The sequence below is a fragment of the Miniopterus natalensis genome, chromosome 11, assembly GCF_054644295.1.
Source record: "Miniopterus natalensis isolate mMinNat1 chromosome 11, mMinNat1.hap1, whole genome shotgun sequence".
Taxonomy (NCBI): Eukaryota; Metazoa; Chordata; class Mammalia; order Chiroptera; family Miniopteridae; genus Miniopterus; species Miniopterus natalensis.
In genome coordinates this window covers 42805066-42877154 of record NC_142091.1, presented here as the reverse complement: position 1 = coordinate 42877154, position 72089 = coordinate 42805066, and the positions used below count along the sequence as shown (strand labels likewise).

Here is a 72089-nt window from a genome sequence, read left to right as displayed (position 1 = left end):
TGTGAATTCTCTCCAAATTTATATGCAACTTAAAACAGTTCCTACTAAATTCCAAGCAAGACTTTTTGTAGATATAGATGAAATGAGACTATTCTAAAATTTATATAGAAAAGCAAAAACAACTTTCAAAAATAAGAATTAGGAGGAAGCAGTCTAGCCAATTTCAAGACTTACTATAGTTACAGTAATCGAGACTGTGTGGTATTGGCAGAGGGATGAACAAACAGAGTGATGGAACACAAGAGAGAACTCAGAAGTTGACTCTAACAAATATGCCTGATAGACTGTTGACAAAGGTTCAAAGGTAATGCAGTTAGTTCAATGGAGAAAAGAGCCTTTTCAACAAATGGTGCTGAGACAATTAGACATCCATAGGCAAAAACCTTTACCTAAGTTTCACACCTTATACAAAATTAATTCAAAACAGATCACAGACTTAAATGTAAAGGGTAGAACTATAATTTTTCAATTTAACATAGCATTTCAGGTGGACAATATAGTGATTCAACATTTATACACCTTATGATGTGATCGGTCTAGTAACCATCAAAAGAAAAAGTAAAACACACACACACACAAAACCCAAAAACCTAAAACAATCTTACCTTCGCTTTCAAAGATGAGTAGAAACTTTTTCTTCCCAATTGCTTTATGCTTCCTATGAGAATAAGAATAACATTTATTGAACACATGTGACAGCCATTCTAATTTTACCCAATTTGATGCTCACATAACATTGGGAGGTAAGTAATGCTATCCCCATTTTGTATTTGCAGTATCTGAGGCTTGGAGGGGGGGGGTAAATAACTTATATGATATCACACTGTTGATTATCAAATTATAAAGCCAAGATTCACCTGCAGACTTGCCTGGCTCCTAAGCACCCTAATATCCTTCAAAGACAATCTGTATTGAGCATCACTTGAGCAGGGCTATTTTGAACTGAGAGCTAGGACCGTGAGATTTTAATTGTGTTTCCCTCTCATCCAGTTGTTTTTCTCATATCTCTTTTCCTATTCTGCTCCTCTAAGCTCTAGTGCAGATACACTTCTTGTATTCGAGAAGCATCGCAGGCAAGCTGAGCTTTTTCTGCTTCACTGACTGACCTGATAAAATCCAATATTTCTTAAAATAAGCTTCTAAATAGCTCATGGAATCATTCTCAGGCATTGCCTGCAGCACCCAGAGGTTGTTATTCTTCCAAATCCCTCAGTAAAAGTGGCTGCCTCGCCCTTTCCTCCAATCTCCCTACTCTTTGATAATCCTGGGCAGTGGGGGCAGTGGTTTTTAAGTTACATTAACAAGAAAACCTACTCATGATTATAATTAATCAAAACCTCACATAGGGGTGACTAGCTCCTCAGCCTACAATACCAAATGTCTTGCATTTTCATGGCTTGGAGATATTGAATTAATTCAATATTGAATTAATTCGATATTGAATTAATTCAATATCGAATTAATTGATATTGAATTAATTCTATTTGAATTCAATTAATTCAAACTGGATATGGGAGGTTCTTTAGGACTGTCAGCCATACACGACTCTACAGCTTCCAGTAAACAAAATGTCACACAAACCAGCCTAGTCCTCAGCAGTAATCTCTCTCAATAGCCTTTTGGAGAAAATCGAATGTACATTAATTTGGTTCTTTATGATGTCCTAGGCACTGTGCTAAGTATTTTAAATGTGAGAATAATTGAACAAGCCATCATGACATGGGCCTTTCCAGTCTCATTCAACAGATGAGAAAGCAGACCTGAGAGGGGAAGTGGCTTCCCTCAAACCACACATGGGATGGGGTTTTGAACTCAGTCTGATCAAGAGCTCAGAAGCTTAATCATCGTATTTTTCTATACCTTCATTTGAATGAATTTGCTTTTATATTTTACTAATTTGATTCCAGGTGCCTTTGAGAATCATTAGAAGAAAACTGAAGTCAGGAAAAAAATGGATGTACAGAAAGTATCAGAGAAAGAATGGTTTTTAAAATAATTCCAAAGCAAGACTAGTAAAAAGAATTCCGGTATGTCTTCAGCCAGGTTTCCCAATTGTTAAGATCTGTCACATTGTGTGTGTGTGTGTGTGTGTGTGTGTGTGTGTGTGTAGAGGCACCCCACCCCCCCAAATTAGTAGAGAATAAATTTCAGGCAGGATGACCCATTCATTACTGCTATTTCCTAAAGAAAAGGACACTGTCCTACATAACTACAAAAATTGAAAAAATTAATACTGAGACCATATAAACCACACGCCCCATTCAAATGTCACAAATTGTCCCAATAATGTACTTTATAGGAACAGAAAATACAAAGATCTTCTAGCTCAAGCCCCATCTGGGGATCAAGTGTTACATGTCATTATCATTGCTTTTTATTTTCAGTCTGGAACAGCTCCTCAGTCTTTCTTGGTTCGTGATCTTGACGTTTTTGAAAAGTACAAGACAGTTATTTTGTAGAATTCCCTCCAATTCGATTTTACTCATGTTTCCTCAATATTAGAGTCAGGTTACACATTTTTGGCAGGAATGTCACACAAGTGATGCTGTGTTCTTCCCAGGGCATCTTAGCAAGAACACAGTGTTGATCTGCACCATTCCTGGTGACGTCAACTTCCATCACTGGGTTAAGGCGGTGCCTATCAAGCTTCTTCACCATAAAGTTAGTTTCCACTTTGTAAATAAGTAAGTATCGTGTGGGAAGATCCTTTCAGGTTGTGTTACTATCTTATTTCTCATTAAATTTTTACCCACTAGTTTTATACTCTATTGATAACTCTTGACTAATACTATGATGTTTGCTAATGACAACTTTCTAACTCTATCACTCTTTCTACATTTATTCACTGATATTGTACTATAAGAGCTTTTCCTTTTCTTATATTTATTGATTCAATCATTTATAGGTTCACTGATTTTTATATAATCAATAGGTTACAGTCCTGATTTATTTTGATGATGAATTCAGTGTTTGATCTACTGAGTCTGACCTGCCTACTGGATATGCAGTAAGATGCTGAGCAGTAGAGGCTCTGACGAGTGAACAGATTGAAGATAAATCTCTGAGAGTCACCAGTGTATTGGTGACAGTGGAATCTACAATAACAGATGGTACAACCTAGAGAATTTTGTTCTGTGAAAAGAGAGATGTCAATGACAGAGCCTGGAAACAAAAACACCCAAGGGATGCTCAGAAGTAGAATTTGCAAAGGGGCCTCTATTTCCCTTTTGCTGCCTCTTTCAGCCTCATTATGTTCGCTCCTCCTTCCTCCTGTCCCACTGTGCATCCTTACTTATATGCTGGTATCCAATAATGCCACTGTCCCCCTCATTTTAGTCTTATCCCAGTAAGTTTTCTATTTGCTCCTTCAGTTGGGATCAACTTTATATTAGAAAAGCAAGCTGAGTAAATTGAGCCACACAAGCGTGTTAGCACCTGAGAGCCAAATTATGTCCGGGTGTTTGCTCATTCAGTCTCTCTGGGAAGAAGTTTGGTGCAGAGGTTTCCCGTAAATCACACCAACTGGCATCACTGTGCAAGACCAGCCTTGTGGGCTGAAGGGAACATATGAGTGTGGACTTACAAAACCCTCGAACTTCCCCTGAAATAAGAAGGTATTGCTCTTTCTCTCAAATTTCCCTTCTCTAATCACTTTCCAGGGCTTGAGCCTTAGAAATCCCAGTCACTCAGAAAGAGGCAGTGAGGATTATAGAGATTACAGTTTACAGTCCTAAAAATGGGACAGTGTCATAATAACACAGAACACTTGACAATGTGACTCTCAGAAAATTCTAGAACTCTGTTTGCAATGCGAAAATTGAATAGAGGTTCAGACCTTAGCTCAGGTTTTACCTGTGGATTCATTCAAAAGTTATTCAGTCTTCTTAAACCTTTTCTTATCACCATACAAATGTTTTGAAGTGTGATCACGAGAATGAAATCCTCAAAGTTCCACGTAATGTAAAATCCAGAATCAACTCCCCAACCCTTTACAAATAAGTATGCGTTAAATCTTCACAACAGTCTATGTGGTAGGTGCTATTTCTAACTACAACTATACAGATGAGAAAACAGACAGAAAAGTTCAGTAATTTATTCAAGGTCACACAGCTTGGATTTGTAGAGCTGATTTGAATTCAAGCAGTCTGACTGCAAAGCCTGCCATTTTTTAAAATTTATTTTTATACGTTTTTATTGAATTTTTTAGAGAGGGAGGGAAGGAGAGAGAGAAGCATTAATGAGAAAGGGAAACATGGACTGGCTGCCTCCTACACACCCCCTACTGGGGATCCAGACCGAAACCCAGGCATGTGCCCCAACCGGGACCTGAACCAGCGACCTCTCGGTGCATGGGACGACACTCAACCATCAGAGCCACACCATCCAGGGCAGAGCCTGAGATTTTTAGCCACTTACATTATTCTGTTTCTGGCAGAGTATAATACAGTAGAGCACTCATTTTGGACCTAATGCAAACGACCAGTGATTTTCAGCATGGTAAGCACAAGCATCTTGAGGGCAGAGCTTACATCGAATTTATCTTTGTACCCCTCCCTGACACCACCTAACCTTGTGCTTTCATAGTTGCTCAGTATATTTTAGTTAAACTAATAAAACACAAACTCAATTGTAAGTGGCAAATAGTTGTGAATGGAGAAATGTAGATCTTGGTCACTAAAATAATCATTAAGGAATTTAATTAAGGAATAAATTTGCCAAAAACCCCATATTCAAGCAAATTCTTCTGTTCAACTCTTCCATTAAAAGCTCAGAATTCACCAATCCCTAGTAAGACTGGAGTTCAAACTAAAGAAGTCTGTGATTTGTTCTAATTATTCCTTAAAACCATATAGCCAATTATAATAAAATATTTCCTCTTGGCCTCATTCTGTCTTATTACTTTAAAAATAATGAAAGAAGATACGAAGGAATTGACACTTTCTTTTTACATAGTTCTAAAAATGTCCCAGGATAACCTAATGCAAGAGCAACAGAGAAAGTGTCCTGTTATCAACCCCGTCTCAGGCCTGCACAGCCTGATGGGTCCCCTCAAGGACAAGGCGCAGACCCTACGCTGATGCTTCTCACGGGAATGAAACGTGTCATTCTGTCAGCCTCCTGGGCGTTCTGTGGTGGTGTGGTAACATTCTCTGACCCTACAGACAGTGTGAAGAGTCAGAGGTGACCAATCCATCAACATAGTAGAGTTTTGTAATGCGGATTCCATTCCAGAATAGGTATCTAATTTCCCATAAGCCCAGAAGACCAATAAAGGACACTAATTTCTGACCTTCTAGAACCTGCACTGTAGGACTCAAAGTTATGAGACCTGGAAAGGAGATTCCTATGTGTGATAGTTACACTTGTCTTCTGTTTCCAGAATTATCTCCGTTTCCCAAGGGACCAGTTTTCAGTATGTCTACCTTGGTCATGCTGCAGGCATTCCTTAAATAACTGATGATTCATAGCTTTCCATTCATATTTAACAATAAGGGAATAAGATCAGCTAGAAGCTCTAAAGATGTGGGTGGAATTTCACAAATGGCAGGCTTCACATATTTTCAAATGTATTAAATCACTGGTCCATGAGCCAAATCAGGACTCACACAGTAATTTAAATTTTATTAATTAGATTGTACATAATTAAAAATCAGGTTATTACACAGAAATTATACCCTGGCTTTGCTTGAAAAATAGAGATTCTCTAGCAGCAATAGGTCTATACTCACAAATGCCAGTTGGCCAAGAATTGGTGGCTGTCCTGCTTGCAGCCCATTTTACAGGTGTGCGTGTGGCCTATCTGGTTCCTCCTCACATTGGGACTTAAGATAACGGCCTGAGTGTGAGCAGCCAGGAGGCTGGACCTTCTGCTGGGGAATCCTTACATACTCCAACAAACAGGATTTTATTCCGAAGTGTCAGACCACACTAGCTGCCCTTGTTCTGTCCGGATAGACAATTGTTTGTTTGTTTGTTTGTTTCTTTTAATATGAAAAATTAAACCCCAGGTACAGGGAATTGAGTTGATCATGCTCCACAGGTTACTATCATTTTGGGCAAAGGCCTTCTCTTGTTATAGTTTATTCTATTGTGTTGTTTCTTAATGTCCTGTCCACCCTCCTATTCCATTTTCCTTCATGGGCACCCAGTCAAATGTCTTCTATAAGGTTTTGAACAAGGTTTGTATGGAAATTATCATATTATCTTTAAGTAACACTCAGACTTACAGGAGCATATTAGCATTATACCAGGTTTACCTAACCCTGATACCTGAAGTAGAAAAAAAAAATGGACATAAGCACAAACTACAGACTAGACTCACTTTTGAACACAGATGAAAAAATTATAAATCAGTATTAGAAAACCAAATCCAGCAGTGCATTAGAAAACAATACATCCTGACTATGTAGGGTTTATCTGAAGACCTGTCCATTAGAAGTTTAAAAGAAAACATACTAACTGACTGATAGATATCCCATATACAGCTGTTAATGTTCAACAACCATTCCTGGTTAAAACATTCAAATAAAACCCCACTACTTTTAGTAAACTGGGAATAAAGTAAACCCCAGAGCAAATACCATGCCTCATGTTAAATGTTAGAAGCAAGCGCTAAACAATGGCAGCAAAGTGAACAAGGATTCTCATTATCACTGCTACTAGTAAAAGTTTTATTGAGTTGTACCCATGTCAATAAGATAAGAAAAATATATAGATATAAATATTAGTCGGGGGGGGAGAGACAAATAGTGCTGCACTGCAAACTATAAAATTGTCTCCTTAGAATGTACAATAGAAGCAACAGAAAAACTATTAGACGTTAAAAGTGTTGAGTAAGTTGGCCCTATGTGAGAGAAGCCTATAAAGACCTCCTATATCAACCAACAATAATAATTAGAAAAGGCTGAGAAGAAAAAGCATTCATTGCAGGAAGTAAAATTATTAAATACATTGGAATAAACCTAACAAAATCTATATGAGGAAAATGACTCAATTTTACCTAAAGATATGAAAGAAACTTTATTAAATAGAAAAGCAAACTGTATTCTTGGATGAGAAAGCTCACATTATCTGCAAGTAGTTTAAAAATACCAATTCACACCAAATTTATCCATAATTTGGATGTATTCTCAATTAAAATAGAAAATAATTTTTTAAAGATCTTAAGTTGATTCCCAACTTTATCATCCAGGGAAAACCCCCACAAGACCTAGGAGATCAGGAAATAAGAGACAAATTTGACTGTGAAGGGAAGGAGAGTCAGACGGTGGTAGCTAGAGGAGGTGTGGTGATCAAGAGAGTTTTTTAGAGACTTGAGCATGGCTAAATGCGGGTGGAGAAAAGCCAGTAGCAGGGGAGAAGTTGAAATTGAAAAAAATAAAAGCACAAAGTTTCCTAAATAGCTGAGGAGTATGGTACATTAGCAATAAAGTTATAAGAAAATGAACATTTACACACTGAATTCTTGTTCAGGGTGGCATCATGAACATATTAGTTTAAATCCTATCTTCAGTCCCTTCTGAGTTCTCATTGAAAGGACCAAAAGGATATAATGAGCGAGGAATCAATGAGGAGACTATGGGACATTGTATTTTACCTGTCAGCTACACTGAGAATATTTTAAAAGATATAACGGATATAAGATAGGAAAAAATTACCAAACTATAATTTCCTGCAAGAGACAAAAGCCTGTCTGGGAGTAAGTGGAAAGCAATGCCAAGGTAATTCCTAATTAATCAAAGCTGTTCCCTAGTCACCTTCCCAGTGCCTTTATTTGGTGCTGAAAGGGGGGAAACCGGAGCATTTGCAGGGAAGGAGGCCTATCTAAATCCTACTGGAACACAAAGGGATATGATATTGTCAAAACGAAGAATCCAGGTCCACAGCACAGATTACCAGCTAATTAAGGTAAGGTTCCTAATGTGGTGGTATTTTAAAAAGGCAATCACACAATTAGAGGAAAAAAGTGAAGATGTAAGGCTGTTAGAGCCCACCTGATCTGCTCTACAAAGATTAAAAAAAAACAAGTTAAAAATTTTGACTAAATATATATAACAAAAATAAATCTTAAATGTATCAAACACCTGCCAAAATAGAAATTATTAGGCCAAAATGTAAGTGAAGAAACTTTTCCTAGGACATATACCAAATCCTCTGAACCTTTAACAGGAGTTTGCAGGGCTTGCTTCGGCTTGGGGGACAAGAGCAAATCCGGGCTGCATCAGGGTGAGGGTTCTACAAGGACAGCCTCCCTCCAAGAGCTGGACCTCAGTATAAGGGCAAGACGGACACGAAGCGGCCTGCTCTGCCCCGCATACCAGGGGACGCTTCGGTACTGAGCCGAGCACCCATCAGAATGGCTGGTAAATGAGTGTGTGATGATATCAAGAGTTGGAAGGAGGTGAAACAACGGTATTCACAAACATGGCTGGGGGGACTGCACACTGAGGCCGCGACCCTGGAAAGGCACTTTGGCATGATTTAGTCAACACTCTAGATCCAGAGACACAAGGATGCTGAGAGTAGCACTGTTCAAAATTGTCCGAAGATGAGTAAATAAGCTATGGTTACTCATACAAGGGAATGAAATTTAAAACAGCACAGAAAATTAATAAACTACCACCACAATCAGGAATATGGATACATCTGCCCGGCTGGCCTGGCTCAGCGGTTGAACATCGACCTGGGATCCAGGAGATCGGGGTTTGATTCCCGGTCAGGGCACATGCCCGGGTTTCGGGCTCGACCCCCAGTTGGGGGCCTGCAGGAGGCAACTGGTCAATGATCAATAAAGACATATTTAAAACAATATATGGATAAATCTTACAAATATGATACTGAGCAAAAGAAGAAAGTAACAAAAGAAAATATACAGTAATCATTCCTTTCATAGAAAATAAATCCAGCAAAACTGCATCATATTATTTAAGAATATAGTTGGGTTATTAAAATATAAACAAAAGCAAGAAGGTGATTATTCAAAAGTCAGGGGAGTGGTTACTTCCAGGAGAGTAGAGGAGTTACGTGTGGGGAGAGGCCATGGGGGACTGACCTCTGACTCAATCTAGTTAGTAATTATCTATGTGTTCACTTTACAATTTCCCCCTACACTGTACAAATAATTTTCTGCTCTTTTCTGCATGCATGATATATTTTGCAATAAACATTGAAAAAGAAAACCGAGACAAAAATAAATAAGACTAAGAGGAGGAGGGGGGATGACAGCAGGGGAGGAGGAAACAAAGGAGGAAAAAGGAAGGCACAGAGCTCTGTACTTGAACTGCCACAGTGCACAAGGATACCTATCTTTTAAGCACCAGGACAATGCTCCTTGCTTTGGTTGCTCCTAGCTCTATAGCTTTAATTTTCCTTATAGGTTTCTGCGTCTCTAAAATGGCAAAGTAAAACTTGAGAAAATATAAAATGTCTACTTCTCTTTGTTGGTATTTCAGGTATTTGAAAGGAACCAACACAGTCTCTGACAAAGGCCACCCTGCCTCCATTCTGCTAAAAGAGCCATTCCTCAGCAGATAAAATGTAAAGAAGCCTGGCCAGGCGTGGCTCAGCCGTTGAGCATCAATCTAGGATCCAGGAGATCTCAGTTTGATTCCCGGGCAGGGCATGTGCCCGGGTTTCGGGCTCGATCCTCAGTGGGGGCCGTGCATGAGGCAGCAGATCAATGACTCTCTCATCATTGATGTTTCTATCTCTCTCTCCCTCTCCCTTCCTCTCTCTGAAATCAATAAAGATATATTTAAAAAACAAACAAACAAAACAAAACTGATTAAAAAAACACACATAAAAGAACAAAGATACCTGGACTATGAAAATACTCATCAGTGAACAAGAGGGACTGAGCTCACAAATCTGAACAATGCCCCACCCACTGGCCACCCCAAGTAAACTTCTTGTCCTAAAAAAGAAATATCATTAGAAAATCTCCAATTCACATACTCAACAAGATTTGGGAAGTACATTATGATTTATGAAAATAGAATATAAAATTATAAGAGAAGCACAATATTAAGCTTAAAAAGCATGATTGGTGAAATTTGTTTTTTAAATTGAATCTTTTTTAAAAAATATATCTTTATTGATTTCAGAGAGAGGAAAGGGAGAGAGAGAGAGAGAGAAACATCAGTGAGGAGAGAGTCATTGATCGGCTGCCTCATGCACGCCCCAGACTGGGGATCGAGCCCGCCACCCGGGCATGTGCCCTGATCGGGAATCGAACCCCGATTGCCTGGATCCTAGGTCAATGCTCAACCGCTGAGCCACGCCCGGCCAGGCGGTGAAATTTTTAAATGGAGTCAGAAAACAAGAGATTGGCCGTGAGAAAAAAGCTGAGATAACAAAGCAAATACAAACTCAAGAAAAATTCTTAAACCTCAAAGGAAATGGCCCAAGATGGACAGAAGGAAGAGAGAAAATATCAGAGACATGGAGCACAAATCAAGCACATGAAATATGCATGTAAAAAGCAATCTCAAAAGAGTTTCTATCACAAATGGATACTGAATTTTTATTAATGCTTCATTGGAATCTGTGGATATGATCGTGTGAATTTTTCTTTTGATCTACTGATATAAGGTTATAATAACAGATTTTATTAAACCACATTCTTATTTGTTCACAGTGTATTATTCTTTGAATGTGTTGTGTGGTTCAAAATCAATAAAATAAAAGAAAAACATGCCTTGAGCTAAAGAACTTGAATTTTCAGGTTGAACTGTTTCATTTTACTCACAAGGAAATATAATCTTTAAAAAGGGATCCTCATAAAACTTGTGAATTATAAGGATTAAAAAGTAAATTCAAACCAGCATTTAAGTAAAAAGAAAAGATGGGATCACAAAGGAAAGAGAGTCCTATTGGCCTCAGATTTCTGCTCCATAACAATAAATGCCAGAAAATCAATTTAGCATTAGCTACACAATCTTGAAAGCGATACACACCCCAACCCTTTCTATCTGGTCTTGCAAGTGTGCATTCTGTAATCCACTGACAGACATTTGAACCATATAAGAACTCAGAAAATCTACCAACCACATTTCCACCCTTAAAAGCTATTCTAGATTTTACTTTAGCTGACAACAAAATGAATTTAAATTTTAAAAAATCTTAATAAAAGGGAAGATGGTATAAAAAATTGGCAGTAACTATTAAAAATGAACAAAACTTATACTACATAATTTTAAAATATCCCAGGGGAATTAAATGACATAATCACTATTTTTGACAGGAGAGCTATAAAAACAATAAATCGTAAATATCTAAAATCCCAATGATTTCATTCCAAACTGCAAAGGGTGATAGGTGGAAAACTAGAGAGTAGAAACATTCTAATTTTTGAAAAGTGAGTAGGGTTAGGGTCAAAAATAGTTTCATTCTTGACATTGAAAGTATTGCTCCTCCCTCATTTGTAAACAGTTAAATGTAAATAACCATGTTATCAGCACATATTTCATCTCCTTATTTAATTCCTTTTAACTAGCTTTTTTCAGATGCTCACATTCTAGATCAATATAGAGTCACTGTGATGGTAACACCCATCTTATTTCTAGCTTCATCAGACTCCTTCTGTCTTAGTATTAATAACACTGTGGGATGATATTTTAAAATGCATTTTATCATGTTATGGTTTTGGTTTACCAACAGTCTGTATCAGAAATGGATACTGAGTTTTTATTAATGCCTCACTGGAATCTACGGAGACGGCTGTGATCTCTTTTTCCTCTGGTCTCCTGTATGAAAGACAGTATTAACAGATTTTATAGAGCTACATTACTATTTGCTCATGGAGTATTATTCTTCAAATGTTGTGTGGTTCAGTTTACCATGGCTGAGAATATGATTTTATCTACATTTATGGGTGAAAGGTGCCTACACTGTTCATATTTTGGTATTTTTGTCAGTTTGGGAGCAAGTTTACACTGGCTTGTAAAATGAACTTAAACACTGTCCACTTTTTAAAATACTCTTTAATGATTTATATAGCATGGGAGTTATTTCTTTAAAATCTGAACAAAACAAGGGTGCTTTGAGAGTTCATTCCTTTACAGATTTTAAATTGTTTCCGTGGTTATTATCCTATTTACATATTGTATGTGTTCTGAATCTATTTCTATAATTTATATTTTTCTATTAAAATGCCTCTTTTACTAAGACCAGCAAGAGGGGATCTAGGCAGATCCTGGCCTTAACTAAGAAGCCCTTAGTTGAGGATATACGGTGAGGGGCCGGGGGACAAGGCCACTGCCACAGGCAGGGCAGACAAGCAGAAGAAGAATGTGGCACAGAGAGAGGACTCTGGGCATCTGCAGAGGGTCCACCTAGGGCATCCGGCCAAGTACTTAACAGTGCGCGTATGTAAAGAAACTATCTGAGGCTGGGAAAGCACCATCTGAAAGCATGAGGAGGACCGGCCCAGGCCCTCTCGCAGGCCAGGATAGTGCCTGTTGCCACAGCAGGGCATTGGCCCTTGGCTGAGTGCTGCTCCACGGCTCTTCTTACTTCTATAGCTATTGCTCTGGTTAGTCAACAGTCACACCCTAAGGAGCGAGGCCTGCTTAGTTTCATCTCTCCTGAGTATCATTTTGGGTTTATAAGCATGGTTGTTTAGAAATATGTTTAAAATCAGATGGGTGTTTCAAAACAGCACATCCAAAGTTCGTAAATCTGGCTTGTTACTAATCCTTCCCAGAACAAATGAAGCCCAGAGGAGTTAATCCAAATACACCAGTTACATGTACAATGCTTACTGCACTGGAAATGAAAATAAATAAAAGCAATGTTGTTATTGAGGCCATAACACCCATTTGGTGAGAACTAATCTTCTTAGTTTGCTATTTTAGTGTTACCAAAATGTTCATAATATTTATGACTTCCTCCTATCAGAGAAATGGTATTTCTTCAAAGCAATTTTTAAGTTCTCTGTTATGATGTATTTTTGGAGTTCTGCTGTCAAAAATATTTCACGAGACATAAAGAGGAAACACATGATGGTTTTATCCAGACCCTACTTCACTTCAGTCTTTCATTTACATTCATTTCTGGCCTTCAATTTTTCTCCTGTTCCAAAGCAAAAGCTTGCTCCGTGCTGCTAGCGTGAAGGTGGAGTGTTCTCATTTGTTCTCCACATGTGGTTAGGTGGCAATGGCTGGTGTGTGCGTTTTGATTCTCCACTGGACTGAGAGATAATTGCTCAAAGAAACAGACCTTGATCCATGTCACTTATCGACATTCCCACCTTTCCAAACCATGCTCAGCCAGGAGTAAGTGTTGACTTAATCCGCACTAAATGAGCGACAGGGAGGGTGAGGACAGCCGCCAGCTCGGAGGGGCTGCCTCTCACATGCCCGTGCCCTTCATTCCTCTCCAGTGGGTGGGACGTTTTCTTGGAAATCACTGAGCATCTGAAAAGTGGAATCACATTTTCAGGCTGTCTAAATGCCCAGAGTGGCTACTATCCCAAGATCATCCCCCCTAATTAAACATCATACAAATGATTCTCTTTCCCAAGTCTCTAATTTTGGTGGGAACACCCATCCTAATATCAACTATAGAAGTTAGGTTCACCCGAACACAGAATGGGGTCTGGAGGAAAAGGCTTATAATGAATTCCCAGACTAAAAGGAAGCCTAAAACCACTGCTACTTGTGGCCTCAATAATAAAATAAAACACAAATGAAAATAAGAACTTTGTAATGGAACAAATTCAAGACCAGAGAAAGAATCTTATGTATCTTGATGTTACTGAAACAATAGAAGCAGACAGCATCATAATGTAATGGGGGAAATTAGGCCATCTATGAGTTTACAGTCTCAAACACACAAGAGTCAGTGAGTCGTTGCCTTTGAGGTAGTTGGAGGATTTGGGTGAGGGGATGGTTGAGCTAAGGAGTCGAATACCTAGAAGGATTTATCTTAAGTGACATCCAGACAAAAGTGGGCCATATGAAGGTAGTGTGACCCCAAGATTCTGACAAAGCTGCACTCGGCTCTGGATTTGATACCAAAAATAACTATAGGGTTTTTAAAAAACATACATTATCAATTCCAATTCACTTTTGTTGTGAGATTCCTTAGTTCAAAATAGCCGTCGTGATTGAGGGATAAGGTGCTAACTGTAAAGATGTTAATGATGAAAAGTAACTAAGAACAGGCAGCAGCCAGCAGAATGCCGCAGCAGCCATCCCTGCTCTATGCCTGATTGTTTTCACGAAGCCTGGCGTGAGTTATAAAATGATATTAACACACTAGGTTAAACTAGGGACTGAGTGGGGCCTTATCTTTGTTAAGTAAGCTACATCCTAATTTTTCATATATTTCTTCTTCTCATTAAATATGTTCTATCATTCTGAAATATGAATGCTTATTAAATAGGGGATAGAACATTCCCCATTTAGTAATTTTTCCTAGAGTTTCAAGGTGAGAACTGAGCCATGTGGATTGATATCATAGAGACTTGGCTCTTATGCTAGGGCCCTGCTTGGCACAGGTGACTTTTTTTCAGGCAGTATAACCTAGTAAGTAAAACCTTGGGCTCTAGAGGCAACTTAATTGTGTTAAAAATATTACTCCACCAAATTTTTATTTCTGTTACCTTTGGCAAATTACTTACCTACCCTAGGCCTCAGTTTCTTCATCTGAAATATGGTATAAAAAAGGTATCTACTACTTCATAGGGTCACTATGAAGATTAAATGAGGTAAATTCACTCACTGAGTGAATCCTCAATGCCTGCTCAGAGGATTCACTCCAAAATATTAGTTATTTCTATTACTATCATTAGAGCCAGGAAGAAAACTTAGAGAGCATATAGGTCAAAATGATCTTAACCTCTCTCAACCCCTTATTGTTGAATTTGAAGACTATTAGATTAAACAAACTAAATGTTTACATAATTTCTACTAATATTATGATATTTACCCTAAATATATAAAACCTCTTTTTTTAACTATAGTTTCTTTATAAGTCCAACATAAATTTAGACTTTAAATTTATTAAAAATAAAATACAATTATAGTCTAATACATTACTTAACAAAGCCCCATAAGCCCCTATTCTCATCCAGTTTTGAGTGTGTTCTTAAAACTCACATTTCATGTTTCCTCCATGTGATAAACATACATGGGGGGGGGTATTCCCTTGATTAGGTTTCATTATGTGGCAAAGGTGATGGGATATCACCTCCATGATTGCGGAGATACTACACAGATGTTATGTAATGTTCTGTTCCACTGGTTGTTATGAAAGAGTCTGCATTTCAGACTGGAGGGACTCTCTCTTGCAGGCTTTGAAAAAATAAGCTGCCATGTTATGAAAGGTCCTGTGAGAGGGTCACATGGCAAGGAACTGGGGGGTGGCCACTAGGTGCTGAGAGCAGTCCCAGCTGGCAGCCAGCAAGGAAACAGGGATCTCAGTGTTATAGTTCTCTAACCATATGAAGGTGAAGTCTGCCAAGAGAATAAATATACAGGGTGTCTCAAAAAAATGTATATGCACTTTAACAGCTGATAGCTCAGTTTTTGAAAATAAAATGTATTTTAATAAACACTGCCTTTATAATAAACACTGCCTTTATTCAAAGTGTGTGTATACATTTTTGGGGATGCCTTATATATGTGTATAAGTATATATAATAAATGAGTACACTTATTTAGTTAGAAAGGAAGTGTTAGTCTTTATATAATCAAGTCACTTTATAACTTTTGATACTTCTGCTGCTGGGCCTATAAAAATCTTCCCAAACTCAAGATTATATAAATAAACATCTATATCTTCTTCTAAGCATTTTGCAGTTTCTATTTTTTACATTTAAAAAGTTAATCCACCATTTAACAAGATGAAAAGAGTTCTGTGGGTAGATGGTGATGATGGTAGGACAGTGTGAATGTACCTAATGCCACTAAAGATACACTTAAAAATGAGTAAAGATGGTAAATCTTAAAATTGTATTTTACCACAATTTCTAAAAGGTTTTTAAAAACCTTATCTAAAAATGGAATTTATTTGAAATGTAATGATAAGAATATATATACATATATATACATATATATATGTAGGTATGTGTATATATATATTTTTTTCCTTAAAGTATTTAGCCAATTGATCAGTATTACTTATTGAATTATCTATCTTTCTCTACCAAATTTGAATATTTGTACACACTTGGGTATACTTATAGTCTTTCTTAATATACACAATCCCCAGTATCTGATTATATGAAGATTTCCAGTTGCCTCTATTTCATTTTCATTGTATACCAAAGGAACGGCACAAGCACCACCCACCCTTAAAACTCAGGCCCTGGAACTAACTAGGTGGCTGGTAAACAGGAGCAGCCACAAAGCCACAATCCTTAAGCTTTTGGTGCCATCTACTGGCATTTTAACCTCTGTTCAGAGCCAGGAAATACTTTCACCTAGTTTCTAGGCAATTTTGAATATAAAAAATGTAAGCTTTATGATGTATAGGATGGCCCCCTACCTCCAACCTTTCTCTGTGGTCCATATTTCAGATGCCAGGGATGGAAGAGTCGAGTGCAGCTCAGATCACCACTCCTATCTTCAGAAGTTTCAATGGCTTCCAAGTGGCAATGGAATAAAGTACATGGAAATTAACAGAGAGGGAAATAAAATCAACAAAGATGAGGACAATCCTACAATTAACTACAAATATATAAAAAAAAGGACCTATATTAGTTAAAATGGGTAACATACACACACCAAAGAGGAACTTCCTTGTCTCAGAGAAAACCTTGAAATTCACATCCTCCGAAAAGCCTTCCTCTAACCAGAATTCATCTCTTCCCTCAGCAGCCCCCATGACGATCTCACAGTACTTCTCTCTCCCTGTTTTGCATTCTAGGTAGTTTGATGCAGAACAATCTGTCATCCACACTAGATTTCAAGTGCCTTGAGGATAAAGACAGCATTTGGTTCATTTCAGATTCAAGTAGCCCTGACTTCTTTAAAAAGAGGGACTTTCTCTGTAATGGTGACTCTGAGACTTTAAAGGGAGTATCAGTGAATATGCAGTTTATTCTGGAACATTAATCCAGACAATCCATGGCTGTTTCCCAGTTTCTGCATTTTACCTATTCATTTTTTCCTATTAGTTTGACCTCACACGGATCTCATATTTCCTGAATTTCTTATTTATTGACTCACGTTTTGGTGTTCCTCATTTTTGCTCTCCTGGAAACCAGCCTCAAGGTGCGCCTTCTTAAATTAATACATTAGCGACTCATCTGTGTTCCTGCACTCTTATCTATATAGCTTAAACTTCCAGCAGAAACTATCTTGATGCCAAAAAAGAATAGCAATAAAAAACCACAGCCTCTATTTACTGAGCTTACTATGTGCTACATGCTTTACTATATTCTCATTTAATTTCCACAGCAATCTAGTGCTTACTCACCCCTCACATCTTAATTCAATCATTTCCTTAAAGATGCGTCCTCTGACGTCCTAAACTACACCAAACCTTTGTTAATATATAGTAGCTCACAGCACTATGTAATTAACTCTTTCATGCTTATAATAGTTAAAATTTCACATTTTTACCCAAAATCTAGCTTCCCCTTTGGAAATTGATCCCTTCGAGGATTAACAATGTCTACTTTTGTGCATCACGGGGTCTCAGTTGTTTAGCAAGAGGTAAGAATTAACTTGTCCAAAACTAATCTCCAGCGGAATGGCCTCCCAGAAAGTGACTGGCCTTAAACAAAGTTCAGGGGAACTGGGTAAGGCCCTGTTTTAAGACCATCAGTTGTGGCCAGCCACACAGCCTAGACCGCAGCTGCCCCTGCAGCTGTCAGAACAGGGCTAGTGCTTCCCCAACCATGAATGCTGATGCAGCTAATCCTGCCGCTAGTTTGCTATGGCACAGGCCTTCCACTGCAAGACTTCGACCCCAGCCCCCACACCACCTTAAAAGAGATGTTATTTATGGTAACATCTTTGCCACCCTCATTCCTATTCTACTGCCTCTGACTTCCCAGTTCTTGACAGGTGGGCTGGCCAAAAACCTCCACCAAGAGTCTCAATGTCCCATTTTTGACCAGTCTGAAGACATTTCATTACCAATGCCTAACTCCCAAATCCCAGCCATGGACACTGAGTCACAAGAGGGTTAGAGCTAAGATTCTGTCATGACATACTACTATTATATCCTAACCCCTAATCATTCCAGGGTGGGACTGGCACTTCCTGTGTCATGCAACCCAAAAGCCCCAGAGCCCCAGTGTAAGAGCTCTCTCCTAAAGCCGATGTCCAATCCTGCATCTCTGTGCATCCCCTTAGAATGCACCTGGGCAGCCCCCAACTGCTACTCCTCTGTCTCTGAGAGTCTGTCTCCTGGAGGACTTTAATAAATGATAGCGAAATACTTTCAATAGGGTCATTGTTGCTCTGTAGTTCCTCTAGTTTATTTTTGCCCTTGATACTCATGGTCAATGCCACTCACAAAATATTTAGTCTCAGAGTCATTTTGAAAGAGTTCTTCAATGTGCTACACTACAAGATAAATTAGTGTCATAATAAATTTCACCACAAACAGAACATACAGATTCTGAAAGAAATTCCCACCACCACTGGATTCCATTGTGCACAGTGAAAGCAACAGTCTGATTCTGCCTGGTGAGTCCTTAAATATGCCCGACAGAGAAGGGCATAGCAACTGTCCCCAAAAAGGAAATTTTTGTGGAGGAACAGGAGGAAAATCACATTACCTTTAGGTAAAGGCTAAAAGAGAGGTACATGAACCACACATAATGTAAAGGCTGAGAAATGAGGCTCCAGGTAGGAGGAATGCAGGTAGAAAAGTCTTCCTGTAATACCTGGCCTGAGGCAAAGGAAAAAGAGGAGATTAAAAAAGAGGGAAAGAAGTCTACCTCCAGCATTCAGAGAGAACCCCAGGACCCACAGCAGAATTCAGGTTACAGTCAGAGGTGGAAGGTGCTTAGGCCTCACCTGGTGGGGAAGTATTCAGTAATGGTGCCAGTTGTCCCGTGGACAGTTTGGATGCTCCTGAAACCATTTTGGACAGAAAGAATGTGAAGATGGGGGTCTCAGGCATAAGCTGAGTAGGCAAACTCAAGATAGAAAACATAAAAGGTTTTGGTTATGACATGCACATTTCTTAAATTATACCCAGTGGATAAGTCTTTTGAAATGCCCAATGTGTTCCCCGCCCTCTAGTTCATCACTGTGAAAGCAATTATAAACAAGAGTTCTCAACTGACTAGATCTCTTTCAGATTTTCCTACAAAGAGAGCTTTAATACATTAATATTCAGCAAAGAAATATTGGGGCTGTTATACATGCACATGAGAAACCCACAGCCTTTGTATGCTGTGACTTCTGAATTCATCTAAGCTCTGGGTAAGTCTTTTATTTCCGAATGTTTACACCTCGGTTAAAAAAAAATTAATAGTTTCAATATTCAGGAGATTATCTTCAGAAATAGCTGTTCTGTTAATTGGAAAAAGTTTTTCATCACTATTATGGTTCAAAAAGAATTAAAGGTGTCAAAGAGAAAAAGTGTACTTTCTAAGATTTTTCAATTTGCAATTTCTACCCTAGAGGTTATGGTGAGCTAGCTGTGGGAACAGTCTCGAGAGGAAGGTTCTTTACTGAGTCGAGTAGAATAAGGCACCACCCATAAGGATGACAGAATAAAGCTGGGAGAATCACTGTCAAGGTCAGAGATTTGCAACTGAGGTGGTTTCTGAATAATAGATAACATTTTTGGGTAGCCATTATATGCTGGTGGTGTGCTAAGCTCTATTTTTCATATTAAAATTTGTGTTATGAAGTATTTAAAAATTATAGAATAACAATGAGATGCCAATGTATACACCACAGAAATTTTAGGTGGTAACCCTGTCATTTTTGCTAAAAATCATTCCTTTTTTAAAAAAAATTATTTTTATTGTTGAGGGTATTACAGATGTCCCCCATATCCCCCTCTCCTTAGCCCCCCTCCACCTGGCTCTCGACCCACCCCAGGCCTTCACTGCACTGTCGTCTGTGTCCATGGGTTATGCATATATGCATATAAGTTCTTTGGTTAACCTCTTCCCACCAACACCCTTCCCTCTGAGATTCGTCAGTCTGTTCCATGCATCCATGTCTCTGGACCTATTTTGTTCCTGTTTATTTTGTTCATTAGATTTCACATATAAGTGAGATCGTGTGATATTTGTCTTTCTCTGACTGGCTTGTTTGCTTAGCATAATTATCTCCAGGTCCATCCATGCTTCTCAAAAGGTGAGAGAGCCTTCTTTTTTATAGCTGTATAGTGTTCCATTGTGTAAATGTCCCACAGCTTTTTTATCCACTCATGTACCATCAATAAATCAACAAGCCAGTGCTGGTGAGGATGTGGAGAAAAGGGAGCCCTAGTACACTGCTGGTGGGAATGCAGACTGGTGCAGCCACTGTAGAAAGCAGTAGAGATTTCTCAAAAAATTAAAAATGGAACTGCTATTTGATCCAGCGATTCCACTTCTGGGAATATATCCTAAGAATCCAGAAACAACAATTAGAAAGAATATATGCACCCCTATGTTAATAGTAGCGTTATTTACAATGGCTAAGATCTAAAAAAATCCCTTTTTAAAAAGCAAAACACTACAGATTCAGCTGAAACCACTACTCATTCCATCTTCCTTTCTTTCTCACACGAAATATCCTTGTGTATCACTCCAATCATATTTCTGCCCTTTTACTCATTATACCTGTATTTATGCAATTTGCCTTTTTCCCCCAAATAAATATTTTGATATTTACCTTTGTGGATGAATGTGGGTCTGGATGATTCACATTAGCTTCTACATTGAACTTCATTATAACAAACCTTAGTTGATCCCCTCCAGGTGGGCTGCTTCTACTTCTTAAACATTGAAAGAATGCTATAAGGCCCCATCTGTGTATATCTCCTTGTGTACATGTGAAAATTTCTCTAGATTCCTCTCCTTGGTGAAATTTCTGGATCACAAGTCATGAACCCTCCAACATTTCTAGGCATTGCTGAAGTTATTTTTCCTTGCTGTTTTTTCTTAAATTGATTTCTAAGCATTCGTTTGGAAGTTATTTCAATGCAAATAAATTCTTTCAATCTATGGTTTTATATTTCACTGTGTCTTTATCATAAAAATATCTTAATATGGAAAGTTATGCCAATTTTCTTCTAGGTTTGTGCTTTTTATGTCTTAAAAAGGAATTCTCTACCTCAGTGCGGCACATTTCTTCTCCATTTCCTTCTAAGTATTTAAAAAATTGCCTTTTCACATTTACATCTTCAAACCATCTAGAATGTGTTTTTGTGTATGCTGCATGTTAGGACAACTCATTTTATCTTTTTGCACAGAAATAGGAATTTTAAAAATCCATCCTTTCACCAATAGCTTTTAAAGCTATTTCTGTCATAGATCATGTTTTCATACACAAGTGGGCCTGTTTCTAGGCTATTTTGGCCTACTGGTCTATCTTTGGTCCGTAACACACAGTTTAAATCACTAGAACTTTGCAGTAAGCCATAGGGTAATGCACTGTATGCTCCAACATTACTAGGTATTGCCAAAATTATTTTTTCTTGGTATTTTTTCTTAAATTGATTTCTAAGCATTCTTTTGGAAGAATGAGTAAGTAGAGTGAGTCCTTTCTAATTGTTTTTCAGAATATTTTTGGCTCTTCTTGCTCTTTATTTCACCATAAAAGTTTTAAGATTAGCTAAATCTCCCATTAGTATCTTTTTTTTTTTAACCTGTTTCTTAATAATTTGTTCATAGTGAAATGAAGCTATTTGACTTTTTTTTTTCAGTTTTGTGGCTGGTTGGCCAAATCTCTTATTTAGTATTCCATCGTTGATCAACACAAATAAATGGTGTTATCAGGAAAGAGGGGAGGGGAGCTGTGTGGAAAAAAAATCAGGTTGTAATTTCATTTGAAGTTGTACTGATTTTCCAAATTAATTTGGTGAGGCTGAGAATAGTTATAATAAAAAGTGTTACCAACCATTTCATGATATGACTCTCCATTTACTTAGTCTTCCGTTATGTCCTTTAATAAAGATTAATAATTTTTCCATAAAGGTCTTACCCATTTTTGCTAGATTAATTCCTGGATTTTTTTTTCCAGCTATTTCTTACATTTGGTCTTCTGGGCCACTAACGCAGCCTTTCCTGTAATTCATCTATTTTATTATTTTGTCAAAAAATCATGTTTTAGTTGTGTATGTCAGTGTGTTGCATTCAGATCTCTTTAAGTACTTTTTGTTGTTCAGGTGTTGGTCTGCTTCCTCCAGTAATTATTATGCTGAACATAGATTCTAAAATTTTAACCTAATCCTTCTTTCTCTGGTCGCTAGAGTCCCTTGACTGTACAATTACTTTCTTTCAGATAAATAGGGAAATTCCACAGCTGTTGAGTGGAAAGGTGTTTCTTGCCCTGTGCCTTAGGTAAAAAAGGGCATTGTTATATCCCTCGGAGTCACCTTGGAGGAAGCCTCTCTGATCTTTGTCTGCTCAAACCCTTCCCCACCTTAATATATGGTACACTCACCCCATCCCCTGCTTTTAAGGGCAGGAAGACCCAAGTCTCTCACACCAGGATGAGATCCTCAGATGTTGAATTGCCAAGCTCTCGCAAGGATTCTCTGAGTTTCTGATGTTGCTCACAGGTAATTCCTCCACCCTTAGGGGAATAAGCCCAGTTCTTTCCACAGGAGCCAGCAGCTGGCTCTAGAGCCAAAGGCAAGTAGCTTGGAGATAGGAATGGAAGCGATTAAGATCCCCAAATCCACCACTGGTATATTTTCTACCTGTTTCTCAATAATGTGGTGGTGGTGAAAATAAATGTTATTGTTTTCTGGTTTTAAAAACGTTTTGCAGCTTTGTGGTTGGTTGGCCAAATCTTTAATTTGGCATTCCATCCTTGCCCAACACACATGAATGGTATTTTGGGGAGCAAGGGGACAAGAGATTCCGCAGATGCCCAAAGAAAAGGCAAAACGGCAAACCATGGGCCAGCATTATCCATTTTGTGTTTTTTTTGATTTATCAATAGAACTTTCCTTACATTATCATCTGATTTAAGTGGTTTTTGTTGTTGCTGGTCGTTTGTTTTTCAATACAGGGAACACTGAGATTCAGTTTCAAAGACCCCCTGAAATCTTAAGAGTAGCGTACACCAATCCTTCCCACTCTCCCCCCAAAAATCTAGTTGATTTGAATGGACAGAATGATCCATTTTTCCACTTTAGGTGGGCTGATATTTGTAAAAGATCTCAGAACTGTTTGCCTCATTTAAAAGGAAAAATTGAGAAGGGAGGAAGCTGTTAGCTGAATTTCTACTTGGAAATATAAGAAGACCAGTACGCAGATTCAAGTGATGCTTTAAAACTGAGCTTGTTGAAATAAACGTTAACAATTCCAAAACGAAATTAAACGAGTTTTAACTTTTTCCTCTCAAAAGAACCAAAATTATGGGAGAGGAAGTTAACAGGAAATTCTCAAAAGGTGAACACAACTCTTCCTTGTACCAGTCCTTGGGTAGTTACCATAGAACAGGGCCTTCTTTTCGTTCGTTTCTTTGAAGACGGATTTTGGTCCCAAGTCTGTTGGAACTTAGTATCTGCTCCGGCCTCCCCCTCTCTCCGGGCGGCTTCCTAGGCGGCCTCCCCCTCTGGGAGCCCGGCGGCCTGACCGGCTGTAAGAATCGCGCGGCGGAGGGCACCCCCTTTCCAGGGACGTGGGAAGCCCGCGATCGGCTCGGTCGACCCGGTCGCGGCCTCGGGAGTAGCGGTCGCTCCTGCCGCCGCCGTAACTGTCGCGGCCGCTGTAGGCGTCGGGCGAGCAGCCCCGGTACTCGTCGTAGCGGCCTCTGCTGCCGTACGACTGCGGGGGCCCCCGCGCGGGGTTGCCGCTGCGCGGGTCCCCGTAGCTCTCGAAGGGATCCCGGTAGGAGCCTCCGCTCGGATGGTCGGCATAATCGCGGCTGCGGCCCCCGTAGCCGTCTCGGTCGCCGTAGCCTCTCGACGGAAAGTCGTCCCGGGCACTGGAGTGGCCGTAATCGCGATAGGTGTACTCGCGGGGCGAGGGGGCGAAATCCCGGGAGTCGCGGGCGCTCGGGTAATCTCGGCTCGAGTAGCTGTCCCTGGGCGAGTAGCCCTCCTCCCAGGGGCCCAGGTAGGGGTCCCGGCGCGGGGGCGGCTCCCGGCGCGGCGGCCCAGCGTAGCCGTCTCGGCCCCGCGCGGCCGGGGCCCGCCCGCGCATCCCGCCGCCGCCGCCGCCGCCGCCGCTGCGAGGCGGGCCCGACGGCGCGGCCCTCTTGGGGGGCGGCCCGGCGCGGCGCGGCGGCGGCGGCCCGCGTTTCATGGGCATTGGGGCCCTGGAGGACCGCAGGTCGAAATCCCCCGCATAGCCGCCGTCGTCGGCGGACCCGCCCCGGGAGGGGGAGCGCCGCGGGCCCACACCGCCCCCGCGGGCCCCGCGCAGGCCCCTCGGGCGACCGCGGCTGCGGGACAGGGGCAGCGGGCCCCGACGGCCGCTCTCGAACGCAGGCTTGGTGGCCTGGGCCACTTTGATGGCCTTACCATCCAGGGACTTGCCGTTCATGTCTCTGACGGCGGCCTTGGCGTCGGCGGGGCTTTCGAAGGTGACGAACGCGAAGCCCCTGGACTTGCTGGTTTCTCGATCCTTCATCAGGAGCACCTCGATGACGCGGCCATACTTGCCGAACTCGGCCTCGAGGGTTTTCTCGTCGATTTCTGGGCTGAGCCCGCCGATGAAGAGCTTCCCGGGCCGATCCGCTTCCACCATGTCGGCGGGTCGAGCGGCCAGTGGCAGTGGGAGGCGAACAGGCGGCGTCCCTCGTGGCCTTCGAGCCCGCTGGCCGAGGGCGGCTCCTACCGGTCGCCGGCGCGTCGCCGCGGAGTCCAGAGCCTGGGTCGCCGCCCCGCTGCGCAGGCGGAACGCTCCGGATTGTGCCGCCTGGGGCTGGTTCCCCGGCGGCCTGTGATTGGTCGGTCGCCGAGGAGCGCCATCCCCCCCCCTTCCTTCCGGGGAGGGGGGCGGCTGGGCGACCTGCCTTTCGGTCTCTGAACTTCGCTTGGTTAACCTGGCTCTGGTTTAAGGTGTTTAAGGCCTTCCCTAAAGCTCTGCCGTGCAATGAAAAACGTAGGTTCAAAAATATATATATACATTTTTCCATTACTCTTAATGAGAATTGTAATGCATTACAGTGAAAGTTATCGAAACCATTTTTAAACAGAAAAAAAAAACTTCATTGAAAAATGAAATAACCAAAAATATTTTAAAGTTTTAAAATGTGGTTCGTACGTAAAATGTGGTTTTTTTGCCGAAGGGGACCAGATGACAGTGGCCGGTTGGCTGGGGAACAGGAAGCAGAGGGCCTCGAGCTTTGGCGGCACGGGCGTCTCCGTCCGTCAGCCTTTAAGCGGCTCGTAGACGCGGAGCGTTGACACCGCGCCTTCAGGTAAGGGTGTCAGGCACCCAAAGTCACGTTAGGACAAAATAAAGGCAAAACAGAGAGTGACAAACCGAGGGCTCCCCTCTTCAGTGAGGAACTCCCAGAAACAGTATTTTGGGTTCATTCAAACAAATTACGCAAATTTGTTCCTTAGAGTATTCTCCCAAGTGTTCAGAAGAACTTGGTGAAGGTATCTTCGCTTGAGCCTTTAACATTAAAAAGCTTTTTAAAAACTATGTTTAGTGGGACTTGAGCTGTTTTTAAAAACATAGTGTAATTTTTTCAGAGGTTGCTATGGTGAAAAGTTAATAGGCATGAGAAGTCTGTGTGTGTACATGTGTTAACTAGTTGCAATAGCTCCGTAATGACGAGAGCGCTAGTGATAGGCATTTTTATGTTTCTGACTTCAACGGGGATGCTTTTAAGGTTCTTAATATTTTTTACCATGCATGAGTGGAAGTTAAAGCCAAATGCATCACATGAGTTCATGTGATGAATTGCAGTAACAGATTTTTATTGTTAAATCATTGTATTTCTAAGGTAAACCTATATGAGATATATTCATTTTTAAATATATTGATTTTTGTTTGCTCTTAGAAATTTTACATTTCTGAACGTAAAGGGTATTGGCCTATGTATGATTTTCTTTCTCATATTGAGCTGGTGGATATTTTTGCCTAAATTTCTTTTAGTTTGGAGTCTATTCCAATTTTTTAAAATTTCTTGACTTGGTTTTTGTAGGATATACTTTTCTTAGAGTTATCTATTTTTAACTTGAAATTTTAAGGATAGCTGTTTTGCTTTCTTTTTATGCTCAGTCTTGTCAGAAGTTTATTTTTTCAAAGAACCAGCCTTTTTATTTACTAATCCTGTTTTGATTTTATTTGCTGCTCTTGCCTTCCTTCTTTCCACATCCAAGTTTGTATATTTTTGTTCTGTATTTTTAGGTAAGACACAATGCATTGAATTTTTAAAAAGGTTTCTTCTAATTTTAAAATTAGAAGTCTAAGTTTAAAATGTATTCTATATGGTCTAGTTAACAGTATGTCTTGAGGTGGCATACATAGTGGGTTGGTTTTTTTCTGTTTTACTTTCACTTTATTTAGTAAATAGACAAGGCTTTGTTTTGAACTGGCTCCATTTTAATTCCCATTTTAGCCATACACAAATCCAGAAATTAGTATGTAGATTTGAAGATAAGCAACTTAGCGTGTACCATTCTAATTTTTAAAAATATCTGTTCAAATTCCTAATTGTAACAAGACTTTTCTTCAGTCCACCTAGTTTCAAGTGTACAGCCTAGTGGTTAGACATTTATATAACTTATGAAGTGATAAGTCTAGTATCCACCTGGCAGCATAGTTATTATAATATTATTGGCTATATTCCCCATAGTGTACTTTACATCCTTCTATTTTGTAACTTCCAATTTGTACTTCTTAATCCCTTCACCTTTTTCACCCACCTGCAACCCCCCACCCCTTTGGCAACCATCAGTCTGTTCCCTGTATCCATGAGTCTGTTTCTGCTTTGTCTATATTGTTCTTTAGGTTCTACATATAAGTGAAATCATATAGTAATTGTCTTTCTCTGATTTATTTCACTTAGCATAATACCCTGTAGGCCCATCCATGCTGTTGCAAATGGTAAGATTTCTTTTTTTTTTTTTTATGGCCGAGTAATATTCCATTGTGTATATATACCAGAGTTTTTTTTAATCTAGTCAACTATTGATGGGCTACTTCCATATCTTGGCTATTATAAATAACACTGCAATGAACATAGGAGTGCATGTATCTTTTTGAATTAGTGTTTTGGATTTCTTTGGATAAATATCCAGAAGTGAAATTGTGGCTCAAAAGGCAGTTCCATTTTTAATTTTTTGAGGAACCTCCATGCAGTTTTCCATAGTGGATTGCACCAATTTGCAATCCCAATGACAGTGCATGAGGGTTCCCTTTTCACTATATCCTCGCCAACGCTTATTTATTGATAACCATTCTGACAGGTATGGGGAAATATCTCATTGTGGTTTTAACTTGCATTACTCTCATGATTAGTGACACTGAGCATCTTTTCATATGTCTGTATGTCCTCTTTGGAGAAATGTCTATTCAGGTACTCTGCCCATTTTTTAATTGAATTTTTTTTTTAGGTTGTATGAGTTTATAATGTCTTCAGCTAATTGTCCTCAGGTATTGCCTCCTGGTTCAGGTCTACTCTTCAACTTACTTAGCATTTTGTTTTTTGTTACACAGATTTTTGCTGTTATACAGCTTTGTTCTGCATAACTTGCTGTCATAAGGACACCACTCTGGTAATGGCTGCTCAGTGTTTTGAAGTCATCACCAAGGCCTCTGAGACTTCACATGAAAAACCTCAAAAAACTACAGATAGTATTTGCCCTTAAACGTATTGGTGAGACCTTCCTCTGTTTGAGTGCTCTTATTGCTCAAATGTGGCCTAAGGCTCCTAAGAAAAGAGAAAACCATTTCCCTCCTACATGGGACATGACATACTGGGAATGAGTCCTCCCAGCAATGAGGGACCTGCAGTGGCATAACATCCCCCAAAATGAGCCATCCTGATAATGGACAACCAGTGATGCTTTTAATAATTAATGTTGCTTTCTGGTAATTGATCAGCAATGCTTTCAAGGAAAAATCTTGATCAAAAGAGGAAAAATATGAAAATATAAATGGGGCTACTTTAAAAGGGGTAGAAGCTGCCATCCCAGAGGAACTGCCTACATGCCTTACTCCTCAAACCTTTGGAGTGTTAAAACAGGGCAAAATAACCTTTGGACTGGGCCTAAAGCAATGTTATATCCCAAAGAAATGTTTGAAAAAATAACAAGAAAGCAGATATGACTACAGGACTGATGACTACTAGACTGAAACGTAAAAACATCATTTAGAATTAGCTTATTTGCACCAAGAGAAACATCTTCCTTCTACTGATGTAATTTTTCCTTCCATTTCCCATAAATATCCCTCACTTTTGTCTCCTTAAATCACAATACTATTTGGGCTTCTGCCTGAATTTCTGCTTCCCAAGTAGTTTTTTTTTTTTTTAATGTCAAATAAATGCTTGTTGCCTTTCACTTTGACCTTTTATTTTCAGATTAACACCTTTATGGTGGATATATAAACCCTTGTTCCTCAAATAATTTTTAAACCAGCATCTCACTGGTCGCCTTACTAAGACTAGCTAGAGGGGACCCAACCCAACTTAGCCTTCCAGCCATCCTCTCCAAGGCACTAGGCATGTGACTCAAGTCATCTTGGGGCTTCCAGCACAACCTGGCTGTCAGCTGAACTGATAGGGGATGCTCATGTGAAGCATGAAGAAATGCTTAGCTGAGCCATTTCTGAATTCTAACCCACCAAGTCATGACATAATGAAGCGGTTTGAAGCCATAAGCTTTGGGATTGATTGTTACATAGCAATACATTGCCCAAACATTCTTTTACAGAAAATTTTACATGTTTCTATCAAAAGGAGGAACTTTTTTGCTCTAACCCCAATAATCTTTCTGTCTCCTTATATCTTCACAATAGGCTACAGAAAATGTTCACTGCAAAGGACTCCCATTTCTATTGAGACTAACAATTCTCAAATACTAATGTACCGAAGATTTGCCTGGGAAATATTTAAAATGACAGTTCCTAGGGTCCTCACCCAGATATTCTGATTGAGTAAGTCTAATATGGGGCTCAGGAATCTACATTTTAAGAAACATCCAAGTGATTCTGACACGAGTGGTCCCAAGAACACACACAGAAAAGCATTAAATGAAATGTAGCAGAGACAGTGAGGCTATGAACTGAGCATGGCTGTGGGGATGGAGAGAGGAAACAAGGTGCTCTTCCCCGGCCCCATCCTCTAGACTTGTTTCTAGGCTTCTCACATCTGGATTCTTAAGCTCTACATCCAATTAAAATCATCATAGTACAGTTTTCACAGGGCTTTATGCTTTTCATTTTATTTTAGCTTCTCAAACTCCTATGTGAAGTAGAACAGACATTTGCCAGAGAAGTGATTAACCTATACCTAACATCAAATGCCATATGTCTGGGCACAGAGTCTCTAAAGCTGAGAGCCCCAGGCCTTGTCACTCTGAGGTCTTTCTTTTACATTTTCAAAGAATGTCAAGTTCTTCACATCAGAAACACTGCCACCAGGAACCATCTTCTTCGTTCTGATCATTACAATCATGCTTAATGAGTAGGTGTGGATTGCAAACTCCCACAGCTTCCAGCAGCTTCTGGGCTTCCTCATCAAATGCCTCTTTCCACAACCTGAGAAAACAAGGGGACATCTCTTTTTGCACTCAATTTCCCCACAGCCCTTTATTTTCTCAGAAAATTTATGTCAATGGCCGGGGGGGGGGGGGGGGGGGACACGGGACGGCTATTCTTTTAAAGTAGAGAGAGAATATTAACATGGCTGAGGTGTAGAAAAGGAAACGGATATGCTGAAGGGGATACTGCAGTTGAAGGAAAATGGAATATAGAAGAGAAAGAGAGAACTAGATTAAAATTTAAAAGGATCCTCCGATAGCCTTTTTTTTACTTAAGCAAAATAGTAATACTGATGATGATGAAAACAGCTAACACATACACTGTTTATTGTATGTTAGGCACTGTTTTAAAGACCACCTCTATTGACTCAGGTGATCAATCCTTATAATAAGCCTATGCATAAATATTATCATTTCACCCCTTTTACAGATAAGGTAACGAAAACACAGAGATTGGGGACTAGCACAAGTTCAAATATCTAGTAAGTGGCAATAAACTCAGGTAGCCTGGCTCTAGAGTTCATGGCTCTTAACCACTATGCTACTTTATGTCTCTCAAAATTTACTGTTCTATGAGAGAAAAACAAATAAAGGCCTAGAAAATACCCAAGAACCCACAATCAGGTTGATCCTGAGGCTTGCAATAAATGAGTCGCTCCCCCAGTTTCTTATTTCAGAAAATTTTCTTCCTAAGAAGCCAATGAAGACTTACCCTAGAACTTGTAGTTTACATTCAGGAGACCTCAAGACTTCACATAACTTTGCAATTCCTTCACAACCTAAGGTATTCTGTGTCAGGTTTATTTTTATCAGTCTTTGGTTGCTGCTAAGAGTAAAGGAGAGATCCTGACAACAGAGAGAGGTCAAACCACAGTATTCCAGCCTGCAGGGAAGAGAGACTGCAGATAAAATTAACTTTATCCCATGACAGACGGCAAGCACACAAGAGATCTGGGAATATAGGATACTCTAGAAGCTTAAAAAAAATGAGCACAATTAGGGGAAATTCAAGGAATATAAGTACTTATAATATTTATTATTTTAGATATTTATAGGCTGAACATATCGTTTCCAATATCATGAATTATGAATTCATAATTATGGTCCAGGGTATAAAGCAGTTGTGTCCTTGAACAGCATTAAAATTATAACATATTAAAATTATAACATAACTAGATCTTAGAAATACGGCATTGTTTAAAAGTCAAGTTACATAATGAGATCCCTAGCACCATGCCATTTATGCAAATAAAAATGCATGCACCAAAAAACTTCATCACATCTTTTACAAGGATACACACAATTCTATGGCAAATTTCAAACATATTAGGTCAGTTGCCTACAGGTGGAAAGGAGGATGGTTAGTGGAGATACATTAACCAACTAACCAAACAACGATCAATGGGCCCTTGCGTAAGCCAAAGATGATACAATACCATGGACTAAGGAAATATGTTAAAATCAGTCTTCTGTACCTGATGATTCCCCCAGCCAACTCATTTAAATCTAATTTTCACCTTAATGTTTATGTAGTCATTCAACAACTGAGTGCCTATATAGAAACTGAGTATACAAAATATTTTTTTAAGTGGCTGCCACATGGAACACACATTAACAGAGTGGAACAATAGTCCCGCCACTGATAATGACACAAAGTACACAAATATCACACAAAATAAATCTTATGGTAAAAAGTATAAGACATAAAAGATTATCAAGAATTTATCAGGAAACAATCATTCTAAGTTTGTAATCACTAATAACAGTCAAAAAATCTGCGGTACATTTACACAATGGAATACTACGCAGCCGTAAAACAGAAGAAAATCTTACCTTCTGAGACAGCATGGATGGGCTGGAGAGCATTATGCTAAATGAAATAAGCCAGTCAGAGAAAGACAAGTACCACATGATTTCACTTATACGTGGAATCTAATGAGCAAAATAAACTAACAACAGAATAGAAACAGGCACAGATACATGAAACAGACTGACAGCTGGCAGAGGGGAGGGGGTTGGGGGGCTGAAGGAAAGAAGGTGAAGAGATTAGCCAAAAAACATGCATAACACACAGGCACAGACAACCGTGTGGTGACAGCCAGAGGGAAAGGACAGTGGGGGTAGGTGGAGGTGGGCAAAGTGCGGGGGTGGGAGGAATAGGGACAGAAAGAAACTTTGCTGGGCAATGGGCACACGATGCAGTGTGCCAATGATGTTTTATTGAGTTGAACACTTGAAATCTGTATAGTTTTGTGAACCAACGTCACCCCAATAAATTCAGTGAAAAAATACAGAAAACAAAAACTAACAACTACAAAATGAAAAATAAATCTGCAATTATAGGGGTGATTTTTAATATTTTTCACAGTAATTGAATTATCTGGGGGAAAAACACTACAAATATAGATGATCTGAATAGCAGGAGTAACAATCGTAACTGATATGAATTACTGCAACCAATGGCTCTTCATAGTACACTATGGAGCGCATATGAGAACTGACTATATACTAGGTCATGAAGCAAATGTCATATTTCAAAGAACTGAAACCATGTATGTTCTCAGACTGTAATGCCAGAGAGTAAGTATAAAAAGATAACAAGAAACTGCTCTTCTGTCTGAAAATCAAGGAATATACTTTAAGATAATCCATTGGTTGAAGAAAAAAATCATAAGGGCAGTTAAATATTTCAGACTAAAAAATAATGACAACACTTCACATAACAGCAAAAGGTGGAGGATGAAGTTAATACAATGATTTAAAGGAAAATCGTAACCTTGAGTCTGTGTTGGAAAAGAAGAAATATTTATGAGCTAAGCGTCCAATTCAGGAATTTAGAAAAAGAATGGTGAAATAAACTCAACCAAAGTTGAAGAAATAAAAGAAGCAATAATTAATGAAACAGCACTAGATATCTAAATCACTAGAGATGGTTCAGAAATTAAGCAGATAATAATATTAGACACTTGGCAATAAGTTTTATGTTTTAGATGAGTAGACAAAAGCACAGGAATACTATTACCAAGATTATTCAATAAGAGAAAACCCACATAAATGTATAATTATTTAAAAAATTGAATCAAAAGTCAAAAGAGTCACCACACAAAGGAAGCTTCAGATCATATAGCTTCACCAGAAATTTCTACAAAGCTCAAAAAGGAAAGAATTCCAATCTTGCACAATCATATGCCAAAATACACAGCTGACCGGCTAAAATTTAAAGATTAAGCCTGACAAAGCTGGCAAGAAGAGGGAGCAATAGGAACTCACACACTGGCAGTGGCAGAATGAATTGGTGGAATGTTTTTGACATCTGATACATTTGAAGACCTATATTCCCCCATAATATAAGTCCACTCCTCATTATTTACTCGAGATAAATGTGTATGTAGCATTTATGTATTAAAATATGTATAGCATAGCCCTAGCTGGGTTTGCTCAATGGTTAGAGCGTCAGCCCGTGGACTGAAGGGTCCCGGGTTCGAGTCTGACCAAGGGCAGGTACCTCAGTTGCAGGCTCAATCCCCAGCCTGGTCAGGGAAAGTGCATGAAGGAACCAATCGATATGCCTCTCTCACATCAATGTTTCTTTCTCTCTCTGTCTCTGTCTCTGTCTCTCCCTCCCTCCCTCTGCCCCCACCCCTCCCACTCTCACTGAAAAGCAATGGAAAAAATATCCTCAAGTAAGGATTAAAAAAATAATAAAATATTTATAGCATCACTAAGTCATAAAATAAAAGAAATGAAAACAGCCCACAAGTTCACCTGAAATTAATGGTTATTCTAGTTTCTTGTGTGGTCATTCATTGAGATCTTTTATAGTAATAAAAGTGAATTAACTACAGCTACATGAAGCAACTGAATGACTCTTACAATCAATATTAAGCAAAAACCCCTCCAAAACAAAAACCATGAACACAGAAGAATACATAAAGTCTGATTCCATAAGTTCAAAATCAGGCAAAATTTAAATACACTCATGGTTCACTGTACAGGAAAACAAATGAATGACTGCCATAAAGTCAGGATAATGGCTGCTTCTTGGGGAGAAGGGAAAAAGTTGTGGTTTCGAAGGAATGACCAAGGGGAATTCAGTTAGCTGGGAAAATTCAATTTCCTGACCTGGGTGCGGTTACATACATTTTTTTATTTTAAAAATATTAGTTTTATTCACTTTTCCGTATTTTATTGTTCATAATGAAAATGTTTAAGATATGATTTGGCAGAGCTTAAAAATAACAGAAGAGAAAATTTAAAATTATAGGATGAAAGTCACATTAGAAGTAGACAAGTGTATTTTCACAGCTGCTGAATGACTTGAATGACTGCTTGGCTGTGTTCATAGTATTTTGGTCATCCTTCCTCTGAGAGTTTTCCAGAGAGTCCACTGCCGACTAGCATTGAAACTAATTGTAGAAAAGTCTGAAAACAGCGGATTCTTCCCCTTCAGTGTCCTTATTTGTTAAAAATACTTTTATTTAGGCCTGGATGTCTGTAGGTCCAACAAATTGTCCTGTGTTGACTTTTATTATTAATATTTTTCTGGGGAAATGGTATGCCCTTTTAATCTGTAGATTGTGCTCTTTTGGGGAGTAGGGCTTCCTATCTTTAATTTTTGCTTATCTATTTGTCCAGTATTTTTTTTCCAGGATCTTTAATTATGCTTATTGTGGATCTCTTTTGTCGGTCTTCCTTATTTGTAACTGTCTTTAATCTTTTAAAACTCATTCTTCTTTTGCTTGATGTTTTTCTAATCCATCCTACATATTTCCTAAGTGTATTTTCAGCAGTTGTGAATGGCCAATGGAGTGGCACGTCCTTGTGAAAATATACCAGAAGCCAAGATTGTATTGTGTAGAAAAAAGGAATGGGTATTGTTGGGAGGCATTCTTTTGCCCTCCTACATGTTTTCTGACAAAAATGCAAGCCCCTGCCAACTCTTTACCTGGGCCGTTTCCTTGGATACATGTGCAATGAGCAACCGTGAGGGATGAGGTCATGTCTGCCCTTTCATGACAAAGAGCAGGCTTGCTCCCTGCTCGCTATAAAACGATGAGTCCCCGAACTCAATGTTCCTCTCTTGGGATGCAACCTACTGCATGTGCACCTATCGGAGCCCTCCACAGCAACCCTGTGGGACTTAGGACACAAGGGAAACTGACACAAACATGCCTCATGCTTATATGGCTGTGCTGCAATAAAGTCCTCTGTCGCTGATAGGCTTCTATGTCTCCTGCCTGCATCCATGAGACAGAAAGAGGCTAACTTATTAGGTGGTAAGTAGGATTAAATTTCAGACCCAACAGTTACATCATCATCATTGCTGTGATAAAAACATATAAACAGTCAATGGAAACATGGGAAAATGCAACACTTTCTTGGAAGATTCAGGGAGACATATCATAGTGTCTGAGGTTCCCACATGTAAAGCAAAATTTTTGACCTAGAAGTCAATAATTCATGCTGTATGAGTAAAAATGTACTCTCCAATATTAGTTCAACTTTTTAAAAAGAAAATAAAAATCTAAACAATATCTGATTGAACATAAGTATTCAGAACATAGGATAAGATTTTATTAGGTTGCAAGCTCCTTGAGAGCATTTTTCTAGATAGATGATTAATAAAATATCTGATTTAATAAGAATAATTAGTGCAAGGCCAGATGGGATATCTGAGGGATGACAGAATGCGGAAGACCTAAATTAAGTACCCTTTACTTAATACATACCCTATCCAAGGTACTGAGAAATGTGAAATACAGTGCCCATACTAACAATATACAGTACACATTGATCCATATATTTGAAATTCAGATTCTCATTTCTGAGAGTAACTTACCTTCTAACCCCATTCATTTTCCATCCTCTCTCCATATACTAAATTTCTTCTAGCTATACTAGCCACCAAATAGCTGTCATTTTCCTAATGGAAAATGGAACTCACCCAAGCCTCTGAATATTACAGTTTGGATGTCTCAAAGCTTCACACAGAGTTTTGACTCCATCATCCTGCAAGTCATTGTTCCCGAGGTCCAGGCTCCGCAGATTTGGGTTGTTCAGAATAGCAGAAGCCAGATCCAGACAACAGGCACTGGTGAGAACACAACCCATCAGTCTGTAAGAAATACAAAAGAAAACTGAGACCTTTGGCTGTGAGGCTTACTTAATTTATTCCTGGGAGAGATTCCCATGTATCTGAGCTTATCCTGACCCTGTTCTACCTATAATCCAGGATGCACAACGGAAGGTCTAACATTGCCAGTAGAAACAGGTGGATTTCTTAGTAAGCAGAAAGCAACAGTGGGTAAACTGCTTTCTCCCACAAACAAGTCGTTACCTATCAAGACTCCCAAATCAAGGCTATAAACACTTACTCCTACCAATGCTAAAAAAAATATTGTAAGCTTTCCCAAGGAAGCCACTGATGTCTACACTTTCAGTTTCCAATATATTATTGATATAAAAATGCTTTCCAGGAATCTATCTCAAAGCGTTATCTCCAAAAAATCAAGAAGGCACATATAAGAAGATATTTCTTTCATGTCTTTTGTAGGACGTTCAAGAGCACTTAAAATCTGGCCTCAAGCATTCCCTTTCTCTTTTGTCCCCATTCTATCCTCCAACCACACAATCTATTGTTTTCCAGATATACCACTTCCATCCCCATTCTCCTTCTTTTCTCTCTTCTTTCCTTCTGCCTGGGTTATCTCCACAGAACAAAATCCTCTACATCTTTCAAGCCTAACGTGACTCGGTCTCCTCCGTTCCTCTCCTTGCTCCTTGAAACTCTCGCTATACCCTTATAACAAAATATGCAATAGGTTAGACTCAGCATTTATTTCCCTACTCTCAGCATTTTGTGAGTTACTTGAGGACAAGAGCACCGCCTCAGTAATAACCTTTAGTCCCCTCAGCATCTAGCTCATATTTGTTGTAAACTCTGGTTGAGAGAATTCGCATAGCCTCCAGAGACTGTGGAGGTAGCTAAGAAAGCACCAGCAATGCTCAGGAGAGAAACTGGGCTAAGCAAATATCCTGTGTGTACCCGTCGCTTAGAAATTATATCTCTGTAGCTGAAATGAAGGCATTGGATTTAATGATAATTTCCATTAAGCAAAATTTTATCTTCCAATTGGAATAATCATCAAGGAAACTCCAGAGAATCACATTGTAATCCATATAATATACATTTTCCTAAAGGAGGTATATGTGCTTGTTGGACCCAAGAGTTCAATCACTTCAATGTTTACAGATGTGACAATTGACTATTAAACTTGTTTGGAAATTTGGTTATCATGAGTCAGTCCAGTCAAGCCAAACACCTCTGGGTACACCACCAATCTTGAATTTATAGTTCTAAATTAACAACGCTGGGATTAGACCCTTCATGACTCATCCAGACTACTAGTCAGTCCCAAGGGAGGCCCTAGTGGGAAAGTAAACTGAGACTGCTAGGTGACACCTATATCTTGCTTCACTCTAGCCACAGTATTTATATAATGAAATGTTAAATACTGTGCCACCATTAAAGTAAGATAATTGTATGTAACTATTGGAATCTGTTTCTGAAATACTATCACACGAAAAGGAAGCTTCAGTCACATCTACACAGTAATCACAATTACACATACACATGTCATGTACAGGTATGTGTACCTATTCACAGAGTAAGAGAGAACCACGTAAGGATAAACATGGTTGCTGTTAAGGAATGACTGGATTGTTGGATAGTTTTAAGAATTCCCTTCGCAGTTTTTTTTAAAAGTTGGCCCAATTATAAAACCAAATTTAAGAAAGAAAAACTGGTGGAGCATAACTTAAGCTTCATGGATGTAGGGTAAAGGACATAGTAGAGTTACTGGGGCATAACCAAGGGAAAAATAAAGAGGCTACTGTTCAGCCTGATGGCTCTGGTCCGCCTTACCTGAGGCAAGTTGACTGTAATTACTGTATTAATCGTTTATAAAAATAGGAGGAACACACTGCCCCAGTCTTGGGCAGAATGGGAGAAAGGGAATCAGTCATATATCCTAGATACTCTGCTCTCAGCCTCTCTTTCCATACCTCCCCTACAGTAGATAAAGCTACACAAAACTAAGGTCAAAGAAGACCTACTCCAGGTCCTGAAGATTACAGCTTGGATGCCGAAAGACATCACACAGAAGCTTTACTCCATCATCTTGTAGCCAGTTTGACCCCAGATCCAGATGTGTCAGGCTCTTGTTGCTTAGCAGGGAAGATGACAGATGTTCACTGCTAACTGAAGTGAAATGGCATCGTCGCAGCCTACACAGGAAGGACAATGTGAGGAAAAATAGAATCACTGCTCCACTGCCAGAGATTTATATCTTTGAAAAGATTTCATGCTATGGTCCCTGTCTACATCTCAGGTCAAATAGCCTCTTCCTCATTGCCTCTTCGGCTGTCTTACTTGGGAAACAAAAGTTTGCACCAAATTCAGCTACAAACTGGATTCATGCTCTTCAGAATTTTTATTACTATAAATAAAATTTTAATCTTATTACATTGCATATAAATATAGTACCCTCTTGCAGAAGTAGCCACATGGCCCAGAGGAGCAGGCATATGGAGTAGAATGGGAGCGATCACAATAAATAAGTACTTTCTGTACATAATAAAAGTGGCATTTCCAATCAGTAGGGAGAAGATATATTACACTATAAATGATTTGGGGACAACAGATCTGACGGGAAAATAAGTTTAAGCCTTATAACAAATTTAATTTGGAATACTTTAACATTTAAATGTTAAAAATTAAACCATAAAGAGTATGAAAAAGATGACACAAGTGGATTTTTTAAAAAGAAAGGTATTCCCTATTATGACAAACTTCTAGAAATCATGAGGGGGAAGGTAACTAAACCTCGCAAAAATTTTATATTCTAAAAATGATCATAAAGAAAATTAGAAATACAGCAACATGCTAGGTAAATTATTTACAATACATAAAATATGATTGTAATAGTTTATTTGAGATATCAGTAACCATAATATATAACATAAAGAAAGCATCCAGAAGAAAACTGAGCCTATGAAGAGACAATTCCTAGAATACATTAGAGAAGATGCTCAACATCAAGTCCTTTTTAAAGTTATTTTCAATGATCTAATTAACATTGATCAGAAGGACTGCAGATACCCAGTGAGGATATAAAAATTGAGCTTCGGGTAAGTTGCATAATCTTTCTAAGCCTTACATTCCTCACCTGTACAATGAGGCACTCGGAACTCAGGTTGCCAATTTGATACCAACAGGTAATTTTGTGCAGGTTAAAAAAAAATTAGCACAAGGCCCAGCACACAGTAAGGACACAAGAAATGGCAGCTATTAATATCATCATCCTCATCTGCTTCATTATCATTCAAGTCAACAGTAGGGAGACAGCAAGGGACAGAATGTGTTCATATTATCTTCCTTTAGAAGGCTGAAAACTAGCATTCACTTACACAAGGCTCTGTAGAGTGCACTGCGGATGTTTCAAGACATCACTCATTAACTTCACTCCATCGTCTCCCAAGATGTTGTCCGCCAAGCACAAATGTGTCAGCCTCTTATTGCTGATGAGGGCCAAAGAGAGATCCTCGCAACCAGCTACTGTGAGGCCACAGCTTTCTAAGCTGAAGGAGAAACACAGATGGGAAGGGATAGTCAAATCCCAAAGTTCATGCTTCTCCTTCGCAAGGAAGTTAGCTGGTATTTACGACTCCTACATCTCAACTACAGACTCAACCTCATCAAAGCTACTTAAATTACGGATTCCATTCCAGCTGTGTACAGGGTGCAATGAAACAAAAAACAGGAGGGGAGAGGAGAAGCCTGGGAAAAAAATAAAATAAAAAGGTCAGTCATGAAGAGAAGAAGTGTCTAAAATAGTCAAATAAAAGAGGAGGGGCAGTGGGGGGAGAAAAGGAGGAGCTCACCCACGACTGATAAGTGAGCCATTTGGTATCAAGGCCCAGGCAGTCTGCCCATTCACATCACAACTAAGCTATATAAGACTGAACAAAATGACACTACAGTAAACAAAGCAAAAAGACTCACGACAGTCTCTCTAGGTAACACTTTGGATGTCTTAAGGCCTCACACAACAGCTTCACTCCGTCATCCAATAGATTATTAGTTGACAGATTCAGAAATACCAGGTTCTGGCTTCTGACAAGAGTCTTGGAGATGTTCAGACAACAAAGTGTAGTTAGGTCACAGGATTCCAAGCTGGAAAACAATACAGAAAAATAGAAATGACCCCTCCTCAGAGAAGAATTATAACCCCCCCTCAGCCAGCCAGAGCATCCGGTCACATGAATCTATCGGGGTCTTTGGGACCTTTTTTGAGAATCCAGCTAACCTACATAGAATAAGAGTTTAATTCAATCACAAGGCTCTGACAGTGTTAGGAAGGGGAGGGTGGGAAGCCTGTCTTTTCCATTCCCATGTCTCCAATTGCCTTTGAAAATACGTATGAAAACATTCAAAAATATTTTTAAATGATCATCATTTTTTAATCCGGGAGGAATGTCCTTAGCTACAACATGGATGAAGGTGGACTGAAGGAGGGCTGCATCCTTATACTCTGATTTCTGAAACAGATGGGCAGGAAATCAGGAGCAAAAGCTGTGACTCCCACTACTGTCTTCCAAGAGCTCATTTACAAGTGGGAACCCACGCTTTCTGAGGAATCCAGTCCTTAAGAGTGAAAACAAGTAAATCAGAAGTAAGTTTCTAAAAATCATGTAAAAGAAGCAGGAGGAAAGAAGTGCATGTAGAGCCCTTACTTTTAGTGACTCTCATTTAGAGGCCACCTGTCTTGGGGCGTGGCTGGGCCTGATTCCAGCCAGCTATTTGTAAGAAGAGTCTGGTGGCAGCAGTGCTCCTGGAACGTGGAGTTGTTTTTGTTATTTTAGGCAAGGACTTATTAACTCGAGTCCCTTGGGAATTGGTTCTCTTCATCAAAATCAGGGCCTACGGAGTTAGGAACAGGCTTAGACCTCAATGGATGACCTAGAACATGGTTTAAGGCTGAAAAACCTCAACTTGGCCTGAGAAGTGCTATGGACTGAGAAATGCGCCCCAAAATTCATATGTTGAAGCCCTAATTCCCAATGTGACTGTATTTGGAGACAGGGCCTTTAAAGAGGTAATTAGGTTATTTGAGTGAATCAAGAGTGAACCCTTCACCCAGTAGGACTGGTGTTTCACAGGAAGAGAATACACTAGGAATGTGCAAACACACCAATGGCCATGCGAGGACAGTGAGAGGGCAGCCGTCTGCAAGCCAGGGAGAGAAGCCTCGCCAGAAACCAGTGCTGCCAGCGCCCTGATTTTGAACTTCTAGCCTCCACAACTGTGAGAAATAAATTTCTGTTCTTTAAGCTACCTACTCTGACTTACCTCAGATTCTGTAGTCTACAGTCTGGGTGTCTCAAGGCTTCACATAAGGACTTCACTCCACTGTCCCCTATATCACTTCCTTTCAGGTCGAGATGCAGCAGATTCTGGTTGTGAGTCAAACAACTAGCGATATTCTGACAGCCATCAGGGAAAGAAAGAAATCTCAACCTTCAGGAGAAAAATATGCAGGAAGGATCACAAAATCATCTCTTTTGTCTTTTCAAACCAAAATCTTAGATATTATCTAAATATTCCTGCCATCTCTTATCCTACTCTGGGTTTCTCGTATTCCAGGTCAGGTCATAAATCCAAGTTTCAGATGTTGCTTAGAAAAACAACTGGGTTACAAGTTAGGTGTCCATGATATCCTGACAACTGATACTCTCAACTTTTTTTCACCTTGAAAGAAAAGAAGGTAATAACATCAGAAAAAGCACAAGAGGAGTTTTTGAACTCTTAACCCCAGGAATAACTATTAATAATTATTGGGACTATTCTAAATACTGCAATTACAACATTAATTCATGGCATTTAATCCTTTAAATAATCTGAGGTGAGTTCACCGTTAGTATCAACTGTTTAATGTGCATCATTAGCAAAACATTATTGCAAAATATGCCCTACCATCTCACAGGCAGCCCAAAGCAAAACATAGAGGGAGTTAGATCGCCTATTTTGCTTCTGATTTCCTATCTCCTAACTCACTGTTGCTGTATCTAGTTCTGTAATGCCTCTGTGAGCCCCAAATGCCCAGCACGTTCACACTGCTCGTTAACTGTTCAAAACCTCCCTTCGTCCCTTTTGCCCACTACTTACCCTTCACCTTCACACCCCTTCCAGCCAAGCACAAGAAAGCAAAGCTTTTACCATTTTAAGCACTAACCATCACCATCTAATGAAAGTGCCTAATGCACTCACTAAATATAAGATTAAAAGTACAGCCTCCCTTGTTAGGGAAATGGAACTTGAGTAAGTAAAGCCACACCAAGGTGGGAAAGGCTAGGAGCTGCCTTCAGGGTGTCACCCCGCCCCCCCCCCAACCAAGGTACATTCGAATTCTAAAAGAGGAAGCTATCTAACCCAAAAGATGGCATTAGCAATTGTTAGGATTTAGATTGGCGACATTCATCAAAGGGACAATGTGGGAAGATATTTGGGGGTGAGCAAAATGGACTTCCAAGAACCCCTTCATCATAAAACATATATACAGTTTCCTACCACATTATGCAAGTCCAGACCTAATCTAGTTACTTAAAATCTAAAGTCAGATCTCACTAAAAACACTGAGATTCTAAGGAAAATATTTGAAGGGAAGCCTGCCCCCCCCCCAAAAAAAACCCCCACGTTAATCTTCAGTGTCAAGGGAAACAAGTATCTATCATTTGTTCAACATTCAGTACATAGTGCTGAGCACCAATTAGGCCTTAAGTACACTGATGGGCACTGAACACAGAAGACAACAGGTTCAGTTCCAGCTCCTAGGAGAGCTCATGGACAAGAGGAAGACATTAAACAGGCAAATGTACAAAAAGTGATAGGGTATCTAGAATCAAATTAAGAGATAAAGACTGAAATAACAACTGCTGGCAAGGATGAGGGGCAGCTGGAGCTTCCACATGTTGCTGGTGGGACTATGAAATGGTACAACCACTCTGAAGAACTGGCTGGCAATTTCTTAAAAAGTTAAACATCCTCCTATGAACCAGCAATTCCATTCCTAGGTATTAACCCAAGAGATGAAAACATGTCACCTTTAAAAACAAGATTTGGCTCAGCCAGGCGTGGCTTAGCGGTTGAGCGTCGACCTAGGATCCAGGTGATCGGGGTTCGATTCCCAGTCAGGGCACATGCTCGGGTTGCAGGCTCGATCAATGACTCTCTCATCATTGATGTTTCTATCTCTCTCTCTCTCTCCCTCTCCCTTCCTCTCTCTGAAATCAATAAAGATATATTTTAAAAACAAACAAAACAAAACAACCCCCCCCCCAAAAAAACAAGATTTGTACAAAAATATTCATAGCAGCTTTGTCCCTAACAGCCAAAAAATTGAAAATGACACTGGAGGTCTATTCACAAGAGGATGAATGAGCAAGTTGTAGTCTATCATACAATGGAATGCTAATCAGCAATAAAAAGAAATTGCTGAAACATGCAACATGGATTAATTTTATTTATTTTTTAATTGGTTTTTAGAGGGAAGGAAGGAGAGAGAGGGAAGGAGGGGGGAAGGTAGGAGGGAGGGGGAAAGGGAGAAAGAAGGAACAGAGGGAGGGAGAGATCGATTTGTTGCTCCATTTATTTATGCATTCATTGGTTGCTTCTTGTATGTGCCCTGACCAGGGATTGAACCTGCACCTTGGTGTATTGGGATGATGCTATAACCAACTGAGCCACCCAACTGGGGTACCATGGATGAATTAAAAAAAAAATCATTTTGTTAAGAAAAAGATAAAAACAAAACAAAACAAAACAAAATATATATATATATATACTATATAAATCATTCTAAATGATTTCCAAGAACAGAAAAAGCTAATCTATAGTGAGAGAGGTTAGAAAATGCTTGCCTTTGGGACTGACCGGGAGAGAAGACTGATAGCGTTACAAGAAAGCTTTCTGAGCTGATGAAATTATTTGGTCTTGTTTCCAGTATTGGTTACACAGGTGTATGCAATTGTCAAAACTCAATGTACTGAATGAACTCTTAATATCTATGCATTTTATTGAACATAAATTATTCCTCAATTCAAAAAAATTAAACAGAAAAAGTAGTATGTTCCAGAACTTATCTTTGAAAATGCTTTGTTGACCTGCCTACAATGCCTTACCTCTGTGTTCTTCACCTAGAAAATTCCTAATCAAGCCCCCAAAACCCATGTCAACAGCTACTACGCTCTGCACAATCTTTCCCAGAACAGGTTACTTATGTTTCCACATTCCCAGAGGTTTCCACTGTTTATGTTCTTAGTGTTTTACACTGTTGGTTTACCCTGATAAGTAGGAGTGGGAGGTGGGACAAATAAAATTGGAACTCTATTAAATTTTCTCATGCCACACTTACAATAGCTTTTGTAGTTTACAGTTTGGGTGCCTTAGTTCTTGATAAATAACCTTCATTGCCAAGTCATCGAGGTTGCTATGACACAGGTTCAATTCTCTCAAGTGTTCATTTGTATGAAGCACAGAACAGAGATCTTGCCAGCAATAATAGGCATCCCTTTGCCTACATAATTGGGAAAAGAAAAGACCAATGAATCTGTTTCACCCCAGGAGCTCTCAGAAGACAGTAGTGGGTGAAAATAAGTGGACTATGAAAATGGTAAGAGCATCCAGTGCAGGTCTGCTGTAAGCACAGTCCACCAGAAGTCTTCCTCTTGGCTCTCCAGAGGCTTTATTTGCCCAATAGCTTTCCCACCTCCAACACACTCCTTCAACATGCAAAATAAAAAAAAACTGGAGACTTCATTTGGAAGGAAGAGTCTCAGGAAGGACAGGAGAGGTCTTCAAATACCCGAAGAGCCAATATCAAGAAGAAAAATAATATGTGACCACAAAGAGTAAGATTAGGAACAGCGGATACTAGGGAACCACAGGTTTGCATTCCAGTCCTACCGTTTAGTAGCTATATTACTTTGAGCAAGTCACATTAATTCTATGAGCTCAGAGTTTTTTCATCTATAAATGGAAAGGCCATCTCCCCTCACAGGGTTGTGAAGATTTAATAGTCAACTTTAGTTGGTACACAAAAGCACTTTGTAAATTTTAAAATGCTATATAATTTAATTATTAGGCATACTATCAAGAAAGTCATTATAAACAAAAGGTAACAAGGAATAAAACAGAAGATAATCTAGCGATTATAAGCATAAGCTCTAGAACAGCATAGTCCTGAGTCCCCACTCTGCCATTCACTACACTGGGTGATTCTGGCAACATTACTAACCTATGCAAGCCTTGCCTTCTTCATCATCTTAAAACATGAACATAACAGTATTTATTTCTTACGATTACTGTGAAGATTCAGTAAGTCAAGTTATAGAAAATGCTTAGCAAATGTTTCATGTCGTAAATGCTCCTACCAATTAGTAGCTATTTATATTAAAAAATATGTAAGTCCGGCATTTTGCCTTATACATAACAGGTACTGTAGAAGAGGAATTGGCTTTTTCCCTCTGTCCTAGGTTCTCTGGCAGGGCCCTGTAAAACTAGACTGACAAGAGACAGCTTAACGAGAGAGAAGCATGCACATTTTATTAGCACATGCGGATACACATGGGAGAAATTCAGTTATGGGTAAGTCAAAGCGGTAGTTAGAATTTGGGGTCTAAAAAGTAATTTAGCAGGGGAAAGGCGGAGGGAGAAAGGGCACTTATGTGAAAAACGAATGACTTTTTGGAAAGATAAACAGACCTTTAGTAGACTAGATGGGAGACATGGTAAGTTATGACAAGTTCTGTCTGGGTGTAGGGCCAACTTCTGTCTCCAAGAAGAGACAAGAGTTGCTCCTGGGAGGAGTTTATAACAGTTGAGTCCTTTTGGGAAGCTCTGCTTTTAGGCAGGTAAGGGGTTTCAGGAACTCAAATGCCTTCAGCTCGAAATAATTCTTATGTAAAAGCGGCACATTTTGGGCTGGCACATCCCGATCCCCTTCACTATTCAATAAACATTGGTTTCCCCCATACCTTACTTAAACCCGAATGAATGACATTGCAGAGTGGTGGCCTCTATGTCACCTGAGGTCTTAAATTTGAGAAAACTAGGCAATAAACTATTCATTCGAACATTCAAGTGCTTACTATGTACACATATTATGGATAAAATGGTGAACAAGACAGCAATCCTGCTCTCAAGTTTATAATGTAGTAAGGTTGTAGAAGAGACTGAGGCCACCCATAATGTCCCTTTTAAAACACTGGGTCCTCAGACTCTTTTATTTTAGAAACAATGCCAACTCTAGTATTAGATAACACTACAACAGAGGTGAGGGGAACGTAGCATGAAGACTGGCTATATAGTGGCCAGGATGCCTTCCTAACATTTGTTATTGGGCACAAAACGCATTTTAATGCCCTGGGTTCGATCATGTCTTTTTAAAAAATAGAACTATGAAACCAGAATGAAGAAAACTGACTGAAGGAGATTATTTGCAATTTCCCAAGGATAGTAAAGAGCGGGTCATAGAATTCTAGCCTATAATTCCTACTCCCACAGTTCAGAGAGGAATGATATGTATTCTTATAAGAGGAATGCTGCAATTGTGTGTAACAGCAATGAGACAGCTTCAGTAAAGTTGGAAAACCAAGGACTTAAAATCAGATGTGTGAGTTCCTTCAAGTTACATACCTGATTTTTAGGAGACTAAATGAGTTGGGATTTAGAAGACTATCAGGTATGTGTGAAGCAAATATTAGCTATTATTTGATGTATGCTTAAATCAATGATTGTACTTATTTTCTAGGTGAATACCTTCCCTGAATCTGTTTTGTAATCATAAAAATAAACTGAAATATGGTTTTGACCAACCTTGAGTTGGATATGGTCAACATCCTGTGCACTCTATATACCACATAGTAAGCCCTCAATTAATTTTAGCTAAATCTAGGACTAATTCCATAGTTCAATTCTTCTTCTAGACTTAGATGGGCAAAGTCAGAAAAGGCAACTAGAGGAAGGGGAGAGGGTATAATAATCAGCATAAAAATGCTGAAGATTGCTCTTTCAAAACACTCAGCACCTACTATTTCTTACCAGCATCTGACTCCACCCAGTTAGGTGTCAAAGGGCTGAGACCTTTCATACAAAGGCCAACCTATGCCTACGCAATGGGGAAGGTGAGCTAGGTCAGTAGAATGCAGTGGAAACATAGCCTAGACAGACGACCTACGGACACTCTATCCAGCAAGAAATTGTTTTTACAAGGTAAATACACTCCGTAGGATAATGGGCGTAATTTGGGCGATGCCTCACCCCTCCTTGAGGACTGAAGCACTCAGTCCCTAGTTGTTGGGAGTGGTCACAGCTGGCAGCTCTCAGCCAAATCCCTCTGTTGGGACCTGCCCATTCTGTACCAGAAGCTGTGACTGGTCAATAGGGGCTTCAGTGCATGCTCTCCTTTTCTCAAGGTGGGACACTTTGAAAGGTTACCCTGGCTCTGGGACCTCAGCTAAATAACTCTTCCCCTCTCCCTGACAAAATCGGCTTCCTTCACTCCCCCACAGGCCACTTCCAGGGAACTGACCTCACACACTTACCAAGTTCCAGCCGGGAGGCTTGAACTGAACATCTTCTTCTCAAATACCACAGTCACAGACAGCTTGATGGTCCGTAAACGCCGGCAGTGTTTAAGGCAGAAAGAAGACACAAGCAAGTGGATTTTCCCACAAATGTTAATGACAACCTTTTGGATATAGCTCATTGCCTGGCTTATAAATGCTTCGTCTTGAGTCTCATACAGGCAGTGAAACAACTCCAGACATCCCAGCTGTGATGAGAAATAGTCACTATTTCCTAATATTTCCATCTCCTGAAGTATCTTCCCTTTTATCTCCAGCGACATTATACAGTTACAAGTTTCCTCCAGTTGTTTTATTCGATCTTCATTCAAAAGGCCAAACAAAAAGCACTTCATCTGCATCAAATGTGGGTCTTTATAACTAGTGCTTTCAAGTAACGGCTTCACGTCTGTGAAAGACTGAGAGGAATGGTCTGCGAAAGACTGAGAGGAATGGTCCTCGGGTTCCTGGCTGTCTTCCAACATATAGAACATAGCTGCAAAAAACTCCTGAATGTGTAGGTGGGTGAACTCATAGCAGTTTTCATAATCTGTATCCTTCTGAAGAATATTCATGGCCAGGAAAAGTGAGACATCGAATTTAGATAACCCATGCCTTCGGAGGTTTGCCTTGTAAAACACATGTGTCATAGTCCATACTCCTTTGGCAGCCACGTGGCACAGGCTCCTCAGTTGGGCTTGCTTGGGTAGACTAGGAGAGCTTCTATCTACTCGTGTGAACAAGCTAGAAATATAGCACGTAAACAGAGCCACGGTGGATTTGCAAGTCAGTGTGACATCACCACCCTTCTCCAGCTGCTGCTCCAGACAAGTACAAATGACCCAGCACATTAGGGGGACTTTGCACATGCTGAAAAGCATCTCATTGTTTCTCAGTAAGCTCAATACTTGCAAGGCCCACGTCTTGTCTTCAAAAAACTGGTAAACATACTCCTCTCTTGCATCCTCAGACATCCCCAGTAGCTCTATAGAACGCTGACTCTTCAGCAAGGGCTTTAGTCTCTCGCAAGCTGTGAGCCTTGTCGTCACCAATAAGAATGACTCGGGGAGCATCACTTTCCGCAGCAAACTACTCATGAGGAAGGACACTGGGTGTACCTGGGTCCAGTCCTCACACAGTGCATACTCAGGTTCCTCGAAGGCGAAGTTCAACTCATCAAAACTGTCAACAATAAAAAGGAGACTATTTGGCTGGGACATAATGTTTTCAATGGGGCCTTCTGTGCTGGGCCAGTCATTTGATATCATTTGAACAAAGCTTCTTTCTCTCCACTGGTTAATTTCTCTCGCATTGAGATAAAAAACATAGGTGAACTTCTCCTGATAGAGATTGCCCTGGGCCCAGTCTAACATTGCCTTTCTCACCAGGGTGGTTTTCCCAACTCCAGCAGCCCCTTGCAGCACCACTGTCTGCGGCTGCTCACCGGTTGTGACATCCACATCAAACAAATGTTCCAGCAGCTCTCTACCTTCCTTGGCAATTTCATGACGGAAATCTTTAGGTTCTCCAAGCAAACACTTCTTATCTCGCATGAGGCAAAACCTTTCCTGTATTTGAATTCTGTATTTTGTTCTGTCACCTAAGTCATAATGGAGCAGGAACAAAACAAAGATACACATGATCAAAACAAATTCTATGCTTTGCAATGTTAAGAATAGTGGGCATAGACTTAGTGGGCATAGACTTAGGAAGAGGAAGTGATTGACATAGGCTGAAATAAAAGAGCAGCTGGTTTAGGTAAGAAAAAAAAATGTAAACAAAAAATATTCCTGTAGATTTAAAACATGCACGAGAAACTGAAAAAAATAAAACTGGCAATGCAGAAAAATGAATTTGTGATGGAAAATAAAAATTAAATCCATTCTAGAAATATTTTCTCTTCTTTGTACTTTTCCTCCAGAGAAAAAAGATGATATATGTGTAGAACAGAGTCACATCCAGATTAATAAGGAACACAGGCAGGCGCCCTGGCAGGTGTGGCTCAGTTGGTTGGGCACTGTCCCATGCACGGAAAGGTTGTGGTTAGATTACTGGTCAGGGCACATACCAGGCTTGCGGCTGGATCCCCGGTAGGGGCCGTGCAGGAGGCAACCCATTGATGTTTCACTCTTACATGGATGTTTCTCTCTTTCCCCCTGCCCTTTCCTCTTTCTCTGAGAAATAAAAAAAAAAAAAAAAAAGAAGAACAACATAGGCAACAATTAACAATAATAGCCAGAGAGGACCTGAAGACAGATCTGAAGCTACAGATCAAAATAATCCGCCTTATACAGGTAAAACATTAATAGAAATGAACATCGAAACACAGCCTAAAGAACTTTTCTTTCCATTTTATTTTATTCATTTTTAAATTGAATTTTTTGGGGTGACACCACTTAACAAAATTATACAAAGAGAAGAAAAAATCCCCAAATGTCCAAGTAGAATGAAAATATAGTTTCATCTTTACTTAGTTAAGCCCAATTCTATCTTTAGATCTCAATTAAATGTCACTATCTCAGGAGAAAAGCCTTCTCTGAACCCCAATGCTAGATAGTTCTCTTTTTCACATATTCTCAAAACACAGTATATTTTTTCATTCATAGAACATATCACAAGCTGTAATTATTTAATTTTTTAAAGTAAATACAGTTGACTATTGAACAAGACAGGTTTGAACTGCACAGGTCCACTTATATGTTGATTTTTTTCAATAAATATGCAGCTGGCTCTCCATAACCCTGGGTTTTGCATCCAGAGTCAACCAACTGTTGATAGAAAATATTATTTTTGATCTGTGGTTGGAAAGCTGTGGATAAGGTGCACTGACTGTATGCACTGTTCTATGCTATTTTATGTAAGTGACTTGCGTGAGCATCCATGGACTTTGGTATCCATGGGGGTCCTGGAACCAATCCCCCTTGGAGACATGACTGTAATTCTTTTCTCTGTTCCATTCAGTACAAACATCTAACACAGTTCATATCCCACTAAATTATGCTTAATTCTCCTCCAAGAGAATTTATGGTATCAGAATGTAGATACACTTTCTTTTTATGATATAATATCTAGTACAGTGCAATATTTAAAAGACAATTGAGATTATAAGGATGATTTTTACTTTCTTTGTTTACTTTTATCAACTTCCAGATTTTCTGACAGGCACTTTCTATGGAGATAGAATCCCGGTTTCTTAAATATATACCACAAAAATAAACATCCTTATATTGAATCAGAAATTAAAGTACAAGTGGGAAGTCATCTTCTAGATCATTTAATGCAATAAGCAATTTTTATTTATTAGTCCCTGGAATGAAATAGGTTCTCAATTATTTCTTTATTTTATTTATTGGTTTTTTAGGGGGAGAGAGAAAGAGAGAGACTGAGACACATTGATTTGTCCACTTATTCATGCACTCATTGGTTGCTTCTTGTATGTGCCCTGACTGGAGATCAAACCCACAGCCTAGGTGTACAGGGATGACACTCAAACCAACTGAACTACCCGGCCAGAGCCTCAATTACTTCTTGAAAGAAACACTGCGGCCTGTTAGAAACCAGCATAGCTGAGTTATGAATAAAGCTTTTTCACCTGCTCGTTTTTTTGTACTGTAATTCCGTTCACGTAAACTGGAATTCAACTACACAGAATTCAAAACAAAGTAGGGCGAATGGAAATGGGGCTGAACAAAGTCCGAGAAGACCTGGTTCTAGAAATTACATTTTATGTGGATTAGTCAATTACTACCCTTGGAACTCAATCACAGCATCACTTTTAAAGGAAGGGAATAGATGTGATAAGCCAAATAGTCTCTGCCAACTCAAGGACTCATTAGTCCATAAAACACAGACATGAATACACCTTTGTTCATTAGACTTTCACCTTTGACTGGGCATTCCCAAATAGCGTTCTCTTGAGTCCTGAATCAACATGGCCTTGACTCTGACTTTGGCCAGAGAGCCAGTTTTATTGACTCTTCTTGAATGATAATCAGTATACAGGTAGGATATTAGAAGAAGTTAACAAGAGTTGAACAAAAGTACCCTGGCAGATGAACCCCATCACGTTTCAAAAGCTCAAACTCCTCCCAAATCTGACAAAAACCCATCTACTCACGCAGCACTGCCTCCTGGTCACCTTGTGCCTCTCCAGCCCTGGTGTCCTCTGGTCCTGTGGTCTGGGCTGCCCCTGCAGCAGGTTCCAACAGGATTACAAGATTACCAAACACAAGGAGAGCTTTCTTAATGGGCAGAACTGGGGACAGAATTCTCCTCAGCGGTCAACTGTATGACCCTCTGGGTTTAAGAAACTAGAGCAACAGAGCCTCAGACTGCACAAGTTTAGCTGAGGGAAGAGTGATGTGATGCAAACAACACTGAAGTAGGAGACCTCCTGCCATGCCCCCATCCTGTAATAGGGTGAGTGGTCTAGTCTAAGCCTAAATTTCCTTGTCTGTATTGACCTCACGGTGGTATGGTGTGGCTCCAAGGAAATATGAGTAAGGAATCTTAGATGTCTACAATATTTCATACTTGGGAATGACTAAACATACTGATGTGGCTTAGGTCCCTTAATAAGCTTTTTGCCCATTCCTCATGTTTCTGCAAAGATTTTAAGACATATTTGAAATTCCTTAAAGTTTAGCCTAATATATGTTTATTTGTAGTTTAGACAAAGGTACATTAGATGGAATAATTCTTATCATTCAGTTGCTTTGATCATGCTAACTGGTACCATATGGATGAATTACTCCCCAATTAATGAGTGGACTGAGTGACAGCACTCAAAACTTTCCAGCCTCTTCAGTGTTTCTCAAATGATCCAACAAGCTCCCAATGTACTTGACCACTGTGGAGCTTGTGTCCCACAGGACGGTTTAATCTCTAAGTCCCTTTCACAGAATCATCCCAGCAGCTTCCAGGGCACTTCCTTCTTCCTCCCCCCAGATATGTCCCTAGCATCACTCACAGCTCATCTCTGCTTTTGCTTTGTCACACAGTTCCTTGAGGTTCATCTTGCCAAAGATTTTCAGAGCCACATCCCAAGCCTGCTCTCCTGGATAATGTTTGTGCATCAAGTTAGCCAGCTCCTCCCGCTTGGCTTTCTTCACATCAGCCCAGGGTATGGGGTGGCACCCGGGTCCTATGGCCTCATTCTTTAGGTGTAACTTGAATTTACTTAATTCCTCTTTGTTTAGCTCCTCCAGGTACAGTAGCAGCCCAAAATCAGAAAAGAAGGAAGACGACGAAGAATCTGTCATCTTGTCTGTGGGCCAGTATTCAGCCTTCAGTAGGGAAAAGTAATTGAAATAAATGGGACCTATGGAAAAGATTAGAAATGGAAACACCTATAAAAATACAGACTAATTCAACACGTGCTGAAGCCCGCTCTGTTCTGCTCAGTGCCGACCTAGTGTCCTCTGCAATACATTTTCTATCATAAAAACATTCCTCTAATATAGAACACTGTATATATCTTCCACCTTCCTAAGAGTTACTCCCAGCCCCACCACAAATGAGCTGTAAGGAAAAAAGACAATTCATCTCTCTGAGCCTCACCTCTGCAAAGTGTTGATATCAGAGGCGACCTCCGAGGACTGGAATAAATTAAATCATGCAGAGAACATGTATCACCTGGCACAGAACAGGGTCCTACTAAGTACTGGCAACTTTCCTCATCACTTTTCTCCCCCATCAACACCCAACATGTGTCTCAGTCGATAAAGCATTGTTATTGTACCCCAACCAAACGCACCATTACTCCTGACGCACGTGCAACTGGAGTATGCCAGCATCTCCCTCTCCTTGCCCTGTCAGCTCTGGCCACGAGCCCACCTGCAGTCACCCAGGGCATGCGTTCCTAGCTGACGAGCTCCTTTCACGTCCACCCCCATCACAGTCATTCTGGGTGAGTTCAAGTTAAAGCCCATCCAGAACATCACTATTTCACATCCTTAACTCCCAGGGCCTTTTCACTCCAGCATTTCACTGAGGCCCTCACTCCAGACTCCATCAGCAACAGCTACTCAAACTCTTCAACTCCAGTCCCATAACCCTTCTCTCGCATCTTCCAGTTTGCTGGGCAGTTTCAGTTTCAGTCCCACTCCCACTGTGACAGTCTTTCAAACACTGTCATCAAGCCGGAGTCTTTTGAGCCCCGCGTTTTCCTCTTATTTATCAGCCGCCTTAAGGAGCTTATTCAGTTTCGTATTCAGCAGGGGTACTCGCATAATCACTTAAACCATACCTTCAAGTTCCTCATCTCCATGTCAGTGACTGCCTGACGGGGCACAGCTAGTAAGTGGTGCAGCTGGAGCCTGACCTAGATCTTTCTCTAAACCCCCGCCCTTCCCAGCCCTCACAATGCCTCCTTCTCTGCCTGCCAATGAGATTGGAAAAGTTGGACAGGGAAATAAAAAATGTACCAAAGGGAGATTTTACTTTTTTTAAAATATACCTTTATTGATTTCAGAGAGAGGAAGGGAGAGGGAGAGAGAGAGAAACATCAATGATGAGAGAGGCATTGATCCGCTGCCTCCTGCAGGCACCCAAATGGGGATCCAGCCTGCAACCCGGGCATGTGCCCGGCATATGCCCTGACTGGGAATTGAACCGTGATCTCCTGGATCCTAGGTCAATACAAACGCTGAGCCGTGCCCAGCCAGGTGGAGATTTTACTTCTTAAACGGAAGGTCAATTATCTCAAAATCATATAGTAAATCAGGATTATATCCTACAGTAATTGGTGAGTTATCAGCTGGGTTTTTTTCTTTGGGGGGTGGTGTTGGTCTTGTGCTTTTGCTTTAACTGCATTGCAGAAGTATTCTAGATTACAGACTAGGATCTAACCAAGACAGGTTTCATAGTAATTTTTTTAAAAGAAAAAGGAGTAAATCTGAGGAAACTTCAAAAAAATATTGAAATTTCTACACGACATACAATGTATGGTAAGTGAGAGAAAATGAGGCATAGGACACACCACCAACTTCCTGCCTAGAAATTTACAGATATCGCTGTGGGGCATTTTCTTCTTCTTTCCTGTAGCAAATGATGGGGGCTCCCTCCCCTCTCGTATAGCTCATCCCGCCACCTGTGACCTGAATCTCATCAGGGTCCAATTATTCAGGGAGTTGATCAATTAGTGATCTCTCTTCTCTGTCTTCAACTTCTCCCTGTCCTGTAAGTCCTTCTCATTAGCATTTAAACCTCCCAAGTCTACTTTAGTCTTTTACAAACGTTCCCCTTTACACCACCTCCCCTTCATCTTAACAAATTTCTTCAGAGTTTTCTATACTTTGCCAATTATACCTCCTCAATCCACTGCAATCTAACGTTCACAACCAAACTTCCACTGAGATAACTCTTATGGATTACTATCCTGTTGCAAAACCCAATAGGCATTCTTGGATTCCATTTTCATATCTGTAAGCAGGAAATAACCATAATACCTATCTCTGTAACATCAGAAACTAATGCACGCACCTAACTTACAGGGTACCGTATGTATAATATGATTGTAACAATGTCTTAATTCTTGATATTCTCTCTCCTTTTGACTCTCTTAATACCCTGCTTTCCCTTTCCTCCAGCCTTTCTGAGTGTCCCTGAGCCAATATCTATTTGGTTCTGAATCCTACTGGGTTAATTATACATGATATCTACAATTCTGATAGACAGTACAATATACTCTGGCCTCCTTCCCAAAGGTTTTATGCTTTACTTGAGGGAGTTTGTTTTTGTTTGTTTTGTGGTCTTCCTTTGTTTATATTTTGGGAAGAGGATCATAAATGTCTAGTATTGCTCCATTTATGTAAAGACATTCATAAATTCCAAAGTGTTCTAAACTAAAATGGGAATCCATGCTCTAAAAGAATGGATTTCAGTTTGCAAATTTATTATGTGAATTTTTACCACCTATAATAACTAAAGCATATTTGTTCAAAATAAATGATTCATTCAGCACATGTTAATAACCATATATAAATATATACATATGTATATACATTTCCTTAAGTGAAATGTTAACACTTTTTTCTTTGATGTAGGGAAACTTAGGGTTAAAAGACCACAATAGCTGCTGTTAAAACAACAGAAAGGAGAGAGAATGAATAAAAGAAATGTTTTTCAGTTAATGGATGTTTTGAACAAATTGCTTTATCATCATGGTCAGTGATAAGCCCTAGTTTCTTTTCAGAGTCTTTCTGTATGTTCCAGTATCTATAAGTTCTCTTTGATTTTTGATAAAACTTAAGGAAGGCAGAAATCTACATTTGAAGTCAAGAAAAGGGGCTATTTTCCTATTTATGTAGCTGTATTTTTGTACTGTTTGATAACATTCTTTCCATCATTCTACATTGTTACCATCAAATAAAAGTATTTCCAAAGTGCAGACTTTAGAACATGGGTTTGAGTAGCAATTTTGAATTTATAAGATGGTGTAGTTGCAAAAATTCAATGCTAGGTAATACCCAATTAACTCAACATTGGAAGTACTGATGTAGTAGTTGACAGTGTTTTTCACTTAACATGTAGGAAATTCCTTAAATAAGGAAACTTTTAACAGTAAACTAAATAATTTTTACTATACAAAATAGGTTGTGTTAAAATACATTATTTTATTGTCAAAAACTCATATGCATTTGTAACCTATAGTTTGGGGCTTTATGAACAATTACAATATAATGTATAAATAAAAAAGTAATTTCATAATAAACTGGTGTAAGGAAAAGAAAGGAACCACAGCTAAGAAATATAATAAAATGTCACATTGAGTATATTATGGCCTTAAAAAAATTAGATATCCATGAGTCCATATTGACATAGATAAATGACTGAATAAATAAATAAGTTGGGGGGAGGGAGACAAATCTCTCTTACAGAAGAATTACAAATACTTTATGCAGCTATTTCCTCCTCTAGTACATAGATCATAACCCCAACCCACCTCCCCTCACCAGTGTAGACAGTGCTTAATGATTTGCTAAGTGGAGAAGCTTGATAAGCACTGCCTCTGCCTGGTGATCAAGGCTGGTATCAGCAGTCGTTGTTGACAGTATGCACTATTGATATGATGTGCTGAGAATGGCATGTCGCCACCATGATATTCCTCTCCAAAACCCACAGTCCCAGTCTAACCATGAGGAAAGCATCAAACAAACCCAAAATGAATATCTGACCAGTACTTCTCAAAGCTATCGAGGTCATCAAAAACAATGAAAGAGGGAGAAACTCACAGACCAGAGTAAAGAGAAAAGATGACTAAATGTAAATATGGTATCCTAGAAAGGATCTAAGCACTGCCATACCTCAAAGGTATTGTGGGTTTGGTTTCAGACCACCACAATCAAGAACCACAATAAAATGAGTTGTAATTTTTTTGCTGTTGGAATCTTGCCTTTGATGTGTGTGTGTGTGTGTGTATGTGTGTGTGTGTGTAGGAACATTTGTGAAGCACAATTAAGTGAGATATGCCTTTAGAGAAAATGAACCAGGATAACACTAGTGAAAGCAGAATTGTGACTTAGTAGTTTTTAGTTGCCTTAGTTGTTACAAATATATTATAGTAATAGAGATTAAAAACTGGGAAAATTTGGGGAGAGGTATAAGAGAACTCTTTCTGTAAATCTAAAACTATTAAAAAATAAATGGTTATTTTTTAACTGAAGATCTGCATACCCTATGGCCTAGCAATTAGACTCCTCAGAATATACCCAACAGAAGTGGGTGTATAGTTCACCAAGAGACATACAGGAATGTTTGTAATTCCTAAGCACTGGAAAAGATCCAAGAGTTCACCTATAGCAGAATCAGTAAGTAAATAGTGGTAAATTCATAGAGTGAAATCCTACACAGTAATGAAAATATATGATCTGCAGCTATATGTATCTCAAAAATATCAATGAAAGACGTCAAGCCCAAAAAGAAGATATCCCATATAATTCCATTTATAAAAAGACCAAAACTAAAAATTAGAAAACTATACTGCTTATAGATACATGTATATATGTCAAAGCCATATTTTTTAAATGGGCTAGGGGGTAAGACAGTAGCTACAATGAAAGTCAGTTTAATGTTACCTCTGCCCGAAAGGAGGCATTTTGGAGGGTGGTAATGCTCTTCTGTTCCTTGACCATCCGGTTTACAAGGATGATCCCTTGGTAATCATTCTCTAAGCTGCACATTTATGTTTAATGCACTCTTTTATATGAATCATAGTTCACACTAAAATAGGGTTTTAAAAAGATTTATATCACCAGAAAGACATAATACACAAATAGATAAGCAAAACACTAAAAGCAAATTATTCCAATAACCCATTCATAGAGAGAAAAAAGGTAAATGGCCAACAAGTATTTCAGAAAAAGTTCAAACATTAGCATATATTAATATAATACAAACCAGGTGGTACCACTTCACAGTAATCAAAATGGCAAAAATAAGCTTTAAAAAAGAATACCATATGAGGATGAGAATGGTATGGAGCAGATATTGTTAGTAAAAATATTAATTGCTACACCTTTGGAAAGCTGCATGCCCACAACTATGGAGAGCTTTAAAACTATGCATGACTTTGTAATCAGTAACCTCTTTGGGAAATTATCCAGTGCAGTGTTTTCCAAATATAGAAAAGAAAGTTTTGTGTATCAGGGTGTTTATTTAGAATAGTAAATAACTGTCAGCAAATTAAAATTCAATTATGATTAATAAAATACATGCATAAAAATATGGCACACCTCATTTTTCCTTCATTAAAATAGCCTCCTCATGGAACAATACAAAACACGTGCAAGGTTAAGAGCATATGGTAGGAATAATAGGATTACAGCCACGGTATTTAAACCAAACCTCTCGATAAAAAAAAAAAAATTAATAAATTAACGAAAAAAGAATACATACCAAAATATTAATCATGGTTGTGTCTGGGGTTTAGGACCATTTGTGACAACTTTAAGGACAACATATTCCTTAAATACTGGAACAATAAAAAAGTAAAAGGAAGGCAATATCAATTTGTCATATCCCAAAGCGACATAGAAATGAATGTCAGCTGCACTCGAACTGGCGGGTGGGAGCTCATTAGTAATTTGCAGAGAAAGCCATTTTTAGGCCACTGCCGGGGGACAGGGTGAGGGTGATAAAGCTCCATTACTATGGCCAGAGGATGACTCGGAGCAGGGAGCGAGCAAGCGCGATTCTTTCTAGAACTTTGCTAGGGAGGAGGAACTGGTGGCGTGGGGCACCGGGACGGTAAAGTTTCCCGCTGCTGTGTCAGTGACAGGCGTGAAGGAAGCACAGCGTGGTCACCGCGGAGCGCAGGTGGAGCGAATATTCTGCGACAGGACCAGCACCTGCTCCGGCGGGCCGAGCGAGGCGCGCCTGAATCATCAGGCTGAAGAAGGGGGAACAGTCACACCGCCTGACCTCAGGCCACCCAGGTCCCCACCCGAAGCGGACTCCAGATGCGCGTCCTCACCCCAGCCCTGGGCTCCGGGCCTCAACAGGTGACCGCGACCTCGCGGCGGAAAGTGGCCTCTCCCGCCCGCGACCACACCCTCGCTCTGGGGGCCCTGGCAACTCCTCCTCTTGGACCTTGGGCCGGGGTCCGCATGCCCTTTCTTGTCCCCCACACATTATGTGGGCGCTCAAAGACGCTCATTGAATCTAACTTTCTACTTGGGAGCGGGCAACACACACCTGGAGAAGGGGGGAGTCGCGGCACAGCTGGGGTCACAGTGGGCGTCGGTGTGCAAGGGGAAATCTCTGCACAGAAAGCCACGAACCAGCAAGGGACGGGAAAAATGGAAAGGAACTGCTCAGCGGGCACTTACGCGGGACGCCCGAGGGGAACTCGCCCTCCGGCCCTCTCCGCCGGGTCTCCCTCCTCCGCCGCGCGCCGAGCAAACGCGAAGAGCCTGCGTGGGCCGCGGGTGCGGTGGGCCCCGCCGCCCGCCCAGCGAGGCTCTCCTCCCATTGGCTGGCGGGCGAGGGGCCGCTACCCCACCCAGGTCCCGCCGGGCCCCAGACCCGCTCTACCTCCCGCTGCTTCTGGAAGAAGATACATTGTTCAATAGAGGATCCCGTAAGTGCAACACAGCTGGGGGCGCACAGCCCCCTTCCTTTCCAATAACATGTGGGGAAGAGGGAGTCTAGGAGCTAGACCCCAACTTCAGATTCGCAACAAGCAGCGTTCCTTTTTTCATCCATCCAATAATTCATATAATTATTGAACACCTACTTCGTGCCTGGCAGTTTCCTGGGCCCTCTCTAGCAGTGAACAAAACATGCAGAGTTTTCTTCCCGCCTCCCCCGCCCACCTCCCATGGAGCTTAGATTGTATTGAATGACTGCACATAATGAACGATGAACCGTAGTATACCAGGTGGTGATCATTGCTGTGAAGAAAAACAGAGTGGGCTGCGGGACTTTGTGCAGGGGCTGCAGGCCAGGAGGTGGACCCTAGTTCTCTTTGGGTGGAAAAGGAACACATTTGCTGAAAGCCAGGGCCTGAGCCATGCAATTATCTGGGGGATGGAGAAATGCAGGAGGAAATAGCAAGTGCAAAGGCCCTCAGATAAAAGCCTGCTAGATGTAATTGAGGAACATTTGAGTCAGATCAAGCACCATGGTCACCATAACTCTGTGCTGCTGTGTAGATAGTGCAGTTTCATCCAAATGCCACATGACTAGAACTGCTCTTGTGTGAATTTATGGAATCTCAAAGTTGGCTTAGACCCTAAGTCCAGCAGCTTCAGGAATTAGAATTGTCTCTCAGATGAGAGGATTTTTAAACGCTATGCTATATTGCCTTGGAATGTTTAAGCCAGGGACCCGTGGTCCTGGCACAATGATTTTCAAATAGTAGGCTTGGGACTCATAAATTCAGGGGCTCATTTAGCTGTGGGTGCAAGAGGGGCTGGCCCAGGACAACCGACTCCTGCTAAACACTGAAATGTAAATACATTAGTTAGCATTTATAGAGTACTCCCTATGTGCCAGGGAGTAGATTAGCATTTTGACTACACTAAGTTAATTCTAACAGCAAACCTGTGAAATGGTTACTGTTATTATTCCTCTTTGAAAGCTGGGGACACTGACACCAAAGGTTAAGTTATTCTACCAAGGTCACGTCACCAGAAAGTGGTGTAGTCAGATTAGAATCCAAGGAGTCCCTTGCTTTTAAAGACTCCCCTAATAAAGGTTCCTTGCCTGCTGTATCATTGAATACTATGCATCCAGCCCAAGTTTGAGAGTAAGTCTTTAAGGAAATGAAAATCTTTCCCTAAGGTAACAGTCAACTAGATAATATAATAGATGCTTGGATCTCTTTCTGCTGTTCTCAGGACACCGAGAAGAGGCTCTTTCCCATGGCTCCCACCTCGGCCCCACCCTTGCCTTTCCTGTCCGTGCCTGGAGTCACCAGAGGAACCCAGGAATTGTCTGGAAGAGGGGACGGAGGAAAGCTCGACCCGATCCCTGAGCGAAGCGGGCGCCCGGCAACCATAAACTGGAATTTGAAAGGTCCTTTTTGAGGCTGTGTGACTCCCACCTCGAGTTTAGGGGTGATGCTAAGGCCAGGGCTAGTGGGATGCCCATTAAACTGAGGGCGCGAGACAGCCACAGCTACCGCCACTCTTCCCCAAAGGCCACCTGACATCAAGGGTTTCCCCAGGTTCCTGTTGGGGATTCCGCACTCGCGGGTTTGAGGGTCCCACAGTTCTCCAAGGCCGGTTGCTGGTTTCCCAGAACTCCCAGCCCTGCCCTGTTCCCACCGGTGCTAAAAACGCCTGGAATAGTCCCATTTCTTTAGTATCAGGTGTAGTTCCGCCGCATCCTCCGCTCGGAGCGCCGCGCTGCGCCCCAATCTTCGTGGCCAATCAGAAGCCACGTATTCCAGCGCTCGCCGTTCCCGCCCCCCCTCCCGTCTCCATGGAAACGCCCCGGGAGTCCACAGCGAGGCCTGAGGCTGCGGTTGGGTCCCGCCGGGCTGCGGCCTTTGTGTGGCCGGAGTGATCTGGTCAGCCCCTGGCCCCCTCGGAGGCTTCCTAAGTGACTAGGGAGCGCCCAGCCAGAGCGGCCGCGCGCGGGGAGAGCTGTGGCGGAAGCACGAGGGGCAGAAAGGGGACGGTCCGGGCCGAGAGGCGGGTCAGGCTTGGAAATCCGGGCGACGCGCAGTAGGTGGATCCTTCACAGCCGCCCTCCCCAGGCTGAAACTGGGTGAGGGGAGCGAGGGGAGCGAGGGGAGGGCAGAGGCAGCTTGCGCCCTGCGCCCGGGGTGCTCGGGGTTGGGGGGTGTTGGGGCGCAGCTTGGTAGGGGGTCTGGACGCCTTGCCGAGACCACGCACGTCTTCGCTGCGGGAGCAGAGGCCGCGCAGGCCGTGGCCCTGAGGCTGGCAGGTCCCGCCCGCGAGAACCGTCAGTACATTGAATCCGGACCCTCGGGCAGCCCAAGCCTGCCCAGCCTCGGACACCCGAGAGTCGTTTTTCTCACGAAAGGAAGCGGGCTCTTAACTGTTGATCATTTTCCTCAGGGACCTGTGATCAGCAAGGCAGGACTGGGGTGGCAAAGGCTCATGCCTCCATTTTACAGGTGAGGAAAGGGAGGCCCCTGGAGGTCTACAAGTTTGGTCTTTAAAGTTCCACAGGTGGTTGGTGACGAGTTGAGACTGTGTTCCGGATCTGGGGTCCTTCTCTGAGACTCTGGGTGCTCTGGTAGTAAGGACAGTATTTCTGATGTTACAAGTAGGGGAGAGCAATGGAATTATATATTTAACTCAACAAAATAAGAAAAAGAATAGAGACTATTTAACTACCCTGCTGTTATTTCTATTATTTTTGTCGTTCTTGTCAATAATAAACTAGGAAAGCCCTGAGGCTCAAGAGGTTAAATTATATAGAGACCACATGCATCCCTGGAGGGACTAAACTGTGAGATCAAAATCTGTGTTTTCATGTTCAAACTAGAATTGCACCTTTGAAGTTTCTAGACTCAGGGTCAGAAAAAAGGTCTTGCGTGCCAGACCTCATAGCTCTCCTGGTTCTTGAAAGGGAACAGAAGTGTACTTGTGTTCTTTCTGACCTCTTTGTAGGGGATTTGGGAGTTACACCTCGTTAGTATGTGGAGATTGTAATGGGTTTGGGGATTTCAAGTCATGCCTAATCTTTCATTTCTTCTCAGCTCAGCCTTCTCCACACTCTACCCTTGCCTAAAAGAGGAGCACAAAGTAGGAAGGAATGTTCACATGTTTCCTCACTGTCTCCTCCCAGGTGAGCAGGATTGTGTTTTCTTGTTTATAAAATGCCCCTGAATTCCCCATGCATAGTGAGGGGTAATGGTCATGGGCATGGATGGACCAGACAAAACAATACTGTATGTTCCTCACTTGCCTGGGAAGCCTATGCAACAAGCCCCTGCCTCCTTCCCAGTGTCTTTTCCCAACATTTACACAGTCATTAAAGTCTACTCTATAAATTCATATTGTTCTTGGTGCTCTGAGATAAATACAAGAGTGTCTTTCCTTAACATTGGGGAAATAAACCATATGAAGTTAATAATAATTCCTAAAGTTGTTGCACATTAAACAGTGCCAGAATGAGTGGCACTTAAAAGACAGGACCAGCAACTCAGATTTGGATAATCATTATGTATAGGAAGGTATAATTGCAGACAGGAAGATCATCATTTAATCTCAGGTAGAATTCGAAGGGACAAATGGAAATTGGGCTAGTTGCAGTAGAGGGTTAAGTATGAATGTGCAAGGTGAGAACATATTGTTGATGGCTATTGATATTTAATTGGTTACTTATTCTTGTGCCCCACTCAGAGAGTCCCCTGCACATCAGCCAGAGGCAGCCATTATTGACTTACAGTCCTTTATCTAATATACATACGTACTCATTAATCTGTACCAATACTAACATGTATGCATATGCATACATACACATATGTACAAATATACACACATGGGTTTATCTAAGATACATGTACATATAGAAATTAGTATATATAAAAAGTTTTGAAATTTTAAAAACTTGCATAAAGTGAAATCTTATTTCATTTATATAGGTTTGCTTTGAAAGCTCTTCTTCATCCCAAAATCTAATATATTAATCACTTTCATTTTCCTTTTTTTTTTTTTTTATAGTTTCAAGTATTTTAAAAGTTTAACTCTGAAACTTAAGCATTCTTTTTTCTTCCCATTTATTTTTCTCATAACATTTCCTTTCTCCATTGATTGTGGTGCTGTCTTTTCATACCCAAATTACTAAGTTCTTTACACACACACATACACACGTAACACAGATCACTTTTAGGACTGTCCTGTTACATGGACCCATTTCTCAATTCTTATACTGGTATCAGAATGTATGTAATCTTGTCTTTGTATATGTAGTGCATTTAATGAGCAATGAAGAGGAATTTAGCCTTTGTTTTTCCCTCGGTAAGGAAGAAGGAAGATCGCTTACATGCTGGGGATATTGCACAGAATAACCTCATGGTGATTTCTATTTTGGAAAAAAGGAAGTAAAAGTTAATAGCTTGTAGATATAACCTTTCAGTCTGTTTTATTAGTATAGCATATTAGACAAAATACAGGTGCTGGACTCACTACCTAAACTTCTTGATTATGCAAACTAGATTCAGTTACTTAAACAGTTTCTCATCTGAAGTGGGAAAATAGGACCTACTCAACAGAGTTAAGAAGGTTAATTGAGATCATACATGTAAAAAAACTTAGTACAGTGCTTAACAAATGGAACAGTTGGTTTCTATTATGTTGCAATTTAAAATATAATGCATAGCTCCTGGCAGGCATGGCTCAGCGACTGAGCATCAGACTGAGCATCAACCTATGATCCGGAGATAGCAGTTCCATCCTGGTCAAGACACATGCGGGGGTTGTGGGCTCAGTCCCCAGGAGGGGACGTGCAAGAGGCAGCCGATCAATAACTTATCATTGATGTTTCTATTTCCCTCTCCCTTCCTTTCTCTGAAATCAATATATTTAAAAATAAAAAATATATGTGTGTGTGTGTGCGTGTGTGTATATATATATAATATATATATATATAGTGCATATCTGATATAACTTTCTAGTCACTAAGACATAAGAATTGAGGCAGGGAATCTAGCTTAATTTTTTTTTTTTTTTTTTGCCAGATGGCTAGTCAGTTCTCCCAGCATCATTAATTAAATAAGCTATCTTTCCCCCACGAATTTATTACCTATATCCTATTTAGAATCCATTGCTAAATTTAGAGTCCATTTCCAAATTTCTAGACTTTTTCACTGATTATCTTCTCTATTCCTATGTCAACCCTGTGGTATTATAATTACAGAGGCCTTATTAAAGTTTTAACATACCATTGGGTTAGTCTCCCCTCATTATTCCTTTTTCAGTTTTTCTTTTCTCATGAAAGCACTTCAAATCAGTTTTTTGGTTATCTCCCCACCCCCAATTTGCTAGTATCTTGATTGGGAACCCATAAAAAATAGGTTTATTGAAAACAAAATTATATTTATTTCTCCTAAGATTATGCAGTATTTCTAAATTCTGAAGCTGTCTCTATGTAGGTTTTAAGTGTTTTTGTTAACCTAATTTTTAAAATTTTGTATTTTTAAATTACTGTTGTAAATGTTATTTTAAAAATTACTTTTAGCCCTAGCTGGTTTGCTCAATGGTTAGAGCATTGGCCTGAGGACTGAAGGGTCTCGGGTTTGATTCCAGCCAAGGGCATGTACCTCAGTTGCAGGCTCCATCCCTGGCCCTGGTTGGGGCTTGTGCAGGAGGCAACCAATCAATGTCTCTCTCTCTCTCTCTCTCTCCTTCTCTCCCCCTTCCACTCTCTCTGAAAAGCAATGGAAAAAATATCCTCGGGTGAGGATTAAAAAATAAATTAATTAAAAAAATAAAAATAACTTTTACTGATTTTTATATGTCCAAATCTTTTTCTAAATTATGTAACTGGATTTTATATATGAATTAATTTGAACTCATCTTTAAAATTTTTAACATTTACAAAAATAAAAAGCACTGAATTTTTGAGTTATTTGTGATAAATGTTTCACTGTTTAGGCATGGATCTTTGGAATTTACTTAATCTTTAACAACCATTGTTTACATTTGCAAAATGGAGATAATAGTAGTATCTACAAGATGGGGTTAGTGTGAAGATTCCTTGAAATACAAGTGAAGTACTTAGCCCAGTGGTTAGCACACAAATGCTATATAAATGTTTCTTATTATGGTGATAGGGTTCAATGATTAGATACAATATTTAGTCATTTGACTACTACTATTATATCTCTTCTTACCTTTCTTATTTTTCTTCATTATTGAAGTTCTTTCTTTTTCTGTTTGATTTGCCACTTGTTACCTGATGAATGTCTTTTTCTTTGTTCACCTTCTTGCTTAGATTTCTTCTTCCCTGAAAGCCTGATCTTTGACCAGATGGCAGTAACATTTGAAGATGTGACTGTTATTTTTACTTGGGAGGAATGGAAATTCCTGGATTTTTCTCAAAAAAAGCTCTACAGAGAAGTCATGTGGGAGAACTACACAAATGTCATGTCAGTAGGTAAAGTTATCCCAGCTCTCATGGAATAGTTTCTCCTGGGATCAGTTTTGTTGAGTATTTTGGTTCTTTATCTAGGTATTGTATTGAGATAGAAGAAGTAGTCTCAAAAAAGAGTCCTAAATCAGATGACAAATAGAAGATAAAGCAAGACATCTTCCATGCCGCCTAGGCTATGTAATTAATAGGTATTTGTGACTTATTCTTACTTATTTTTGGACTGTACTTAAAGCACAGATCTCCACATACTATAATCAATTTTGTGTGGTCCTAAATTTGTCCTCACTTCATACCATTTGTATGTTAGCTTTTGCTGTGTAACAAACTATCCCAAACTTAGTGACTTAACAAACTATTATTTTTTATGATTCTAATTGGTTAGATGAATCTCTTATCATGGAGTGATTTGGTTAAGGATGGATGGTCTAAGTTTAGGTTATATAGCCTGACTCACATATCTACAGTAGGTTAGCATCAGTGGGGATAATGGGAATGGGTGGGACATATGTCTCTCTTCAAGCAGGCAAGCCCAGGCTCCTTTACATGGTGGTGGTCACAGTATTTTCAAAACCAGCAAGAGACAGGACAAGTGGCATTGCACAGCACTTTTCAAGTCTCAGCTTATATCACTTTTGCTATTTTCCCAGTGACCAAACAGCCAAGCCTAAAGTCAGTGTGGAAGGGAAGCACAGAAAGCTGTAGAGAGAGAATTAATGCAGTCATTTTTACATTATCTATGACACTATTTGAGAACAGAAAAATAGAAACTACTTTATTTTTTAAAATAATGCCCCAAGTAGAGTAATATAATTAAATCTCATATTAAAGGTTATTTCCATGAAGCAGTCAGCCTAACTCTCTTATTTCTAAAAGTACCTGGTAAGTAGTAGATGTTTAGAATACATTTGTGGAATGAGTAAGTGAATGAATACATATATGAATGAACAAACAAATGAATTTCAAATCCAAATATGGAGCAGCCTAAGTCATAACCCTTCTTTTTCACTCCCACCCTCACATATATTCCTATAATTCTGAAGGTCATTGATTGAGACACTTAGAAATTTTTAAACACAGCCTTCATTTCACCACTGGATTATCTGTTTATTCTTCTAGGAAACTGGAAAGAGAGCTACAAACCCCCAAAAGAAAGATTCAGATATTTAGAGCATGAAAATCTTTCCTGCTGGCAACTTTGGAGGAATACTAGCCTTCAGACATATGAGAACCAAAACTATGTGGAAACCATTCAAGGGATAGATTCCAAAGACTTAAAGCAGCAAGATCTTTCCCACTATCAAGAATGCTTAATACTCTCCACAGAGGTACCAGGTTATGGGAAGTATGAACTGACTTTTGAAAGCAAAAGTCCCAGGAACTTAAAATATACAAAACTTATGCCTTGGCAATCCTTAGAAACAAAACACACTCAAGACAGTGGTAGAGAAATCTATATGAGTGATTCACTTGGTTTTCAAGGAAACAGATACAGTATTGGCATATCCAGGAAAAATCTCTCCAGTAAAAAAAAACAGAAGCTCATAGTTCAGCATTCTTACGTCCCAATGAAGGAAGCTGTTCCAAAGTACATTGAGGAGATATGTCAAAATGACCTACTGAAAGATGCTATAGAAGAGAAATACTGTGGATGTAATACATGTAAGGAAATTTATTATTGGAACTCACATTGTGTTCTCCACAAGAGAAATCAACTTGGGGAAAGGTTTTATCAGTGCTCCATCAACACAGCACATTTCTTTCAGGGATCAGACCAATACAGACATCCAAGAATCTGTATAGGTAAGAAGCTGTACAGATGTGAAGAAGTTGGCAGTAACTTTAGTGAGAGCATAGGTGTTCTCTTTCATCAGAGAGTCCACACAGGGAAGGTTCCTTATATATGCAATGTGTGTGGTAAGAGCTTCAGTCAGACCTCTAGTCTTCACAGTCATCAAAGAGTCCATACGGAAGAGAAACTCTATAAACTTGAGTGTGGTAAGGACCTCACTAGAAATTCATTACTTCACACTCACCAGAGACTTCATGTAGGAGAGAAGCCTTTTAAGTGCGATCAATGTGGCAAGAGTTTTAGGCGGAGTTCAGTACTTCTTGTCCATCAGAGAGTCCACACAGGAGAGAAACCATACAAATGTGATGACTGTGGTAAGGGCTTCAGTCAGAGCTCAAATCTTCGAATTCATCAGTTAGTTCACACAGGAGAGAAGTCCTATAAATGTGATGACTGTGGTAAGGGCTTTTCCCAGCGCTCAAATCTTCAGATTCATCAGAGAGTGCATACAGGAGAGAAGCCTTATAAATGTGACGACTGCGGGAAGGACTTTAGTCACAGCTCAGATCTCCGCATTCATCAGAGGGTCCACACAGGGGAGAAACCCTATACTTGTCATGACTGTGGAAAGGGCTTCAGCAAGAGTTCAAAGCTTCACACTCATCAGAGAGTACATACTGGAGAGAAACCCTATAAATGTGAACAGTGCGGTAAGGGATTTAGTCAGCGTTCACATCTTCTCATTCACCAGAGAGTCCATACGGGAGAAAAACCCTATAAATGTGATGACTGTGGGAAGAGCTTTAGTCACAGCTCTAACCTTCACATTCATCAGCGGGTCCACACAGGAGAGAGGCCCTATCAGTGTGCTAAATGTGGTAAGGGTTTCAGTCATAGCTCAGCTCTTCGAATTCATCAAAAAGTCCACACAGCACAGAAACCCCACAAATGCGATGAGTATTATAGGGGATTCGATCAGAATTCACATCTTCACAATAATCACAGAAAAGAAAACTTGTAATTCTGTTCATTTAGTTAACAGCTTTAATCAAAGCTTAACCTTAAGCCTAGTAAGTGCGGCTGGGAAGCAAATTCTGTAAATAACCCAAGTAATCCCAAGCAACATTTATAGTTTCCCCTATCACCCACTAAGAATCATTTGCTTCAAGAGGAGAGCCTTAGGAGGATTCTTATATATTTAAAATTAAAGTATATTTCTACTGTAAATATTATAATCATTTTGAATATAAAAGATTTAAGATGAAAACTCTTCATCTTGTTTCATTCTAGTCATTTTTTTTCTGTGCATTTTCCTGTGCATGAAATCATTCTGTATGTTCAACTTTGTGTTTTCACTGACTTCAAGACATTTACTTATATTTTGGTTTGAACTGAAATTGGCTAGCTAGCTATGAGACAGCATCTTAACTCTCCTGTAAAGTCCCTAGGAAGCCACAGAAAAAAAACGAAAATACAAAACTTGAAACTCAAACTGGTAGACAGCCTGTTGCTCAAGTGTGGAAGAATTAATATAAGGTAAGTAAAATTCAACTGCTTATGACAACAGGAAAAACACTATATGACCCTTTATCTGAGATAGGCTATCTTAGAGATGTTATATCTGTCAACCAGAACACTCAGGAACCATCCTTTTGTTGCAGGGGTGCCACACTTTGAGGTTACCCCGATTCCTTCTCACTCATGCTCCCCAGTTTTCCACACTTATTCATAGGTTCAGACACCAAGTAACAAGAAATACAAGATTTCCTTATCTTAGAAAGGTGTGAAAGATGTGGACAAAAGCTGATGGTGAATGTTAGAAACAAGATAACTCCTGTTGGTTCAGTTAAGAGATCCAAGCAGTAGAATTTGATTTAATCTTAGAATAGAGTGGTAATAGAGAAGTATCTGCTAGAAACAAAGTTGAACTCAGAGCTATGTGCATATACGAACTCAAGCTAACTATGTGAGAGAATTTGGTCATTATAAAAATGGAGTAGATTCAATAGTAATACACAAGTCCTAACCATTAATATATAAATATGTTTGGATAGCACTTCCCAAGAAAAAATAAGTAGACCTATTTAGGGAAATAGGAGGAAATTGTAGTACCAAAGAAAGGAATATATAAAGACTTAGAATCCCATTGCCCTAAAAATGAACTATTTTGATCGAAAGAAATTATTTTAGCCTGGCCGGGCGTGGCTCAGCGGTTGAGCATCGACCTGGGATCCAGGCGATCGGGGTTCGATTCCCGGTCAGGGCACATACCTGGGTTGCGGGCTCGATCAGTGACTCATCATTGATGTTTCTATCTCTCTCTCCTTCTCCTTTCCTCTCTCTGAAATCAATAAAGATATATTTTTTTTTTAAAAATTGTTTTAAAAGTTGGTGTCCTCAGCATGACGGAAAACCTGAAATCAATAAAACTAGAGTAAAAATCCGTAAGTATAGACAAACCTCTAAGATAGAAAAATATATAAAATTGAAGGACTACAGGGAAATTTAAAATGCTATACCAAAGTAAAAAGCAATAAGGAGCAGAATTGATACTGCAGAATATCAAATACTGTAATGAATAAGTTTGAGATTATATTAAATGTATAAATAAATGATAATGAAATGGGAACAATGAGAAAAGAGATGAAGCACAGAAAATGAAGATTAAATTGTAAGAAGTAAAGGTGTTTCTAAGGAAAAGAACATTGGAATGGAATCAATGATCAAAGAAATTGCTCCTGAGCTAAAAGTATATACTCACTAGATTTTTAGGGAAAACAAGTATAAAAACTATGCTTAGAAACAGCTTAGGGAAAAAATGCACAAAGAAAAATTCCGGTTATTTACAAAATCGAAAAGGGAGGATGGATAAAGACCCCAGCAACAGTAAAGGTGAAAAGATGGGAACCACCTTCAGAACTATGAGACTGAAAAATCTGTTACCAGTACAGGTTTTTTTTTTAAATCAACTACATTGTCTTATATGTGCAGGTAACAAATTAGATAAAACGTAGAGCTCAAGAATGTGAAGTCATATATAAAGGGACTGGTGGTGAGCACTAAAAGTTTTGTTAAACATGCCATTAAGTCTGAATAATTGTTCATTTGTTTACAAAAATTCAAACATTTTTAATAGTTGTGCAAGAAAATATTTAATATACAAATGCTAATTAAAAAGCAGATTATAAAGTTTGGGTGGAAGAGTTGTCAGATAAAATACAGTTAAGTTTAAATTTCAGATAAACAATAATTTCTTAATATAAGTATGTTCCAAATATTGCCTGGGACTTATACTAAGAAATTATTTGTTTACATGAAACTCAAATTTACCTAGGCATCCTGTGTTTTTATTTGCTAAATCCAGCACCTATGGGGAAAGGACAGCAAAAGGAAGTGTGCTATATTTCTCATCTTAAGTACCATGGACTCATTTTCTTCTTGACTTTAATAATTCAAGAAATAAGGTCTACTGTATATATTTTTTACAATGTTAGAAGTTGCAACTAATAAAACTAAAAACAAATAGACCTTCGAAACAGGAGAAAATAAAAGCAAAGAATATTCAGTCCTTATAGCAAAATACAAAAAAATTTCCAAAAAACAAGATGGCCTAAAAAATTAGAGAACATGGATCAAGAGAGAGAAAGCCAAATTTACCAAAATAGGTTAAATTCCTCCATTAAAAAGCTTTGAAACCTTCGATTAGGTTAAAAAAAATTACTTATATGTTATTACAAATGAAAAGACTAGAGCAAAATGATATTAACTGATCAATTATTAATTGATCAACTGCTTGATATTGATTTATTAATATAAAAAGTCTAAGTTTCATTAGGCAAACATAAAGGAGTGCCTACAATATGTCTTTATAAGTTAAAATGAACTAATTAAACCCATTAGTGTGTAAAAATACAAAACAGTTTTTTGGTTTTTTAAAAATATATATTGATTTCAGAGAGAGAGAGGGAGAGAGAGAGAAACATCAATGATGAGAGAGTCATTGATCAGCTGTGTCCCGCACACCTCCCACTGGGGATCGAGCCCAAAACCCTGGGCATGTGCCCTGACCAGTGATCAAACCTCTATCTTCTGCATCATAGGTTGATGTTCAACCACTAGGCCATGCAGGCCAGACCAATCAATAGTTTTTTAAACTCCTGCAATAATCAGAAAATATAATGGGTGGAAGCAACAAATAACAATGCAGAATGAAAATGAAAAAACAATTGCAATTAAAAGAGGA

The 72089-nt window shown here is 39.8% G+C and overlaps 3 protein-coding genes across 5 annotated transcripts; 1 reads left to right on the top strand and 2 right to left on the bottom strand.

Annotated features, from left to right (window-relative positions):
* Window positions 1–23635: 23635 nt before the first annotated feature.
* On the bottom strand, window positions 23636–24829 carry RBMXL2 (RBMX like 2). Its single transcript, XM_087822241.1, has one exon. It carries the CDS (start codon window positions 24827–24829, stop codon window positions 23636–23638), a length of 1194 nt encoding a protein of 397 aa, XP_087678367.1.
* Window positions 24830–29664: 4835 nt separating this feature from the next.
* On the bottom strand, window positions 29665–52745 carry NLRP14 (NLR family pyrin domain containing 14). Its single transcript, XM_016213957.2, has 11 exons — window positions 52454–52745; window positions 51602–51673; window positions 47464–49084; window positions 44274–44435; window positions 41213–41380; window positions 39866–40036; window positions 39271–39441; window positions 37918–38088; window positions 35747–35917; window positions 30515–30685; window positions 29665–29800 (listed from the first exon to the last, which is right to left on the bottom strand). Exons 1-11 carry the CDS (start codon window positions 52743–52745, stop codon window positions 29665–29667), a joined length of 3306 nt encoding a protein of 1101 aa, XP_016069443.2.
* A 9105-nt stretch (window positions 52746–61850) lies between these two features.
* Window positions 61851–70508, top strand: ZNF214 (zinc finger protein 214). 3 transcript variants are annotated; one of them, XM_016213973.2, is made up of 4 exons: window positions 61851–62071; window positions 62660–62748; window positions 65899–66060; window positions 67174–70503. In XM_016213973.2, exons 1-4 carry the CDS (start codon window positions 62055–62057, stop codon window positions 68865–68867), a joined length of 1962 nt encoding a protein of 653 aa, XP_016069459.2. In that variant the 5' UTR covers window positions 61851–62054; the 3' UTR covers window positions 68868–70503. The 3 variants fall into 3 exon arrangements, with proteins under 3 accessions (XP_016069459.2, XP_016069463.2, XP_016069464.2); XM_016213977.2 differs by having other exon boundaries at window positions 62013–62071; window positions 62665–62748; window positions 67174–70502; XM_016213978.2 differs by lacking the exons at window positions 61851–62071; window positions 62660–62748 and having other exon boundaries at window positions 65952–66056; window positions 67174–70508.
* The last annotated feature ends 1581 nt before the right edge of the window (window positions 70509–72089 follow it).

What these genes read in the sequence shown, in the direction of transcription:
- RBMXL2 (XM_087822241.1), bottom strand. Translation starts at nt 24,829, where the DNA reads ATGGTGGAAGCGGATCGGCCCGGGAAGCTCTTCATCGGCGGGCTCAGC.
- NLRP14 (XM_016213957.2), bottom strand. Translation starts at nt 52,745, where the DNA reads ATGACAGATTCTTCGTCGTCTTCCTTCTTTTCTGATTTTGGGCTGCTA. An exon ending in TGTAGACTACAGAATCTGAG is followed by an intron (nt 40,037 to 41,212) that starts GTAAGTCAGAGT and finishes ATTGTTTTCCAG; the next exon opens with CTTGGAATCCTGTGACCTAA. An exon ending in TGTTACCTAGAGAGACTGTC is followed by an intron (nt 39,442 to 39,865) that starts GTGAGTCTTTTT and finishes TTTCTCCTTCAG; the next exon opens with CTTAGAAAGCTGTGGCCTCA.
- ZNF214 (XM_016213973.2), top strand. An exon ending in TCCTCACTGTCTCCTCCCAG is followed by an intron (nt 62,749 to 65,898) that starts GTGAGCAGGATT and finishes CTTCTTGCTTAG; the next exon opens with ATTTCTTCTTCCCTGAAAGC. An exon ending in CACAAATGTCATGTCAGTAG is followed by an intron (nt 66,061 to 67,173) that starts GTAAAGTTATCC and finishes TTATTCTTCTAG; the next exon opens with GAAACTGGAAAGAGAGCTAC.